The sequence below is a fragment of the Varroa destructor genome, unplaced genomic scaffold, assembly GCF_002443255.2.
Source record: "Varroa destructor unplaced genomic scaffold, Vdes_3.0 BEIS01000005.1, whole genome shotgun sequence".
Lineage (NCBI taxonomy): Eukaryota > Metazoa > Arthropoda > Arachnida > Mesostigmata > Varroidae > Varroa > Varroa destructor.
The window spans coordinates 23,403,554-23,475,642 of NW_019211458.1; the positions used below are offsets into that span (position 1 = coordinate 23,403,554).

At 39.5% G+C, this 72,089-nt stretch overlaps 3 protein-coding genes across 14 annotated transcripts in view; 2 read left to right on the forward strand and 1 right to left on the reverse strand.

The window, feature by feature from the left end:
• LOC111251708 (uncharacterized) overlaps positions 1 to 11,777 on the forward strand; it is a 130,915-nt gene extending 119,138 nt beyond the window's left edge. For 6 of the 7 annotated variants that reach the window (XM_086989834.1, XM_086989833.1, XM_086989836.1 and 3 more), the window contains 8 exons: positions 172 to 352; positions 462 to 1,019; positions 3,589 to 3,870; positions 4,133 to 5,444; positions 5,741 to 6,263; positions 6,801 to 7,349; positions 8,542 to 8,774; positions 9,127 to 11,777. In XM_086989834.1, the coding sequence (XP_086845960.1) occupies positions 172 to 352; positions 462 to 1,019; positions 3,589 to 3,870; positions 4,133 to 5,444; positions 5,741 to 6,263; positions 6,801 to 7,349; positions 8,542 to 8,774; positions 9,127 to 9,384 (3,896 nt within the window). In that variant the 3' untranslated portion in view covers positions 9,385 to 11,777. Of the gene's footprint in view, positions 1 to 171; positions 353 to 461; positions 1,020 to 3,588; positions 3,871 to 4,132; positions 5,445 to 5,740; positions 6,264 to 6,503; positions 6,574 to 6,800; positions 7,350 to 8,541; positions 8,775 to 9,126 lie in introns of those variants that run through there. The other variant, XM_086989839.1, reaches the window with a different exon arrangement.
• Positions 11,778 to 13,570: 1,793 nt separating this feature from the next.
• On the reverse strand, positions 13,571 to 27,174 carry hrg (poly(A) polymerase hiiragi). Its single transcript, XM_022808590.2, has 7 exons — positions 26,519 to 27,174; positions 25,113 to 25,316; positions 24,357 to 24,587; positions 23,826 to 24,020; positions 22,992 to 23,311; positions 22,297 to 22,387; positions 13,571 to 22,017 (listed from the first exon to the last, which is right to left on the reverse strand). Exons 2-7 carry the CDS (start codon positions 25,314 to 25,316, stop codon positions 21,016 to 21,018), a joined length of 2,043 nt encoding a protein of 680 aa, XP_022664325.1. The 5' UTR covers positions 26,519 to 27,174; the 3' UTR covers positions 13,571 to 21,015.
• Positions 27,175 to 27,897: 723 nt separating this feature from the next.
• On the forward strand, positions 27,898 to 48,730 carry LOC111251551 (uncharacterized). 6 transcript variants are annotated; one of them, XR_002673848.2, is made up of 19 exons: positions 27,899 to 28,330; positions 28,748 to 28,787; positions 29,957 to 30,073; positions 31,150 to 31,280; positions 31,619 to 31,810; positions 32,266 to 32,549; positions 33,176 to 33,314; positions 33,580 to 33,721; positions 34,008 to 34,239; positions 34,673 to 34,943; positions 35,281 to 35,383; positions 35,599 to 35,778; positions 36,137 to 36,386; positions 36,719 to 36,991; positions 37,372 to 37,635; positions 38,052 to 38,188; positions 42,043 to 42,168; positions 47,382 to 47,523; positions 48,082 to 48,222. XR_002673848.2 is itself a non-coding variant. In XM_022808222.2 (19 exons), the coding sequence occupies exons 1-19, from the start codon at positions 28,273 to 28,275 to the stop codon at positions 48,413 to 48,415; spliced, it is 3,144 nt and encodes a 1,047-aa protein (XP_022663957.1). In that variant the 5' UTR covers positions 27,899 to 28,272; the 3' UTR covers positions 48,416 to 48,730. The 6 variants fall into 6 exon arrangements, 4 of the variants coding, with proteins under 4 accessions (XP_022663957.1, XP_086846544.1, XP_022663958.1 ...); XM_022808222.2 differs by lacking the exon at positions 47,382 to 47,523 and adding an exon at positions 48,367 to 48,730 and having other exon boundaries at positions 48,082 to 48,237; XM_086990418.1 differs by lacking the exon at positions 48,082 to 48,222 and adding an exon at positions 46,848 to 46,940 and having other exon boundaries at positions 47,382 to 47,521.
• The last annotated feature ends 23,359 nt before the right edge of the window (positions 48,731 to 72,089 follow it).

The window sequence follows — 72,089 nt, forward strand, 5'->3', positions numbered from 1 at the left end:
ACAAAGTAGATAGTAAGCTGTTGATCTACGTGTGTCCTAACGTAGTTCCATAAATATTTTGTGGCATCGAAATATCCAAACGCTGGTGCTTTTTTAGCTTTTCAAAAATTGCGCGTCAATAAAGACAATGATTTATTTTAGTGGATTACTGGGAATGTTATTACTTTTCAGATATGTTACACAGGGTGGCTAGCGAACTGGACAAATTCGGAGACGAAATAATTGATTCGACTAAAGAGCTTCCTGCTGGTGCCTTCAGAAATCTCCGAGAACACCTTTTAAAGGACGTCCGAGATAGGCAAAGTCCATCCTACGATATACCCTGTGGATTGCAAGCAATAGACAACTGGAAGTAAGTTTTCATGCACAATATGTCTGCGATCAGTTCAAAATAAACATAAAGAAATGGTCTTTTTCGTCTTCCTCTATTTAACCGCATTAAGTGCTGTGACATTTTTCAGCCAACATTACGAAGAGGTGGCCACAAACACAACCAGCCACCGTATAGCTACGGTTCTCGATGCAGTGAACGATTCTACTAGTAGAGCATTACAGGAAGAAAGGCCCTGTCCATCTGTACTCGAGGCGAATATCCAAATTCTAATCTTCGAAGCCCAGCACGACATTCTCAACAACCTATTAGTGGTGGCCACAAACGTTATCACTGAAAACGATCCTGAACGGTTTCGAAGTCTTCGACTTCTGATTCTGGCAGTGCTACGAAAGATCGAATCTCGACTGCAAGTGACCACGCACCGTGGTCTGCAGGAACTGAATCAGCGCCTCAACGAAATTCGAATAACTGTTGATAGCCGTATTAGCGAGTTGACCCAGGAAGAAGGAGCCCTACGTGAAGCAGACGATTTCCTTCAACAGATGCAGGTGGCCATCGACGATGCTCAGATGATTCATTCGAACGTAGATGCTCTGAAGCAGGTGATGCAAAACCGACAAGGTCTCTTAACAAAACTTCGCTTGGTGAAGAACTTCCCGCAAAGAGTGGAGAATATTACGAAGAAGTAAGAAAGATCATAAATTCTGTTTGTCATTATCTATGTAAATTTAGTGACTGTCATGTATTTCAGTAGCTAACCTTAGCTTATCTTAAAAAACCTTTGCAAGCTTATCTAAGCTTGCAGAGGTTTTTTAAATATTAGAACATTAAATAGGTCTTCAAAAAATTCTAAACGTCTAACATACGCTGAACTACTAGCCCTAAGACACCTCACTCCACAAGTACAATGGACGGATCAAGTGATATCTATGTAAACTTTTATAGCCTTTTTTGGAAGGCGCTCGTTTTACTTACACATTTAACAAACACTGCTTCTAGGTTTATTCAATATAGGCCCTGATGAAGGCAATTGTTGTATGTATTATTTGTTAATTTGTAGAATACGATGCAAACGAAGTGTTACTAAACACCCGCTATTATTAAGCAGCCATTGTTTCATGTACAAATCGTGCTGAGTGAGAGAAATGCACGCTTTGCTATTTGTCGTTAGCCGATCAACGTGATATCAGCGCATTTCATATAAACGACAACAGACGCCGTCCATATTTGTCTCTAACTGCATGACATCGTATACTGTATTACAACGTATTCTCGAAGAATCACTCAGTCTCGCAGTTGTTTATTCCTTGTTTGATTATATCGCTTTACCGTCAGCATAGAAGCATAGATATGGTTACATCGGATTATTCGACCAGCAAGTGAGCCGGCCAACACCGTTAAGTGTTGAGGGTAACCTCACCACTCTCTACATTTACAATCCGTACTTAGTCGTATCACAAAGTGAAAAGAGTGCCACTCCGTCCACGCATCGCGTCTTCTCTTCGTCTGCCCCCGTCACCAGAAACGCACGATGTGTTCATCTGGCTGAGATCTTAGCATTAGCTCAATTTACAAGGGAATCTCTAATAAAAGCACGAACACTATTTCAGTTGGAAGATTTAGATGAATGTAGTTGTCAAGTAAAGTAAACACTACTAATGAAGCAGGCTACAAAGTTTATGTACGTTCACTCGGAATCTCGAAAAGGCCAATACTCCCGGTACTGCGGATACAATGAAATACCTACGGATAGAATTTTGTGTTCAGACTTTATCAAGCAAGCATGCACAACTTCGAAAAAACGTTCCGAAAAGTGTACGAATGAAGCTCGTTGAACAAAATTGGTTGTCACTTAATGAATGTCACAAATTCGTAATAGAAACTACAAAGACAAACTTGCTTAGAAGCAAGAAGGTTTTGAGCTCCTTCGTCAGCGTTCCGTCTGATGAAAGGCTGGCCTAAGCTAATTCAAAAACCTATACTTCGATACAGGTTAAGTATGTGTCGTTGGCAAAGCTTGGAGCAGCGACTCCGAACCTGTTGCGACCAGAGGCTTGACCGTCCAAGATACTACCGCCATTTATAAATTAGTAGCTGTACATATTCACTAGATAACTGTTATTATTATTAAGTTATTAAGTATGAAACGGATACTGTACTGTGCAATAGTTCAGAACAAATCAATTCACTATGATCAAACGCAGTGCTGTTACTATTGATATTCATGGGTTTTTTTCTCGAACGCACTGGCACCGATAATCACTCGATTACAAAGTTAAAACTTAGATAATTAAATGTTCTATTCAATGCAGATATTGACCCGGTGGTATCTACCTTTGCTTTTTTTTCTAAAAAACATTGGTTACAATTCAGAATAAGCTCATAATCATAAACCTAAATGGGAAGTTCATCTAAAAAATATCTACAAAATTCGCACATCCGCTGCCCAGTTCAACATATTGTAGTGATTTTATCATTTATCCCGACAGATACCTTTCTGTATACGCAGTGACGCGCCTGAATCTTAATTGAATGTTGCTGGCCCTAGCATGAACTGTGCGTAGGTTATTAAGGATACAGGCCTTAAAAACGACCTGAGTTACTCATTGAAGGAAACTAAACATTAACTTCAAAATCTGTGTCTGTGTAAAATTATTATATACTTACAACGAACGGACTAAGCACCCGATGTATTACACTACATAACTTATGGCATTGTCAGACAAGCGCAAAATTGAATGCAAGAACACTGAGCAGGGAAAATTAGTCGTGAAAAGTTTATCCTTTATTTATTGAGAAAAGATTTTTTATTTGTTTATAAGAAAAAGACATCTGTATCAAAGTATAAATGTTCTATCCCAAAGGCTAAAATGTAAATTAGACCGACTTCGTCGTATGAGGTGGTGGTAATATTCGTTGCAACAACCCCCTTTTTTAGCTACTTATGGATTATAATTAACTATCAGTCAAAACGTAACATGCTCTTACGAGTTCATCTTACGAGTCATCACGAGTTAGCTTTAACACATACATGCGCTCAGAGAGCCTATTTCCGTTCAGTTTATAGACTATCATTAGGTTACGCCTGGGCTTAGGTTGTATTCCCTGGAATTTTGTTAGAGGTTTGTTACATATTGATAATATTTAGCCTTCTGCCTTTAGACAGTGAACGATGTTGTAGGTTACGCTGTTAAGGTCATGTTTAACTTCAAACAAACAAGTACGAAAGTCTATTATTTTCTATGTTTATTCAGATGGCAGGAGACCGCGGAGCGACTTACTGCGGTCGAGGACTTCCAGAAAAAGCAGCAAAGAATCAGAAATGCTCAAGAGCAGATTGTTCTTGGGGAGAACCCAATTGATCTCTATCGTCGATTGGATCCTGAACTTAGGGAGGCTCTCGGAGAGGTCGCACTTCCCGGTCAGCTCACTTACGATTTCGATTCCACATATGTTCTTCAAACGCTAGACGACACTGAGAGAGCGCTCAAACAGCCAAACAAAAGTGATTTGGTCCAGCAAAGAAAGCTGCAAAGGTTTGTGTCAAGAGAGGCACTCGCGTCTATCTCACCTATAGCTTAATACTTAAATTGTTCTTTTTTTTCTTGGTAAGGTTTGCCCTTGTTCTGTTCCATGGCCGACAGGAAATATATACACCAGTTTAAATATGAACTATCAAAAAACCGAAAAAGCAGCCTGTTTTAATATTACATTTTCTACGCAAACATTGATACGGTAAAGTGACAGCTTGGTGATATGAAGACTGATATTGTCACATTCTGCTGTACGTTTATACAGATGCCTGAAAGAGATGCTAAAAGCAAGTGATTGCTTAAAAACCCAGTCGAATCAGTGTGAGCTGCGACGAAGGTGGCACGATGACTTTACACGGCTCATCGAAGCGCTCTGCCAACTCGAAACGGCTATTGCTACCCACGAGGACAAGTCGTCTCTCGTTAACCAGTTGCTTGCCTGCACCAGCGAATCAGGCCGTCTCTTGAGCTTGTCGCCCAACCCTGAAAAAAGACGGTCACAAGCCGCTACTTTACGTGAATATGCTATCCTCATTCGAAACAAGCTAATAGCCGCTCGGGATAAGTTATCGCTCGAGTTCCAAATAGAACTAGAACAGACTCTAGCTCAAATTGAAGTGACGCTCGAGAAATTTTCTGAGGAAGACGATCTCTTCGGAACCACCCGGTATAATATTGAGACGCTCCACTCCCTTGTCACAAAGTTGGCATCTGACACTTTGAAGCTACTTTCAGGTCTAGCGGTGTGCGACGCGGGTACTGTGTGTGATCTGTTTCAACAAGCTGAAATCGAGCAACAGATCAAAGCCATTCAGGACGCTCACCAAGGTATTAGGGCCAATCTGCCATTACTGGCTGAAGAGCAATTAATCGATAGCGAGACCAATCTGGCCATGCTTAATATTAATAACATCATTGACGCTGCCAATGAAGTCCTAAAGCGGAGGCCAAACACCGAGTTAGCTGTCCAGGCAGACGAACTACCGCGGCCAGCTTTTAACACTATCGTTGTGGATCAACAAACAGCCTTCGAGTTCTTGCAGGAAAATCATGGGCAGGTTGCTTCTGAAATAGTCACCATTCAAGATAAGCCAGTAGACGAATTTTTCTACGACCTCAACGAGCACATTGTACCAGTTTCCGAAGCCAATCTACTGCAGGACGAACTTTGTGCCAAACTGCCGGCCATTGCTTCGAAGTCCGTAAAGCTCGTAGAGGAGAATGAGAAGAAGTTGGACGAACTACAGAAGAGACTCCAGCAAGTCCTCATCCTCAGATGTGACCTGCTGGCCTCGCTCGAGGCGTTTAATCAGAACATGGACGATGTAAAAGCGCAACTTGACAGACCGTTCACATTCAGCGATCTTAACCAACTGGAAAAGTTCATGGAGAATCTCGAGAAGCAAAAACCAAATAAGCACCTTACAGAAGGATACGCGGCGCTTGAACGAAGCTTTAACGAGCTCCTCAAATACTATCATGATCTAATAACATCAGAAACCGAAGAATCTATTAAGCAACAGCTCACGGAATGTCGCAAACGGATCGACGTCATCTGCAAACTTTATAAGACAAGGGTAAGCTTCAACTGTATAGCGCGTTAAAAGCTTTTATTTACCGTAATTAGTATTTGAAATTAAAATTCGCGTCAACAGAAGTCGTATATTTAAATGTGATACACTCGAAGCACAAAATTATTTTATTGGTTTTCTATGTGACTCAAGCGTATATAAAAAAAAAAAACAACAAAACTTAAATATATGATTTAATATATGCAATGCAGTTTCTTCTACTTTTGATTTTTAAGTTATTCAACATAGTTCGTTATATTTGGCTAAGAGCGGCAAATACTCTCTCTTCTGTCGGCCGATAGGTCAAGCAACTACGCTCAATTCGAATTGGATGGGGCCAGCTGCGTACTAACCTCGCACTGGCCGAAGAATCCCTGCTCGATATCGAGCGAGATCTTACGCTTGTTCACTCAACAACTACTGACGAACTGGCTTACGTACAAACCATCAAAGAGAACCTTGAGGCCCGCATTATCGAGCAACACATGCGGGTAAATCAGCTTCATTTGAAGCTTACGAATAGCGGTCTCGTCAATGACGAGCTATTTGTCCGTGTTAAAAAACTAAATATTAAATCAAACAGACTCAATGCCAGTTGCGCCGAGAGGGCAACCCGCGCCGCTGAAGCAGTATCGCACTGGAGCAAGTTCGAGCTCGATAAACAAAACGTCATGGTCGGGCTGACGGAAGTTGATATCCAGATGACAAAGATGGCCACGGGAAAACTACCGCTGTCCGATACAAATCTTGAAGACGTTGGTTTCCGACTTCAGGCAACTGAGCGTCAACTTCAACAGCTGGAGGAGCAAGCTAGTAAGCTAAGAGGTCGGTCATTTCGAATGTCGGTCGTTTATTTAGGAAAAAAACTGGGGCCTAAGTGTGTCGCAGTTTAGTAGATTGGTGGCATTATGCCGAAAATCCAGCTAGTCATAGTTATTAATGGTGCTAGTTACGTGAAGTGATGACAACGAGATAGATTTTTTAAATGACGACTTTAGGCTATCCCTTCAATTAGCTATTTTTATTAATTTATGATAGGACTGAGAGATCGATGTCCTCTTTCAGTGCGATCTAAACGAAGGGATTCACTTGAATCGGTCGAATCCCTCGAAGCACCCTTTTAGGAAACGGAGGCGTAAGTAGGCTCCGAAATAACCTTGTTTGTGTCCTGTTCTCTACTCAACCAATCGTCTAACACGCCTGCTTGTTCTGACATGTAATTCTCATTTTATTACAGCCGCTGTTCGTTGTTTCGTATTGTTTTTCTGCTCGTTTCGTATTGTTTTCGTTGTCATCACGATCGCATGAGCTGCTAAGTGAATGTGACTAACACCCTAATGACAAATGAATCATATCTTTCAGGCGACACCATCGACGAGCTCGTGTTTAGCCGGTCCGAACTAGACCTGGATGTATTACACAGTCACCATAAGGAACTGTTGGCAAACGTCGATCGACTACGTGGCCGTTTGCCCGCACAGCAGTTCCGTCTTGATCCCACCGTTGTTCAGTTGATGACATCTAGCAGCAATAGGCAGTTACTCGACCAGCTGTCGCTCGACAGCTCGAGCATTAGGCCATGTGCGAGAGTCCATGAAGACGACAACACAAACGATGCGGCAGCGACGTCGTCGCCAGAAATTCGCAGTCCTGCGACACTGTTACAGGAAATCCAGCAGCTAAAGGCGAAGTCCGAAGCAATTCGTGGTTCGCCTAACTATATTGGACAGCGCATCACGGAGTTCAGTGCACTGCTTCTCCAATGTGGTGATATCAAATGCAAAATCGATACTGCAATTGATGAAGAGATCCGCGATGCGTACGAGTCATTCGTGGCCACAACATTGTCTGAGACGCAAGACGAGCTGCAGGCGACGTTGGTTGAGGCAGCTCATCTCGACGAGACAGTCGGTATGTGTTCGTGGCTTGCTAAATGCTCACCTATGTAACCTATGTAATAAGACCCTATTTATAGGTACTCGAACCATTCCAAAAGGTATTAAGACATACATCTGTACCGTTGTGACGCTTAATGAAGGATAGTATTCTTTGCGTTATCAAAACAAAGCAACTATTCACGACGTTAGTGATCTTCCCAAAGAACAAGGCTATTCGTGTTGGCTGAGACAAAATAAAATATAGGCAAAAAAGGCCTGCATTACAGGTACAGGCTCTCGCCTAATTAAAATGGTTTCTTCTGACTTGAAAAGTGTTCATTTACACAACAAGTGTGCAACAATCCGAAAGTAAGGTATTTAGTTTCATTGCACTCACCTACCGGGTGTGATTGGAGTCGACGAAAAGGTATGGACGTCTTTTTTTTAATCGCAATGTGATCAGATGAATTCAGGGCATTAGACATAAGCCAATGGCCAATAAGCCGTTGCGTATATCACGCTGCTTCTACGGCACAGGTAGCTCAGTATAACACATCTGACACATTGTGAAGCGTTCTTTATTTTAGAACGCATTGGCCTTCGCGGAGAGTTATGTTGGTAGTAATATCAAACGGACGACGATCTCGTGATCTGCCCACCCACAAAAGAGAATCAACTGCTCTCTCAAAGGACACTAATTTCGAATATTCTATGTGGTTCATTAATTCAGAAAGCCATGTCGAAGCGCTGTGACGGCGCTTTCGCCGTCCAAAGTGCTTAACTTGATTAAACATCTATGCAGATCGTTCGAGGTGTCGGCCACTACCTGCAATTTCGAAGTTTAATTACATACAATAGAAAATCCGAAAAGGTTACTCAGATTTCAAGGTGATCGTAGGGCATGTCATGTGGCATAATCAGTAGAACAATGAAAAAAAGTGGTGTTGCTGGAGTCGCAACTCAGTACCTTACAACGCCTAAATGTAGTTAAGGCAGACGTAGGCGCAGCCAAAGATGCGTTGTAGTTCGTCATTTTCGGGTTCTTTTTTATTTGTGACGAGAGGCGTTGATATATAGCAGTAAAAGGAGGAAACTTTGATCACTCATTCCTGTCTGTGTTCCGATTTACCATGCCATTTAGCTAATGTTCCATGCTTTGTATGAAATGTACTCTCTCTGAAACTCTGTATTTCTTGTTGTATTGTTTTTCGTTCGCGCATCGATAGAACAACTGTCTGACTGGTTAACGGCAGCCGAAAATCGGCTAGTCTCGGCCGAGACCGACGATGGAAAATTGGCGGAATTAGTGACCACCCGTGATGATCTCGAACAGGCCCGACCGCTAGTCTACGCACTTCAGCAGGCTGAATCGTTCGGTCCTTCTCTGCACGATTCGATTGAGTTGGTGGCCCAACAGATGGATCGCCTTCTTTCACTGTGTTCCTTGCATGGACTTCAGGTACGACTAATCCAATAAGGTGTTAAAGTTAGATGCTATAATATCAAAGCATTGAAATTTTTCACAGTACTGCTAATTCAGTCACAGTGGATGAAATCAGTTAGAGACTATACAACTGACTACCTATCTAACAGGATATACTAGTATCGCAGCTTAGAAGTATTGTTCACGTTATCATGATAAGCTTTAGCCGATGTTATCGAATTTGATTTGTTCACCTTTGTTTTAGCAGTAACGATACACATATATACGTGATATATGCACGTTAATCACACAGTACCCCACAAGATCTGATACAGTGAATAGCCCCGACTGAAAATAGTGTTTTTTTTTTCTGTACGCCTGCTCCCAGGCGTCTCATGAGGTATCGCCAGCTGGCTCAGTAGAAGATTTTCTCCCACTGAAGGAGCCTGTGGAAACGCGTTGGCAATGGTTTGTGCGCCGTGTGATGCGAATCTCTCTCCCGATCCAGGCGCTCCTCTTGTTACTTCTTGGCGCCGCCAGTCTCCTGCCAATCAGTGAGGACGACTTTAGCTGTGTGTTCGCCAACAGCTTCGCAAGATCGATGAACCCTATGCTCAAGTTCCCTGCCGGGCCCCCGCCGGTTTAAGCGCAAAGGAAAAAAGCTTGTACTTCTAGCTCCGGTTAAGGAAAGAAAATACGTAAAGCAGTAAGTACATGTGTGGATTAGGTCGGTGAGGGGAAACCTTTTTCCCTTAGTCATCGACTGCCAGCAGTACCCGTCGAAATTTCGGCGTTTATCAGCGGAATTAGTCGATCATTATTGCTTCCGTCCAAGTTTATATGAATCAATTTCCACGAATGAACGAATTGTTGCATTAAGTTGCACACACTCGACAGAAGACAAGGCAGAGTGCTAAAAGATAGGAAGATTTGCGGAGTGCCACTCGCGCACGACGGGAGACACCGGCATGCACTGGCTATTGATAATAGTCATTACTACGTGTGGCTAGTATTGAGGTCATAAGCAAGTGATTGCTGAGCGCGCTGATTTGTCATGCGCAGCTCTGTGCTCCGCCGATAATCCTCTTTCGATATCGACCCTATAGAAGCTCTGGTGAATTCGCATTTGCATCATTGAAAATTTCTTCAAAGGAGGAGACAAAACACTATCTTGTTAACAATGATATATGACGGAACACATAAGGAGACAGACGGCTTCGGCAGGAAGAACGTACCGTGATCAGGGATGAACACTAACCACAGAAAAACGTCTGCGCTATACGCTTATTATGAGCAGCAACCTTAAGAGTGAAAAAATTAGGCAAACGTCGCGTTTGGGCCATAGAGACAAACGGGTCTCAAAAGCAATTAGTTGCGATTGTTGGTGATGCCTGAGCATGTTCGTGAGGCTGTGCATGCTATTCAGATGTTCAACCAAGTACGGTGTGCACAAACTGCACCGTATTTATTAAAAGAGCACACAGCCGCAGTCACGATTTAGTATTTATAGTCGTGTTTATCGGCAATGAGGATCTAATTAACCGGCTAGAACGGTCGTCGGGCTTCAGTGCTTTACGTATTTACCATACCATTTAAGGCTGAGCGAGTAAAATAAAATATGGATTAACGTTATTCAACAAGCAGCACACGTAGAAACAGATATAAGGGCAAACATGCAAATCTGCCTTTATCAGCAAACACATATTAACACCCACAGAAATCAACAGGAAGGACCCATCAGAAAGAATAATGCTATTGCGGGTCTGGCACATACAGCCACACATTCTTTTGTCTAATTCTCGGACACACACAAACAGAATACAGCCAGAAAGCGGATCGACAGAGACCCTCATTGTACATTTTTTTAGTTTCGTATGGTACTCCTACCGTGAAAATAAAAATCATTGCAATGATTGGATCCGTTCTTCATAATTAACAGTTATCTACCCAGTAAACAAGCGATCAATTAGACATTTGGTGACGATCAATTTCAGCTCGATAATAACAAACGAAAGATGAAGAAGTATTAAATAATATCGCATTGCTACAAAGACTCGACAAGTTTGTTCCTGATATCCTGTTCATACTACCCATTGTTTTGGTCATCATGACCCATGAGATGTTCCGTTCCTATTGCCGGTGTATTCTTTGCGTTGTTTTTTTTGCGCCAACCTAACAACCGAAAATACATTGACTAGTATAATAGATAGTGGATTTATTGGATAGGTAGCCGGTAAATATGGAGAACGGACCCAATTTGCAACCATTTTTATTTATTCGGTAGGAGTACTACACAGAAAAAACAAATTTAATTGAAAATGAAGATCATTGTTAATTTATTGCTCGTCAGTTACGCATTCGCTTTTGAAAGACTGTCATTAAAATGGCTCGCTACAGAAAATATTGGCAAGGATAAAAGGTCCTCAGAGGGGTGAGATCTTTTCGGAGTCCGTGTTTCCCCTTGGGACGCTGGAAACATCTCGCATCCTGAAAAGCCCTTTTTGCGGGAAATATTTTTCCTTCCACCTTTTCAATGAAACAATAAATTAATCATAAGTTTCTACACATGTCCCTTGTTATTCGGATATAATGATAGGACGAGAGCGTTCCAAACGTAATTTATAACTACTTTCAATAAATAGTACGTAATAAAAACCTGCGTGGATATGAAACACTGCTATTGGATATCGAGAGAGACCGTACGAGACCGTCAGGTCTAGCAAGTACATATGATTGTGAACCCTTAGTTTGGTAATTTTTGAGATCTTTGCTCCGGTGATGGCAAATGTCGTGTGAGTACGCTGTGTAGATGCAAGACCCAAGGGACGATGCCTTGCAGCAACTATGCTACATAGAAGCTCTACATAGAAGAGGAAAGGCTACACAAAACCCTTCTCTCTCAACTCCCTATTGGACCCCACCCCGCCTCCTCAAATGCGCAACCATTACTTAGTTACCGAAACCTGCTTATTATTAATCGTTAAAAATTATAGAGGTAAAGTAGATTTAATAAACAGAAACAAATTCCCTTAAGGGCGAGACTTGTGTTTTTAATATTAACTTATTAGAACTAATAGCTAATGTGAAGTTGGCTAGTTTAGATGTCCCGAAATAGGTCAGTTTACTGTTGATACATAACGGGTATTCCGTTGCATCAACAAAACTTTTTGTAGCAGTTATTTTGCTTTTAAGTTGCAAGAGACACCGCCTCTTCAAAAACAGATTTTTGATTTCTTGCAACTCAAAAATAATTTGCACAACTGCGAAAATCTCGTCGAGCAAAGCCTAACAATAGACATGCAGTTGCCTAGATAAAAACAAAGCCACAACAGTCAATACAGTATCTATCATACACTATTCTATTCCGTGCACTTATACAACCAACGGTTAAAAAAACACCGTTATTAAATCCCTTTCAAGTATATTGTCTCCTACCAAATATCCAAGGTTTTTTTACAAGTTATATTTCTTGAGCTGATACCCCTCGTTAAGAAACGTTACTTCGTGGCAATTCATTGAACCGGTTTCCAACATTCTTAAGTAAGGCTGCTTTCTTCACGATTGTCGGCTTGGCATGGACGACCGTATCTCACGGGAGCATATTGACCGCGGGTGACTTACATCAGTTTTGAAACGTACTTAGGATTTAGAGGTCTATCACGCAAATCTTTCCATGATCCTCTTCATTAAAATGCTTTTTTTTTTTAATTTATTATTAGACGAATGATAGTTGTGCAAATGTAAACGTGTAGAATAGCCTAAAATAGAAAAAAAAACTAGTTAAAAACAGTAGCTTACTGTTATCGGTATGACAAACATAGAAATTTTAAAACGTTTAATTTAAGTATTCAAATTTAGCCGCAAACGGTTGGGCTGTGAAGGGTACATGGCCTTAAATAAAGGTTAAATTTTTATCAAATTAACTAAAGTCAAGCTGTTTTTGGTTATAACAAAAATCGTTTATAAAATTGACCAAAAGTTATTGCACTCCTTGGCATTCTTGCTCATCAATTAGATGTTAATTGTAAAGGAAGAGCTCATATGTAACCTTCTAAAGCCACCCCAAATGCCCTATACAGTGTCGTTACAGTATTTGTTATTGTTGTTGTTGTTATGCACTCTTTTCAGTTTATTACAGCATTTTTATCAGCTATCACAATTGCAACAACAAAGCAGCAAATGCGATGCCAACTAAGTAACATAAAAAAAAAAATATATTTAGATTTATCTTCTAAGAATTCTGCACGTTCCTTACCTGAAGTTTTCATCCAATTTTTAAGCTAGATAAGCAGGATTAAATTCGTGCGATTATTTAGACTCAGATACATGAAAACATAATTAACTTCAATCGAAGGTCTAAGATCTGAGTTAATAACAGATAAAGTAAAGCACACAGGTGCATTAGGCTTAGATACGACCGTTTTTACATTTTATATAATAGTGAAATAGAAGCAACGGCTATGATTGTAGAAGTCTAGAAAAAGATCGATTAATTCACCCAATGGCCGAAACCAGGTGTCTTCTATTTGAAACTTGATATAGTACCATTATTAATGATCTGTTATATTTAACTTTGGTGCATGCAGTAGTTAACAGTATTCTAGATTCGTACTTACATGCGAGTCATTAATTTCTGCCAAACTGTTAAATATCTACACACACATGCACAAAAACGCACGAGTTCTCGCGTTGCTCAAGCGGTAGGTAAGTATGAAAAGCTGGCAAAGGTGGCGCAGCGGTATTTCTAGCAGACTGCGTTTTATTGCCAAGTAAATAGAACTGTAACAAAAATAATAGCAAAGCACAATAAAAAAAATAATGAACAGTATAAGTCGTATAAAGGATTGTATAGCACATAGTACCACTTGTTTTATTTGTAGCCCGGCAGTTTGGCTACGCAGAAAGAATCATCAAATAAGTGTCGCATTTGAGGGACGTTGTGACATTGTTACATCATAACGTTTACACCTATTCAATTTCTGTCCTGTTAACATACTCCATAAATTTTTTTGGCAGAATTCTCTGACCGAGTTAAGTGAGCGAATTTTGCGGCGTGCATTTTCATTACAGAAATATACATTAGTTTCTACTGAAAGTTAATGTACATTAAATGGTACGTCATGTAAAATGCCGGATTTTTTTACAACAGTCGTGATCGCCGGAACCAGCCTTTAATTTTTCTCTTTCTCGACATTTTGAAAACAGACGATCTTTTTCGTTCTAACCATGTGTAGACTAAACATGTTTCGTGTCCGTTTTATGCATAGGAACCACTTGTCTGTTCAGTGTCCAATTATACTCAGTTCACTTCGGTGGTTTAAAAGGGTAATTGTCACATTCTGTTCGGAAATCTGCTCTTTACAATACTCACAGTAGAATTGTGCTGATGTTGCTTCTGTAACTCTTCTGATTTTAATTGAATTTGACATTAGGTTCATTCAAAGCAAAGTTGGTGGTGTCCTCAGATGAATTAGGCTTTGTGAATTGGTGGGCCACTATCAGCATTTGCTTGGCCTTTCTTTTTGATATTTTTGCGCAGTTTCTATTTCAACACTTGAATGGTTGATTTCTATACTTTGTCGAAAAATCATGATATGCTCCGCGTATACTCGGATTTACTTGCGAAGCTTACGAGTGTACCCCGTTCTGTCGCGATTGCTGTTCCCCTCGATTTGGCGAAAACATTAACTGATACACCACTTCACAGGTTTAGCATGAACATCCATACAATTCTGTCTACCTTCAGCCGACCGCCCAGCCCCAGGGACTATTTTCGCTAGCACGTTCAATTTCCTCTGTTAAACGGGCTGTACCGCGTTACTCTAAGGGTTAATGTGCGCAATTTCGATGTTAAGTTCCTATAAAGTTCAAGTAATGTGACCAAAGTTCAAACTTTCGATTGAGAAATCCTATTATAGGTAAGATATTCGTCTTTCGTAGGTGGAAAAAAATCAGCGTAATGAACGTTTTGTGTTACTGAAAAAACTTTAATGGAAAAGATAAAGGTATGGCGTGTTCTCTCACCGCTTAGGATTTTTCCGCATCGCTTTGAGTCCACTTTTTTGAGTGAGATAAGAGACACAAAAAAAGCGCAAAATATTCGGGTGGTAACAACGTGAATGATAATAGGTTCGTTAAACCGTAACTTCACTAATATCATATCCTTATTATTAGTATAATTATCCAGCTTAAGCATTATTTATATTTCATAATAATAAATATTTATATTTCATAGATACATAATTCATATTGAAGTTTAACCAGTGTGAAAATAGTAACGACCCCCCGACTATAAAACAAGTTAATGACGATGGTCGTAACCGTAAGAAGGCCATCATCTGCAGCCATAACTACTGAAACGAGTAGCGCATCTTGCATGTCTCTTCATAAGAGGCACAGGCATCGAGGGTCTATCTTTCACTCATGCAGTAGATCGGATAGTCAGCGAACGATGGAAATAAACAGCGTTTAGTACTTCACGTAGGGGCTAAAACTTTGCAATGTAGGCCAACTTTTCGGGGATTTCAGCAGAGGATTAAAAGGGATAAAAGCTCAATTATACGGTGGGCCTTTTCCTGGATAACCCTCGTAGTAACACCTCATGGTTCAAATTCAAAGACATCCAATATACAGGTCAACCGGGGGCTAAAAAACTTTATCAAGGCTTAACGAGGATTACACGGTGGGTAATTATCTCCCAGTTCATTTAGCATAATATTAAAAAACATGCCATACTTTCCGATTTATGTTATTAAAAAGAAATTCATTAACGGTTTAATACTTAAGTAATTATCCAACAACAAAAATGCCCAAGGCTATGTCTCAATTGACACAAAGAAATTATACTCTGTTGGTCACCCAACAAGTAGATCGTATCTTTTATTTCAGTCACTAGCGATCTTGTGCTAATTCGTCAACCATAGGGCTAGTTATCACTGCATCCATCGAAATTAATACAATCCAAGCCAAGTTGTGTTATGTCTTTAGGTATCAATTCACTACAAATTGCACTTACTTATGCAATTATGAGCGAATGATGCAATAAATACTACTTTAATGCCTTCTGAAACCTTGGCATTAATACACGAAATCAATGTCGAATATGGCTATATTTATCGATAGTACTGCCTTATAAACAGGATACTGTGTGTCACGTTCGGTGTTTATTATTGCGTTAACAGGTGTTAATCTGTTCAACAAATCAATTGAGACTAAAATAAGATACAACGAGGTTTATCGCGCGTAACTCAACCCTGCAGAGTCAAACAGCAAACGGTCGGACATTTGCAAAATTTCGGTGACCTTTTTGCCTTAATCAGATAATGTTAATTTACTACCAAGATGCCTTAAGAACCAGATTGCTAAAAGTGATCGATCGAAAAAAGAAAGTAAGAAGATATGACAACTATGGACAATTTAGTCAATCCTTCTTTGAAAGTCTAACGCGCACAACAAAACCTTCTGCATCTCCTTCAAATCCAGCTATTTATTTATGTTCTTTTTGCTTTGAAACTTTTTTGAAAAATAAACATCGTAATCCTTTTGTCCTACAGAGAGTCTTTTTTTACACCAGATTTCACCATAAATTGGTTATTCCAAGTTCAATTAAATCGAGTCCTTAAATGGGCGATCATATGTAATAGAGACGAGATTTATTCGCTTTTCGAACACTCATTTAGCTCACCGTAGAACAATGAAAAAGTAAAATACGATTAATTTGAATAAAACTTTCTGACGATCCCGAAACCCCGGAGAATAAGGCGGTGTTGTTTTACCTGTACGCGCGGGCCACAAACTAGTAAGGACTAGTTAGAAACTAGCGTAATTAACCTAAATCTAATTATCAAATTCTGAGACGGTCTTAAGTGCTCTCGTCAGATACGTGCATTGAACAATGTCATGAAGGATGTGATTTCCATCAACATTTTAGTTTTGGCTTTGTCGTTAACTGTTCATGTCAATTCACATAAATAGGCATGATATTCTTGAATACGCCTGAGACCTGAATATAGCAAACTCAACTCATATTGTACCGGCACAACCGTGAGCTGATGATGTATAGAACAATGATTAATAGAGTATCATTGTTAAGATTCCTGTTTATATATATTTTTATGTACATATCTGGACATAAAAAAAAAAACAAATTGAATGAGCGGTAAGTAAAAAGCCCCTTGTGCACATTTAACCTCACCTAAGGCCTAATAGACCAACGTGCCAATAACAACAATCGCATTTCTCCTCCGTACCTCCAACGATGTACGTTGTACTGCAAATTATTCCGTTCGTTTGCGGCCCGTATCTGCCACCATCAACGAACAGCGACCGAGCTAGACCCTTCCCCCTCAATACCTCAATTTCGTGGTTTGAAAATTACCGTCTTTATTAAAAATAGCGATTTCATGCGATTAGCGCAGTATTTCATTTAAGAACCACTTTTATGTCAACCTCAAACATATTTAATTCCTGGCATTCTCCAAACCAAGGCGGGTTTTGTAAATAAAATTATAAGCTCCGAAAGTATGATTTAAAAAATAAGTCACCCTATATTTAACGCAGCTTGAATCTTCAATTAATACTCCGCCCTTACGTTGATCACCCTTGCGGTTAATCTTTCCCATAGGCCAACAAAGAGTAAGCAAACAAGTCGGAACTTTCAAGAAGCCTGCGCTTCATTAATAATCATATTTCCACTTGGTTTGATATCGGAGTGTCAGTTTTGAAAGTCTATTCAACAAAGTTGCTCTGCAACTCGATTTTGCACTATCTAAATGACGAGATCAAAAGCGCATGTTAGTGTACAATCAAGAATTTATTTTTCACCGCTTACATGAATTAAAGCGGTGTCCTCTTACCGGCCTCCGTCGACGTTTTATGTACAATCCGCCGCATTTCGCCCATTTTCTTTCTTTCTGTCGCTTCCAATCGTTCAATGTACTATTGAACCTGTATCCCACTTACCCGACTTTTTATTATTAGAAAGTACTTAAGTTCCCCTATTCAGAACATGGTAGTAGCTGTTGTTGTCGCAATATGGCTAAACACTGAACATTTTCGTCTGTAGTTTATGTATAATAATAAGAATGATAGTAATAATAGCTGGTAATATTCTAAAGTGGCACTTTCAACATCACCCTTCATATATATATGTTGAAAAGCATGAAAGTGCGACTTTAGCATATTTAGTATTTCCTCCCCCTCTCTAACCAAGTTCTGCAAGTGGGAGAAAATAATACCTAGCAGAAACTCAGAGAGTTGACCACTGACTTTCATCATTCATACAACATTTCCCTAGATCTCATTCGCACACAATCGCATTCCGCACGTTTTTATTTTTACTCAGTTACGCTGTTCTGAGCTACTATCATGCATTTTTTTCATCTCTTTTCTTCATTTAAGCACAAGTTTCTATTCAGACTTAGTGAAATGATTATGGAGTCATGAAGTAGAGCCACAGGCGAAATAGGTAATGTTATACCAATACATATATATAAATACGCTTCTAAACCAACACCCCCCTCCACGCTTTGATGCCTGGGCGGTGATTCTATCCAATTAGTAAACCCAGCGCAGTCCTTAGATTTTTGAACGCAGCGATAAATAGTTGCACCTAGTAACGCATTCTCCAAAAGCGTTTGGTAGGTGGGTTTTCACCGCGCTTCCTGCACTATTATCTTTTGCATTATATATTTTTCATGTCAAGCCGAAGCTCGGGTGTTGCACGCATGCGCAGTTTTTCAATAGGGATATTTTTGGTACGTCTTTCATATAAACAGATAACTAATGGCTGATAATGAATTCTTACACGGTTAAGCGGCCAGAGGAGTTTTGTTATTGATTTGCAACTGCAATGACAGAACTTATGATGCTAACCACGACAACTACACGGATGACCCACATGAAGCACATGTAAATGGTTCTAACCGATTTTAAGCCTGTAAAATGACTAAATAGGATTGGAAAAACTATAGGAATCTCTAGAAGTAATCATCGGACGCATCTCGATCAACACAACAGATAAGTAGAGAATCTAGCTAAAGCTGTTGATAATAATATCGGCATAGCAACAAGTTGAAATTGGAGTACTACAATTTCTTCTTCTCCTCCTCTTTTTTCTCCTTTTACAATTTCCTGCTACAGTTTAGTAAACTTAGCAAAAGACATAGTGCTTATGGTGATATTCAGTAACGCATTCCCAGTTTCCAATGCGATTGTCTATCGCTGCGTTCAGAAATGTGTGTAGACTGCGCTGGGTTTACTGATCAGAAAATCGGTGAAACCCAGGTCCAGGTATGGAAGCATAAGGGTACAATAGCTTGGAAGTGTATGGATATGCTTGTGTTGTATGAAATAGGGATAGTATGTATTGATCTAACATACTTTCTCTATTTCGCCTGCATCTATTTCATGATTATATCACTCTACTAAGTCCAAAAAAAGATTTATACTCAACCCTCATTGAGTTAAAAGAATAGAAAAGTTTTTTTACCACTAGCAGAAGTAAGCAGAGTATGTATATATATATTACGACAACGCCCATATATATATAAATATAATATATGTATAATATATGGGCGTTGTCGTAAGGCACGAAAGTACGTCTTTAGAATAATATAAGCTCATTATTATTACACATAAAATATAGATGAATATGTTTAGTGTTTAGCTGTAATGCGACAACAACTATTACTGTGTTCTGAGTAGGGAAACTAATTTTATACTCTTTCTTCTTATTTTTAAAAATACGGAAGGAAAAGTAAGGTGACTGGGACACAGGTTCAATAGTCTATTAAAACGATCGGGTGCGAGAGAAAGGGGAAAAATTTGCGAAATATAGCAGACTGTAAATAAAACGTCGGCGAAGGCCAATAATAGGACAAATTGGTAAAAAACATTCCTGGTTGTACACTAACATACCGATGTTGCTGATCTTGTCATTTAGGGAGTGTGAAATTGATTGCAGGAAGCTTTATTATAATAGACTTTGATCTGAGCTAACACTGAAGTAAAAAAAACCCAGCAGAGAAATAGCAGATTGTAGGAATTAAGTAAAGTGAAAACGCGTTAATGAAGCGCGGGCTTGTCTAAAGTTGTAAGTTCAAAATCAAATAGATGGTATGTAGGAATTACGCGAGATCTTTCTAATCAAGTTATCAGACAACTAGAACTCTCAGTACCACTCGTTTACCTAATTATTCATTTTAAGCACGCTTCTTTTTTGACCTATGGAAAAATCAACTGTAAGAAATACCGATGAAAATACAGGATACAAATTGCCGATTTGAGCGGCGTTATAAGTAGATTTTCACCGCGCTTCTTGCACCATTATACTTTTTGCCTAAAATTCTCCAAATTGAAAACCCTACCCCGATATCAACTTGTTGCTACGCCGACATCTACCATCAGCTCTAGCTATATTATCTGCTCACCTGTTGTATCAGTCGAGATGCGCCTGACGATCACTTCTACATTTCCCACTTTTTTCAGTCCTCCTTAGTGGTCTTGCAGGCATAAAACCGAATACAATCACCTACGTGTGCTCTGTGTCAGTCACCTGTGCACTTGTTGCAGCTAGCATGATAAATTCGGCCATTGCAGTTTTGAATCGATAGTCAAACCTCTTCAGCCGATTGACCATGTAACGGTCCCTTATCATCCAATCGTTGTTTGTATAGGAGATGTACCCAAAATCTCCCCATTAAAAAATTGCGCATGCGGTAAATACTCGCGTCCCGCCTTCTTCCTAGTCTCCTTCGCTTTCAATTAACCTCACACTAAGCTAAATTGTATACATCAACCTACTGGTACTGCACGGGGTCAACTTACATGCCACTATTCAGCTGACAGAAAGCACGCCAACATAGCTACTAACACTCAAACATATCAGTAACAAATATCGCCTACTTTTGCTAGCAGCATTATGTGACTTAAATTACCCGAAATTTCCCTCTTAGGCTTCCAGTCCGTCCTACTATCATTACTATTATTGACTGGTCGTCATTCTCTCCCACGCCCGATACCATCAGTATCACTATGATTTCATAATATACTCATTATAGAATTCATTTTTTGTGTTTTGTCTTGCGTTTCTTTAGCGTGGTGTACTCATGTGTGTTCTTTCCATATATACAATTGTGTCTATTATATGTATTTTGCAATGATTCGCTTGTTTCCGCTGTGTTTCTAATGGACGATGACTGAATTGAATATCATCGACCTGTCACCCATCAGCCATCTCACTCACGCACACATTCTACGAACTCTGATCTGATCTGATTCACCCCTGATCTGATTGATTTTCACTCGTTGCGCCTGAAGTAGTAGTGGTAGTAGTGACGACGGTGGCGTCCGCAACATCGCCATTGCCGTGGGCATTCACTTTATTGTTCAGTGTTTTACTATGACACGTCTGATTACTAGAACTACTGTTACTACTATTGCTGCTGACCGCGGCTATCGCTGCATTCGTGCCACCATGGCCGTCCCCGTATTCAGCAGGGCTGTCGCTAGACGACTTTCCACCTGCAGCAGCGGGCGCCTCCGGGCCGATGACGCCACCATTTGAGTTGGCGACATTCTGCTCAGCAGACCCGTCAATCTTTTGCTTCTTGTTAGCGGGCTCACCCGAAGCCCCATCCGTGACGCCGTCAATCGCTTTACGCTGCTGGGATTTGCGTTTGCGCTCCGGCGGAGGAGGCAGCCTCGCGACCTCCTCAGGAGGCAAAATCGTCGGCAGATCTTTCTTTCTTAGCACCGTCACATTGATATCCATACCCTTTCGGAGGATGCGGATGTTCTCTGCCTGCCGGAAGATGACCTCACGAAGTGAGCGTACGTTTTCCGTAAGGTCGAGACTGCTTTTCTCTTTGATCTGGCTAAAGTGCAGGCCGATGAACCAGTTCACTCCCTCGATGTGTACGTCATCGGCGTTTGGTGGCTCACCTCCGGCCAGATCTCCCGTCGAGCCCTCTGTCTGCGCTAGCTCTCGGACAGCTTCAGCGACTAACTGTGCCTGTTGAGAAGGTTGCACCGGATAACTCTGCGGGTTGATGTGTGCAATCTCGATGGCGGGCTGTCGTTCAATTGACGTAATTAGGGTTCGAATCTTCGATTCAACCAAGCCGTACCAGGTAAGCAGGTCATCCTTCGTATGTGCCACGGCAGTCAACGTGATGAATGTTTTGTACTGCTCGAAGAACTTTGGTGGCGAGAACAAAGCGTGCCACGTTGCTTTTCCTTTCAGAATTTGTTCAGTCGTCTCCAGTCCCTCTTTGAATGCCTAGCAACCATAGCAAATAAAGCAAAATAATACCACAAAATCTTATAAGGTAATGAGGCATTAGAATATACCGCCGTGTCAAGTACTAACAAACAATTTAAGTGAGACGGGGTCAAATAATAAACATAGGTTTATCTATATCATACGAACAGTGGACCCCGGTTTCCCGGTTTTTCCTATAGTACATCTACTTTTGAGTGTTGGGTCTTAAAAAAAATGTCGGAATTTTTCATATAATGAAAATACAATTCAAACCTGATTCTAAAATCTGTCGTTTACCTTTGTCATGATCGTCCGTGTACTTAACGACGTATTGTACGTGGAGTTTTGCTCGGGGTAAGCAGGAGTTATGATCGGCATCAGATGATATCTGTAATATGTATGCACATGTAATGCACACCAATACACTACTAAAATGTGATAATATTTAATAAAAAAAGACGGTGCCTGATTCCAATACGCATTGAGAGCTTCGAAAAAAAAAAGTTCTTTTACTCGAAGACCATAGCCGAATTAAAAACAGCTAAAGTACATGCATGAATCGTAATAGACGAATACATTAACTTATTTAGTCGCGACCGATCTTTAGAGCATTATATGACAATATATTTCCCACTTGCTTCAGATAATGAAAAATAAATGAAGAATTTTCATAGAAGTAGAAAATAGTTGGTATCTGATTTTTTTGCATAATAACTTACCCAACGATGAAGCGAGCCCAAAGCTGTTGCCTACAAATATCACTAGTATACAATAGCACGCTTATATATACTAAGGTACAAAATCAAACAAGGTTATTTCGCAAGCGAGATATTTCACCCTTTTATATTAAACACATATGAAAAATCCAAAATCTGTTCAATAAGAGACGGGAAGAGAGAGAGGGAGAGAGAGAGAGAGAGAGAGAGAGAGAGGGAGGGAGGGAGGGAGAGAGAGAGACGGAGAGAGAGGGACAGAGAGAAAAATCAACACACCTGTCCGCGACGTTCGTTCTGGGATCCCAAACAGAAAAGCCCCCTATATGATGTTGCACAGACGTTTGTGCCTTAAGGTGAACAGGCTTAGGCCACGTCCACTGTGAAAACACGAGAAAGAACTTCTGAATGATCGTGGCTGCTGCGGCATGTGGATATAGTTGACACGTCCGTGCGACAAGCATAGCCCATGATACACCGCCGAGATACCCAAGTACATTGCTATAGACGCCTTTTTTCTTTGCCCATAGCTTTATCGTCCGTAAAGCTGTTCGAAATACTGGGATATCTGGCACCAAATGAAGAATCTCATCCGTTACCTGCAGATGAGAAATCCAATAAATAGCACTGTTAATGAAAAAAAAAATTTGAAACACTCATGTCAGCTCAGGATATTCTGTGAAAAATACCGCGTATATTTGTTTTTGCACAACTATTCCACACAAAAACACGTTACAATACGAAACAAATGCACAAAACAGTCTATCACAGGAATCTTGATAGACAGAAAAATAGGTATCGAAGGCTTTAAAATCGTGCAAAATTAAGATCGAGATAAAGATAGCCAAGCCTTAAAATCGAAAGAACAAAAAATTTAAAAAATGAAAAAGGCTGCAGATAAACATTTTTCGCTTTACTTGAAGACTACCGTTGTCGTTTCGAGCATCAGGGAGATTCATCGAAATCGTCGAGAAGCATCATCAACCAGTGGTGGTTTTCAACTACTTTTCAACTACAGTAACTTATAAAAAAAAAATTATAATTGCGCTTCGGAGTGTGTTACTAAGCAACGTTCAAAAGTTATTCTTCTTTGGTTGCGAAATGTCTGCTTACCCTGCACCCGTTAAGGCTGCGAACGCATTTCATGTCGAGATTCTTCAATAACGTCATGTCGCGGAGCTCCTGATCCGGAGGAATATCCTTCAGCGCTAGTCGAGCAAACAGCATATCCAGTTCGATACCATCAAACTCCATTTTTATCACGGGCACAAAAGCTTCTTCGACTGCACGTAAGTCGCGTACTTGCGGCTACAAAACGCATCCATGCAACGTCGTTGTTAGAACATTAGATAGCTACTTTTATACACAGCGCACATCAATGGGATCTAAATCAATGCCTGGATAGCGTTGTCACCTCCCGAAATTTTAGTCAACAAACATTTAGTCAGTACCATATATACGTTTAGTTTCTACTGTTTTATGGAAATCTCTGCCTTTGTCTAGAAGAAAAATAACAACCAGATATCTTCACTATCACTACAACCCAGAGGAATTTTTTCTGCTCACGAATATGAAATGTTCGTAGAGTGCGTATTATTTGACTGTTCAGTGGCATTTGATTAATTCAAGTCAACATTCACTAACCTGTTGCTTCAACAGTTCAACGAAGGAGCTGAAGAAGTCCGATCTGTCGACGTGTCGGGGTGCCACACATAACGTGTCAATATCAGCGCCCTTCGTATGAACTCCTAGACGGTATGAACCAAACGTGAAGATTTTTCCACGTGTTGTCTGAGCCACATTCTCAGGAATCCCCTTAGCGACAGACACCTCCTGGATCCAGTGCTGAACGAGCTCGTTAATTCGAGCCAATACCTGTACAAGCACAAGTGAGAATTTGCCTTTGGGTAGTAAACCCATCTAAGACGACTTCGCTAGATAACTTTACCCTATACGGCTCTCACACAATCACTTTAATAGTTAAAGTAACCGACCATGGCTGTATAAAAAAAGCATAAGTAAATGCGCTCATTATTCAGAAATTGACAAATGGAATGAGAATGTGCAAGTAAGGCTCGTATGCCTGCAAACAAAAGCTTAACTTTTATTAAGTTAAGCTTAACGGAAGTTAGCAAAGTCAAGCTTTTGGAGCATCATCCAGACTTCTGTCCGAAAATTTTACAGAAATACCATATTATTGATATTTTACTTTGTTCCTAACAGAGTACAGAGGGCTCGCAGAAACTGTAATATAAGAAAAAACGGATTCTATGCGAGACTGATTTTTTTGTATACGTGTCTGAGTACTTTTTCAAGCTTACTTATAACGTAATTCGCACCGCATGTAATATATTGAACTTTTAAAGGCTTTGATCATAGCACATGCTGCGGAGGACGCACTTGTAAGCGATGATTAAGTTCGTCGCTGCTTTCGAAAAGGCCATATTCATGTAGTACGGTCTCAAGCTCCTTCGACTTTTCAAGATCGCCAGGGCGAGGTAAAGCAGTCGAAACTGGCGCTGTTACACCGAGATATTTGGATTTTTCATCCCGACCGCCGACGCCGCCGCCGCCACGGAGAAAGTTCGCAACTGCACCCGACATCTGAAAACGCATCATCAAATCAGTTACGCAACATGCGCTAATGACACAGCGTGCTCAACCGTTACATATAAGCAGATCAATAGACAAATACTGCATGCTTACCGCTTTAAGGTGAAGCTACCTACATATAGAAAGAGTGGCAGTTAACTCACTAATGGCAGCTCTTTTTTCGGCGATCAATGATTTTTTTATAAATTAAATACTACGATACAAACCCAAAGTAATTATGTATATTGCGAAATTATTGAGACCATTATATAACAAATGAGCATAAATATTTTCAACACTAAATACATCGTGTATGAAGCATGCAATAATCATGTGATACACTGAAATCAACCTCCTACACCAATTACATTTAAAACTATTTCTAGAATATGCCAGCTGTTCGAAGCTGTTTTCGCTCTGTAGCAGCTGTTAAATCTATTCATCCGAAACGACGTTAATCTTATCGGCGATATATAATACTATTATTCACTTTTTTTTTAAGGTGCTGAGTTAAGACTTCATTTTGTTTTTCACTGTTATATTGAAAACATCGTGTTATACATCAAACCATGTGTTTGCTTCGGCATGGGTGACACAGCTGTCAAGGTTTATGGCTATAGGACAGCGTACTAAGACGCAAATTGTGACAACCAGCATTATAGAGTGCACAGGATTCACTTAGCATCCAGAACCACGAATAATCCAAGCTCCACAGTTTATTTTGTGTATCGCATAAATGAAGATGCGTTCATTTCATTTTAATCCACATAGAAGCAATATTTGAGTCGCAATTTCGCCTCCTATTGTTTCTCATCTCACAATCTTCTTTCATAACAATCTATAAGAGTGTCCACGATAATTACTCATTGATTACTTAAACGCATTTATGACTAACGTGTTTGTTCTTAGCTTTCTGTACTATATCTCTATATAGTTCCAAACGAATCGACAACTATCCTAAGCCGCATAACTCTTCTAATTAATGCCGTTTGTTTTCTATAAAAATGGAAACATCAAGGGCACTTTGTGCATCTCGTATATCTATCGCAAACAGTTACGTCATTTCGAAAATACTAATAACAGTTCTATGAACATAGAAACTCGAGAAGTTTTTTCTGTATCTACTACCCCTATTTAGTTGTTTGAACTACCTGTATTAATAAACAACTCAATGATCTCTATTGACTATACGCCAGAGATGAGCATCTGCATACCTTTCGGGGTTGATATTGACGCAAGACGGTTCAGATCCTTTTAATCACGACAGCGCGAACGAGACAAAATTTTTCACTGCTCACAACACACAAATCACACCGTAACGTACAAATAGACTCCGTAACGTTTCCTCTTCATACAATCAATCAATTCAGAGGAACATTGCTGTTATTATTGTTGTTGTGTAATAACAACAAACGATTTGGCGAGTGGATCATCGACCTCCCACCGGTGAGGATAGCCCGAAGTACATCTGGGTGGCACAACAGGCATGAAAATTAAAGACGGCAGAGGGGGCCACGGTAACGTTTTTTGTTGCCCCGTAAAACTGCGGCGGCACGCCGAGCAAGCGGGCAAAAAAAGGATGCCTTTGTGGTGATGCAGAAAAAAGCTTGCTCCCAACCAAATCCGAGAACGAGTTGTCCCCAGGGGTTGTCCAGGGACGTCGGCAGCTTAAGGCTGAGAGGCGGTGCGGCCTGACAACCGCCTACATAAAAAAAAACCTGACTACCTACAATACTTTCACACACGGAGCCACACACTGACGAGAACCCAGCGAGCTTAAGCTTCGCCGCTTCTGCTAACACAGCCACAGCCACTGCACCTCAACCATAGCTCCCGCTCGCAAACCGCCATTGCGAAGGGATCACTGGACTAGATGCATTATTGTTTGCGATTAAATGGCTAGGCGACCCGTATCGAGCTGGCAAGTGGTGCTGCGAGCGCTAGTCATTGACAACGCGCGGAAAATTTGAAATGTGCACCTTCTTCAATTCGAGGGACAATAGTGGAGAGTCTTAAAATTGACTCAGTAAGAATACTGGGCGTGGCAGTAAAATGGCATAGTTAAACAACACTATTGAGACGAGGAAATTTAGCATAACTTACATGACAGTAAATGTTGATTGTAAATTATTCAAGTTCGGTATTGCTTTACGTTTGGAGGCAAACTATGTGCTAGCTAGCTGCGCCGATAATTTGAAATCATACTCAAGCAGAAATTTTATGAAACACAGCATATTTAGAAATTATTTTAATAATATTAAATAATTTGCGATAAATAAAATATATAATTATTTTTTACTAATAGAAGCATAATAATAGAATAATATAATAACAACAATAATAGAAGTGCATTTGTGCCAACAAAGAGAACCTACAGGCACAATTTCAATATAGAGAAACTCGAAAAGAGAATTTAGAGGTGTATTTCCAAACTACCACCATGTCTCTTATTAGAGCTGCTTTTAGCTAATTTTTCAAGTGACTATATATATTTTTACTGTATTTTTTTATTTGTGTAACTGTTCTAATGATCGCATCTTAAGCAGACGATTGGTAAAATGCATTGGCGGGAAACAGCTGATAGATGGAATTCATAAGTAAAATAAAAATATGTACGACAGGTGAACATCTGTTATCGATCTCACCTCTTTCATACTAAGTGTAAGAGGAAAAACTGCAACTGTGGACACATTTGTAAAATGCTGATTAACGCCTTTGTGTCATGTATGTGGTACTAAACTCAGCGAAATATCAACGCAGGGCAAGGTACCACGGAAGAAAAATACTCTTTTTAAGTATGCTTCCTTATTCTCTCGTCGATTTATTATAATTTGGTGCGTTTGGTGAAAGTGGACTCATTGGTGCGTAGGGCAAAGCAAAGGCCGAAAAACGAAAGTGCGATAGATTTGAACGAGCGATACTTGCCGTGGTTGGTAAAGAGCTACAAGCAACAGCAACGAAAAGCGCGATGACATTTTCACCGGGATCAGCTGCCTCCTACGCTACAACAAACTGTAGAATATATGGTATTTTTTATTATCCTTAATAGTTATTCTTATTACTTTTAGAAGCGCCATTAGAATAGTTCAGATAGTGAAAGCTTAGCTATAGGATTATTCAAAACACGTTTCCATTTAAAATTTGCGCGAAGAATGTACGTTGAAGTGTTTACTCTTTTGTTTTATATGTAAAATTAAAAAAAAAAGATATATATATATATATATATATGTGTGTAAAGAAGAAGAGGTTATAAATTTACTGCAGATAGTGTTATGAAAGTTTTCTGCGAACGATGGTCCTATGTTTGAAGTATCTGGTTCTTATGATCGTTATAATCCCGTCGTCATATACCATGTCCTTTATTAAATACGACTTAGGAAAGAATAGAGGCGTGTAACAACTGATAAGCTTTTAACGCACGCTGTATTCTTTGCGCGTTACAGAACCGCGAAGAGGATTGAAAATCAATTGTGACGTTATCAGGTATGAAAGTATATATATGAGAGTCTTCGTGGATGAATTCTATAAAATACAAAACCTAAACATTTAGCAAATGTAGAAATTATATATTGCACTGTAAAATTTTAAAAGTGGGTAAAATAACAAAAAAAAAAAATAGCATAAGGGAGGCTGGCGTCAAAATAGACAATCAACAAAATCAATACCAAAGTTTTTCGTTTCACATAAAGCACTGATAAACAGTGTGTCAGCTGCCATGATGGCATGCCAATACTTCTGTCAAACACATCAAATATTAGCCTCGGCCTTGGCTTCTTCCCATGAAAAAAATAACCTTTTGTTTTTTAAGTCTTTGAGAAAAGTTTGACTGATTGATATCAACCGAACTGCAAGCAGCACTTAAAAGCCGTAGTTTTTCAAGCATCAACTTCTATAACTTGCATGAAGTTAATCTTATATAAAGCCGAAAAATAAGCAAAGCGTTCAGTTTTAAGTATTTTATTTAGAAGTATTTTAGCTAACTTTGGATTAAAATGCGCTGGAATACTCATCCAGTAGATTCCTGTACGCCCCAGATATCGTAGTCATTTTGGAATACGACAAAACACAGATGGTAAAACATATATATTACGCATCGATTTAAGCGACACTAGATTTGCACATTTTTGCTCGTACAGAACAGACAGGTTTTTATGCCGAGTAACAGTTGTAAACGTTGTAGTGCGTTAATTTTATCGAAAGCTTTTAAAGTTAGAACCTTTTATAATTTTTTTTTTAATTTCGAAACTAGGTATTAGAGAGAACAAGTAACTGATATGACATGATAATTGGAAGTACTAGTTCAGGCCTTTGGGATACCTGGTATTAACACAAAATGTCTACATTGTCACCAGCCTCCCTAGTCCCTACAACAAATACAAAATGTATCGAAGATACAACTCATACAATATATAACTAGAGTTCGTCATAAGAGCAATATTATGCAAAAAAGCTATCAATAAAATGCCACGACTTACGGTTTCTATCAGATGTTCATTTTGTATTGATTACAATCGTTGAGTGGAATCGTGGTTATCTGGCCTGGAAATCACTGTGTGAAGCATATTCCGGCTGTTCTGGGATAATATATTTCAAAGAGATTAAATTTTACTAATTAGCGATAGTCATATGAGGTTTATAATCTTGTTCTGCAGGCAGAGGCACTGCTTTCCTCGAGACCATGATTACGTCCGTTTGTTTGGATACTCGTATCAGAGAAAGACAGTATTGCAGAATACCTCTACAAGACACGGAGCTTTTCATTTGCTCAAGTAAGTGATTTTGTTCATTTTAAAATTAGCCAGCAAAGCCATCATTCTATTATATAGTAACATACGTTTTTAAACTAATGTACCTACTCTGCTCACCCTCAGTCCAACTCTAAATGATAATAGAGCAAACCGGGTCTGTTTTTGCAATGGCCCTACGTTCTTCATCACAAGCCTCGAATCATTTCAGTACTGAATAACTTAGTTCGAGAATGTGCTATGTGTTAAAATTCTGTTATATACATGCATTCAAACAAGTTAAAACTTATTATAATGAACTTCTGCATGGTGCCAGTCTTACAGCTTGTAAAAAAAAAAGAGGGATGTTTCTTGTGAGCCATTATTTCTTCTCTAACATCGATAATCGTTTTCAGTATAGGTTACTAAGTACAAAACCCTTTTTTCTGTTCTAAATCCTGTTTTTGAGGCAGCAAAGATCATGTTCATCGCTATTACCTTAGTGAACTGGCGTGCATGGCTTGTATTAAGATAAAGAAATTATTGTTACTATGTCTCAAGCTTTTCTTGCGCTAATTTTTGCCTTCACGAAAGCTAGTGCGGTTCCGTTGAAGAGTGATCAGTAGGCATACGGCAGAGCGTGGCCTCCATACTTTGACTTTAATCTTATTGCTGGACTGCAGATAGTTATATCAGGCACCTTGATGTGTAATAGTGTCCCTCAGGGATCCATAGCCAAGGTGCCGAATTTTATGAAAAGTAGTGCTTCATCTTAATACATTCAATATTGTCAAATGTAATGGCCGGTCTATAAAAACATGTTAACGGTGTTGTATATTGAAATTGTTATAATCGAAATTTTACGCAGAGTATTACAACGTTGTAGTAGTCGATCGTAATATGTAGTCCATAAGAAGTATACGAACTCGCTACGCAGGTTGACAAAGCAGATTAAAGCGAGATAGAAGATTCTTTGATAAAAGAACAAATAGGTTTAAAAGCGAGTATACAGTCATCGCATTAGCGAAATAATAATAATTTTTATTAAACATTTGTTTGGTAAACGGAACTTATATATATCTATATCTACCCCTTTAATTATGGATTTCATTCATTCACAGGTATCACCTTCAGCCATTTACTACGTTGTCTGCTGGCGTCGGCGGCTCATACGATAGCCATCAAGCAGCCGAAAAATCAGCCGAGGACGTGGTCTACTTTCTCGATTTTCTGTATCAAGAACTCACTATTGGTACGGCCTGAAATAAGCAGTGCGGTTTAATTAAATAAAGATACTGTCATTCATTTTGTATTTTATTACAATAACTGCGCTTCTGTGCAAGTTGAAAGAAGTGTAGAACTAGTGACAAGTGTGTGATTATTTATATTTGACTATACTTAGAAAAGCATTATTAAGACCAACAGGCGCACTTGTGATGACAATCCAAGACATGCCAGGCAAATATTTTAATAATTATAGCCTTATCATCTAGTCAGCCTTATATAGACATGGCGCACTTTTCAAAGTAATTCGGCTCTTAAAGCGTTTACGGATCTAGATAAAGTTCATATTGATTCCACTCTATGCAGGAGAAACCGTCTATGAAGAACAAGAACTGATTTCAGTTCTGGTGGAACTCTCTCGTAGCCTTCAGTTTTCTGGTCGCTGCTCCGAATGTGTGGTCAGTGTCGATGAGAGGTCTTTTCATCTCCTGCTAAAACTATGGGAAACAGCATGGAAAATTAGCGTTGCTGTTGAAGCACGTCTCATCAATAATGCCGGTATTGACGTTAACGAGTTGATACAAGCGACTATATTTAATATATTCTGAGTTAACTCAAGCGTTTACAACGTTCGAATCGATAGAAGATAGGCGTTTACAAGCTGGGTGAAGCCATGTTACTTATCACTCTTTTTAGGTCATGTTCGTGCTTACTGTTGAAATACATATGACTTTATAGCAAAGCATAACGATCGATAGGGAGTGTTGTTTGCCTTTATAAAGGATTCGAACATAAATGTGTCGTAGCTTAGATATTAACTTTTCCTTCTCTGTCTGTGACTCAATCTTTCGAGTCCCTGCGAAACAAGATTTTATTGAAAGGACATACATTGATTTTGAATAATGTTAGGGTCGTAATAGAAATATGCGATATTGATGACGTATATTTCCTCACTCTGTAAGAGTAAGTGAGTTAAGTTGTTTAGTAATCTGCACCATGCCGATCTGTTTCAGTGATGTCCTCATACGCTCATGTGTTAGGACGGCTCCTATTCTGGGACCTGATCTCTTCTATACAAAAGCTCAGTGGAACGTCTTGTGCTTGTCTGCAGGAGACACTCGTAGAGGTGGCACGCTTTCGAGCATCTCTCCTGTGGGATGACTTGTCAAAAGCTCAAGATGAGATAGTTTGCTTGTGTGATCAGGAATGGTGGACGCTTCCAATGGGCTGCAAGACCGGAGTGCCGAGCACTTTGCAGCTGGAGATAGTTAATCACTTACTACAGGAACGGGTTCCGGTAATAATAATAATGGGATCTCCTCTTAAATTAATTAAGTTTGCGTATCTCCATTTACATATATACCGATGAATTTTTTTATCATTTCTAACGCGCAGGATGAGTTTGATATCAAAACTTAATTGTATAGTCTAAGGTTGGGGAAAAATCCGGTTTATGCTAAGACATTCTCGAAGATACCAAGGCTAACTAATGAAGACAACGTTTCTGAGTAGTTATCTCGACAACGGTTAATCACTCATCGAAACATCCGGTGTGAAAATACTTTAGTTGTTTGCGATCTGCATAAACGCTAAGTTGGAATCTGTCATCTCTCCCACTTCTGTTCCAGTATGGCATTTTCTCCAAAAAAGTGAACCAACGTTTTTTAAAGACACCGATGATTTAGCATTGTTTTATGGACTTACTTCTATCGGCGGCAGCAGATTTAACCTGCGATATCAAAAGTTAAAGTAATCTCAAGACAAAGAATCATTTAGCTGGAATAACAGGTGTATTTCAATAGGTTTTCACTTGTATAATGACAGATAATTGCAGCGGGAACTATCACAGAGAAACCCGGATTTCAAAAGTATTTTTTGGTTACTAACGTATGCCTAAAATATTAACGTTTCACGCAATTTCAGCTTTCGCCGAACCCGTCATACTGTCGCCTGTTGATATTATCTGCACTTACTCAAAACCCGGATTTGGCTGTATCAACTGCTAAGACCTTATCAACATTCTGGCCACAAAATGCGACTGAAATTATTATGCCTATTTTAGGTACGTTTCTTAAGTATTTCTATTGATTTTTTACATTTTTATTAAACAATATAGGGTTCTCATTAGGCCCTCAATTAAATAAAACAGTAAGTGCAAATATCTTATGACGGAGCTCTCAAAGCCAAATGTGCGTCCAGCTGTAACCGAACATAGCAGATTATTATATCCTATACTAAAACACGAACATATCATTCAAAAATGTTATGGGTTGCGCAAGAGAAAAAGCTTTTATAACAGAATCAATATCCTGTGTTTGCTACTTAAGATCACTTTTTAGCCAATATGGACGAATCTTACGATAGGCCCATTGCTTCGAAGCCAGGAACCATGGAAAAATTCATAGAAAATGATATCTCGGCGAGGTCTCTAATGAATCTGTGCGACCATATATGTTCATCCGATATGAAGTAGGTTTACATAGTTACCTATATGTGTTATACGTCCAATTTTGAAACCGGTAGACGTTAAAGTTACATTTAACTAGGCAGCATAAAGTGACCAGATGAAACAAATTCGGAAACAATATGTTCTTTTTATAACAATTAGTGATTAAATTTTGTTTAAGTAATCATTAGGTTAAAGAATCTTTTGTTTCTCTAATCAATTGAATCTGCGATTAGCCATGCAAATAAGTGGGTCCCTTTATTAACTAGTGTTTGACACTGTCTAAGCATTATTTCGATCTGTTTGGAGACAAAGCAATGTGTTCTATGAGTGCCTGTCTTTGTGCGCTGGGGCTCTTCGAGGTGCCACTCCAGAAGGTAATCCGCTTCGACAAATCATCGGTCGGGTGTACTTAAAGTTATCTCGTGCTAGAGTACTCGCGTTCTCCCGTTCTGGCGTGATAAACTTCACTCTGACGATGCTAGTTTTAGCGCGTTATAGCACCGATGGCAGCAGCAAAAACCATAATCTCAATGACATTGTACGTAAGTTCTGTTACTTTTCAAGGTCATAATCGTAATATTTGCTAATATTGGCTACATACGGGAGGCACTTAAATCACAAGAATACTGCCACTTTGATACGTTATTTTTAGGTATCGTCCTCATAACTTTCCGGACGCTTTCACTCCTGCCGATTTATGATTACAGTAAGACATATAACCAACATATATGCAAGTAACATCTTGCGATAGTAATTAGCTGACGCGTTTGAATGCCAAGGTCAAGTCTGAACAGCCTTATCTAAGGGGTGGACCTTTTAATTGTGTCAAAATTTGTCGAATTGAGGTAACAATCTTTTTACTACTTAATTTTGGACTCTGTCATTTTCAATCTTGTTTCTGTCTGCCAGGACATAAACCAAATACGTAAAATAAAACCAGTTATTCCAATATTTTTATTTGCTTTGTACAGCTGAAACGTTTTCAAGAGCGCGTAGTGCCCCCGGCGGATTTACCACTAACATCAGCTCGTGTTTGCCTATTGGTCTCTTGTTTGTCGTCTTTTCAACTATTGTTTAACCTACTGCAGCAACCTGTTGACCTTGCGCCAATACTTAGCTTTGCCGTGCAACGTCTACACCAGGAATCTACAAAAGTTCATTGTTCCGAAGTTGTACCACCTCTTCTCGAAGTGCTGGAAGACTTAGCTACTGCAGACGCATTTAATAATGGGCTTATACTTTGTGCGTGTCTAGCTATGCTGAATCCCTTTACAGATGATAACTGATATCGAATATCAGCGCGTTCAAAAACGACGTTCATCGATTAGATCCAATAGGTTTTTTTTTATGTGTCATGGTCATCGCAAGGCCAGTGACATCGTTGGCATGAAACCTTGTTATTATAAATTGATTTATTTTTCTCAAATAATGGAAAAGCTTATTATCTAATGTGTAATTGTTACGTTAGCGCACTCCAGTCTACGCGTCTATCTAATAGTACCACTAAAGTCTATTCATTTAGTTGAATCCATTTATCAACAAATGGCATTTACACTTAAATCGAAATGCATTTTTTCAGATTCAGAAATCCAGACGATCTATAATAAGTGCTCGCCTTCTCTTCGAGTATCTATTCAGACCACCTGCTCTTCGATGATCGATCGCTTCTATAAGCACAATTTGTGAGATTACTATTGCATTATGTTATTGCCAACTCTTACACATACCGCAGGTAACATTTATAATGAGCGGTACTTGTGCACATGTGACTGATTATATGATAGCAAAAAAATAAGTTCAGTAAAAGTAAAAAAAAAGAGTAGAAAACTTGTGCTCGTGAGTGAATTTATGTGGCCGGTTTAAGTGCAGCGAATTTGCAGTTTAATTGTACTTTCAGCGAAAGTGATGACAACCCCAAGGCTCGACTGAGTCAGGACGCCTTTGTTTCATCGACGATATCATTAGCGCTTCCTTTGGCCATGACCAGTTTATCGCAGATGGAGAAGTACTCGTCGAATTATGAGCTCAATTGCGCAGCCGACCTATGTGCCGAAATTCTCATAGGTCTCGTTAAATGGTTGGTTAATGGAACAAAGTGGAAGTTTATTTATTACAATTAAAATAATTTATATACAGTGCGTGTCACTGATTTTTCTTTTTGTTTCACAAGGTTTTCTAGTAGAAAAAGGTAGTCTGTAGCAATAACTAACGACGTTAAGCGACATGGCCAGTATTGTAAGCCCTCATTGGTTTATAGCCAAGCCATAATAGTAACAATCAAGCTGCAAAAGTAACCCATATTAGACAGTAGATAATCGACCTCTTCTAATGGCTATAGGCACTAAACTTTAGTTTTGACCAAGAAAATTGTTATTTCTTCAAATGAATACATGCTTATCGTATATTTATATTTATTGCTAATTTTAAATCACAAGGAGACATCCTCTCTCAGGCACGTTGACGAGGGCATCTTTCATACAGGACGTAATTCGTCACGTGGATCGCCAGCCCGTATTTGTAGTAAGAACATTGGCTTTGATTGTGAAAAAATCTGATGGAGAGACGTTCATCAAGGTCTGGCAGGAAACGGAAGGACCAGGCCTTCTTTTAAAGCTAATTATGTATGTTCGATCGCCTTTAGTTGAAATGGACCTCGTGACCCGTTTGGTTCTCAAAAAAATTAAGGTTCGTAATGCTAGTATATTCTTGCAAGTTACTCCGTACTGAAGCTCAGAAAGAGACAATAACTGCTTAAGATGTTTGAATATTTATATAAACACCAAGATTGTGATAGGCAAAAATTGATGGATTTTGAAAAATTCGACATCTTCAGAAATACACAAGTGGAACCAAAAAAGTCGAAGGTGTTTGATCTTTTCTATGCAACGTAGTTAGCGCACAGTCCGCTATGTAAAAGGAAGTTGGCAGAAGTTGTCATACATTAGTGGACGAAATTGTATATATGTCAGTGGAAACTTTTAGAGAAAATAACGTTATTCTTTTTCATTTGATTTCAGAGTGAGCTCCTGCAAGTTGATCCAGCTCCAACAGCAGATTTTATGTCCTGTTATCAGCAGCTTTTATGCTATTGGAGCCGTCGGCACCAAGAACTAATGCAATCATGTTCCATAGCCGAAGCTGCAGCCTTTCGCAAAACGGTCCGCGCTTTGCTAAGAGCGGTTCACTTCGATGCAAAGGCTGTACTCGACCTCCCAAATGGTCAGGTGGCGCACTTGTACCAGGTAGTTGCGTTGCTCTTTAGCGATGCCCCTGACCTTCTCTATACAAAGGTAACGAAGTTTATTGTAGGTTCGTGTACTGTCCACCTGTGGATTGAAGCCTTTAGTGAACGATACACCTGGTGCGATAATTAAACGACACATAATACGATTCGGCGAACCTTTACTGATCTTCGCTGGATTTTTACGCGCATTGACATAGCAACTATTTTTTGGCAATATATCATATGTAGCATACTTTATTCGAGAAGTTGCTTTATTGCGCTCCTTCTGTAAATAGCTTCAAAAGTTAGCAAAAGCCTTATGTTTGACTTTACTAGTAACAGCTGACAGGTTGACAAAAATATTAGCTGAAAGGTGCGTTTTATATAGGCCTGGTGTCTTAATCAGCGCGTCTATAATTTGTTTTGGCTAACGAACTCACGCTATAGGGTCTAGCAGATTGCCCGTTGCCACGTTTGGTCGAGACGTTCGTCTATCCAAAATCACTATTGCGCGAAGGAAAAGTGGTCCTTCCGCGGATGCTCGTCGAATGCATGAGAGCGCAAGGGCATCGATTTCTACTTGGCCTGGCTCAATTGTTTAGGGATAATGACGCGTTCATCGGACGACGATTTTCAGAGATTGTGGGATACTACTGCAAAATATTCCCACAGGCCACACCTATCTCACTGTTCATTCAGCAAACTGCTATGGTACAGTCGTGCACGTTGTTTCACATTTCCTTACGCACACGCCAAAACGTTACAACTTATCTAAGATAAATTAGTTTTATTTATTATTATATATTTACGCCTTGTAATTAAAACAGTTAAACTTTCGCTATAATTCGATCGTTCCAATATGCTTTTCTAAAACAATTATTTATTTCAGAACGAAAATTGAGGTCACTAACTAACACGAAAACACTACGTGCATGTCACTAACTGTGCTTACATCTTTCCTTAAGAGGTGGAAAAGATTTATATTTTCAAATAAAATTACCTAATTGACGCGTTTTCAATTATGGAGCGCAAAACGCTCGAAAAGGCTAAACCAGTCGGCGTGGTCATTGATTGGCTTAAATTCAATTCTCAATCTAATGAAGTTCCATAACGTTCATCGAAAACAGGAATCACCGAAGCTGACAAAGATTATGTTAGACACGGTGTGGTCATTGGACATCGACCGAACTGCCGTCATTGATGTTCTTCTTGCAATCCTCAAGAAGTGCTCCGATTCTCTTTCTTCATCAACGCAAATAACCAAGTTAGTAGTTTTTCTATCGGTGCAGGTTTTTAGCACAGATTAATAGCGCTGATCGGATTCAATACACTTTCCGCTTATAGAGTTCCGTTGCCTAATAAAAGTCTAGTTCTATGTAACTGGTAATGATGAATAAAGCACACGCTCATCGGTATCAAATTGCTCAACACGTAACAAATGCAGACAATACGTACGTTTTATATATTCACATTATTATTGCCTATTAAATTTTGTCTGCATAAAATGCTCATTGAAAACTTTCCATCTAAGGCTAACGAACCCGAACAAGTTATAATTGCTTTCTCCTCTAGACAAATACGGCATCCAAAGCATTTATTCTGAATAGAACTAGACAAAAAGCTGCAAAGATGTTAAATGTCTTATAATTCCAATATAGCTTTATATACACAGCAATACCAGACAGTATCCATCAGTGGAGGCCTCAAGCTGTAACTCCACAAATGTATATTTAGGTATACAGGTATGCTATAAATATTTGGTTTGCATATAAATAATAGCATTCTTGCCAAATTCCTTTTTTATATGTTTCACCATCTTACCATTCAGAAGCGCCATTTCTCCTTCATAGCCCGCTGAGATCAGTATGTAGTGAATGGCATGTAGAGAGTGTTCTTATATCGTCCTTTGCCGAAGTAACGAAGTGCCAAGGAGATAGACGTATTATGTACAGTGTAAACTACATTTTTAAAAGAACAGCCTGATGATAGTCTTCAAAGTTTAATATAATGACATCCCATGTACGGAGATTGTATCCCACCGCGATCTATGAGGTCTGAGGCCCATGAAAACAATATAAGTAAGAAGGTCAACAAGGAATTCGTGGACGAGCTGAGAAGATGAGCTGTGCTCACATGATCATCTTAAATCTATGGGACTTCAAAAAAAAAAAATTGGGAGCCTAAGTGCTTTAAAAATTGAGTGAAAGGTAGATCGAAATGCGGTTCTTCATTGTCTCTTAACGTATAACTGAGCACCCCACAACATGTAAGGTTTATTCACAGTTATTGCGAGTCAGATTATACAAAGAAAAAAATTAATAGCTTTGGGTTATACGTATAAATCTGAGCTAAACCATTATAAAAAAACACGATTTGCATTTGGTTAGGGTGAAAAATGCTTAAAGAAATGAGACGGTCAATAGAGATCTGTATATAGCCCACTCACATTTAGTTCCAACAGGGAAGACCCAGTCAAAGCGCGGCAGTGTCGGATTACGCATGGTAAAGGTCGCCAGAGTCACTTTGCAAGAGCTTAAATCTATTTATTTTATATAAAAAACAACCGGACACTTCAAGCCTCGTAGTAAAGCATTATCACCCTCTTCACTGACGACACGTTTGGCAATAAGGCGAATCTCAAACACTGACAAGATGAGCTCTCCATCTTCAGGTTTTAAAAGTTTTGGGTGGAATAAATAACTTGGTTAGGAGATGGGAAAAGATGGTAGAGAGTGAAAGCAAATATTGTACACGATATAGTAATTTGTTCCTAAAGCTGTTATATGAAAAACAGCTATGTACCAGTTAATATGTTTATAACCTCTTTAATATTGCAAGTCTTTACTCGCGTGTGTACTATTCCATATTGTCTGGGAAACAGATCTTCAATTCACTTGAGTGTCATCGCCTTTCATCGAGAGTCGTAACAGCCGCAGCGGCAACAGTAGTGCTAGTTCTAATACCAACACCATGGACAGAAGCATCCTAGTTCCCCGTGTACACATTCTCTTACTTTTGCGACTACTCCCAGGTTGTTGACGCGTAGTCCCATTTTTTTTGTGGCAGTAGCCAACCCGTCACTTATCGAATACTCCACGCAGCGCCCCCTGCCTCAAGTAGTATATGAAAGGCGGAAACTCTAGGAAGTAAAGGCGGAACGGATACGGCCATATCCATCGATAACGTCACTGGCAATCGGTCACTCTGTGCAGCTGTTTATATAATGCTGGCACCGGAGGCAATGGTCCTTACGCGAAAAGGATAGAGCTGGTGTGATAGCTGAAGGTTTGTGAACTGAAGTCTTTGGTGCTATTGTTTTTCGGTTACTGTCTTGTGTTTGTCGTCATCGCAGTCGATTGGCAACAACAACGGAAGCCCCCGTCTCTTCCATTTCGTCTACAGAATAAACAGGCGACGTAAAAGTTCTTGTTAATGTAGACGGGACGTTCAGTAACAATAGTGGATCACCCTTAGGCTTATATAGTAAGTGATAGGCGGAGAATATAGAAGTTGTTTTAGATGACGCAAATTCATTAGTTATAATTTCTTCTGATGGGCATGCTAGTAAAGACGGCGATGACTGTATGGATAGCTGCACGGAATAGTTTGTTTTGTATGTATTGTCGAATATGACGAACTCTATAGCAGTGATTCGTTCTGAACTTACCTATAGGGTATGCCATAGTAGTGCTCAAATTATAGAGAAGCCTTTGATTGCAATGGAAACTACGGTCACTAATAGCTGGGATAAATGAAATGTGAAGGCCGCACATGTGCACATCGGAAGCAGCTAGAAACGAAGTTGCAGTGACCCTAAATAAATGTTTTGTGTTTTTAGGTTTGGTACTGCCTCTAGGTATTATTTCGAACCGCTGGCCCCCAGCTCAAGGTTTGCCTACGCCTGCTTGGTTAGCTATACTATATATATATATATATATATATATATATATACGTATTCCCCGTGGCGTCACTTGAAGTATTTTTGTCAAGCAGTAACAGTGTTGAATACACCAATTGTAAGCTCTAACATCTGCAATATGCTTCCACTTTCTTAGTGAACCCGACAGGTTACTCCTCCAACCATTTGTAAGCATACTTAATTCATTCATTCTCATGTCCTCCTAGCGTGCCTAAAGTATAATGCACTCAGGCCCAATTATTAGTGAAGGTTACCTGGCATCATGGCCCAGAAGAGCTACCCGGTTTTAGTGGACGTATCAAGTACAAGAACTTTAGCGGGGCTTAATTTTAACTCCGTCTGGTGAGATAATGTCAAAGAGAATAAACTGTTCATGCCAGCGCCCCAATTAGGACCATGGCGTTCGACGTAGTATGGATACAGGTAGGCCCTATGTGGACATCGATGGTGACTTGCATCAAAGGTAGCCATCAAACAACTATTTACTTGAGTTCCAGTGTTCTTCAAAAGTAATAAAGCTCATGTAATGAAAAAGGTGGGGCTCTTACGGGCCTCCTTGGATCGACAATGTGCTCAGGCGCGTTATTGCCTACATAAAGCCGACAATTCACCGGGTGTAAGCCATGACAGTACAAGAAGTCCTCGAATATGCACAGAGTCAAAGCAGGGCGGTAGGGCTATACCCTATTATAAGCATATAAACCATTCTGCTAATTATTATTATTTATTATATAATTAAAATATTATACGAGGTACTACTACTAAAAACTAAGTACTATTATTACTATTACAATAAATTCGTTGTCGTTACTTGTTGAGACACAAGCCTTGCGGGCCTTTACAAAGGCTCCAATGCTTTACTTTCTATAAAATACTATTTCATCCTTCGCTTTCGACGCCATGTTAGTCTCTACGCTCTTTTATAGTATCTGTATACCCGTCAGTGAAGATGCTCTGTTTTCGTTTTTTATGACTCAAATGTGCATGGGCGGCGCATGAAACATTAAATATGGCCCACGTGTCTACTATAAAAATGTATATATATGAGTCAATGTTAGATATACCCGTACTTCGTATACACAACATTTTCTTTTATACGTCATCTTCTTTAATCAGCGACAATTGCATTTGTACATCTTTATATAGACTTATAACCGAATTCGACTATTAGCTGTTTACGCTCGTTGCTTCTTTCACAGCGTGCACCTATCGTTATTGACGAAACTGGCCTCCGTTTGCGGCGCCATTCAGTTGCCCAAGTTCCGCGACCTACTTGAAGCCTGCTTGTTGCCATGCGGAGTTCATTGCACAAGTGATCAGACACGGTGAGTGGTTGAGTGACTAGTAGCAAATGCGGCGGCTATCCGAGACACGCCAGAAGGATGAAGATGGAACGAACTAATGGGACATCTTCCAAAGAAGGTTCTCGAGATATGGTGGTGGGGCAAGCATGATAAGGCTATAGGGGGATGGACGACAAAAAGGTAGAACTGCAGTCTCCTGCAGCAAAAAGGGTCGTTGGCTGCTGGGGTGGCTCATAAATAATAGATGCATCATCAGTTAGTTGACATCTTGGGAGGTAGACTGCGACTTGTTGGACGTTGGATATGGACGCCTGTACTAGGGCGTTCATGGGATTATCACGTTGTAGCGCTGACCAGCACCGCTGGACTTAAATTGCAGTTGTCGAAATAGGTTAGTAAGTTGAAAGGAAACTGCAGCAAGCTTCGCTGGTCTGAAGTGAAGCATTGACAGAATATAACACACGTAAGCGAGACCTCTGGATTCTTGTATCTGAACTCTGCGTGCCAGATCAGTTAAGGAAAGAGCTAATGTGAGAGCCAAGTTGGATCATCTAATAAAGAAAGAGCATTTGCGGATGGAGCGGGACGTAACGTTAAAGGTATTTATTTTATCTGGCTTACAAGCGAGTCGCAATAGCATATGAACTTCATACACCAACTATATTCATAACTTCTGTTTATACTGGTTAGTCTGAATGGGAAACACCAACAAAAATAAATCAGACCTCGCGCCAATTGAAGGGTCATGTAATCCAGTTATCACATATAACATACCAAGGCAGGGTAGACACAGTTTACTAACTTTGTCGTACATTACTGATTGTTCCCAATTATACGTTATATATATATTATGGGAACGAAGCTACATATGATATTAGTGAAAAGTTTTCCTCAGCTGTAATCATTCATTAGGATCATAGAGATTTGCTGAATCTGCAGGAACTAACGTAAATAAATGCACTTCGCTGCATGTATAATCGCACTGCGTACGGGTGCAAACGTGATCCTCCAATAGCAAACCCATATATTAAATGGGGGGGATCGTAAGACGCGCTATGAATTAAACACGAAAACGGATGATTAATAATTTAAAAGTAGTAAAGCAGTTTCCAAGCGAATTGTTCCATATGTTAGTGATGTTGTGTTTGATTCAGATCTAAATGTTTCTATGCGTTGCTGTTTTCCTGCGATATAGATGTCCCACAGCTTTCCTGGTATTGCATTGACAACAGGTAGTTCATTGTTAGATTAGAAACAAAGCGCATATATATATATATATATATAAATACGAACTTCGAATTGGGATTAATTTAAAACCACATCAGGTAGTATCAGATTATCTGTAGTATACTGGAATCGTCGCATCAATTCTGTGATCTGACAGCACAATTGGCGTTAGGGGTGACAGCAGGAGCAGGCAATAATTAGCAAACAAATTCAAATCTTGATTATGTTACACGTTAAATATTCATGTAAATATCCACATGCACATGCACAAGGGTGTTAACGTTTACGGCAACGGATTGGCTATATGTTCATATATCCCAATACAATATATATTTATAAACTAGAAGTACATCCGGCGTTTCGTGCCAAATTCTCTACAGTCATTACTATTATATGAGCCACTAAAAGCTGGTGATTTAAACAAAGCCGCAGGACTACCTATGAAGGTTTTGCAGTTCTGAGCCAGAGCGCGCGCATCCCATGGCTTCCATAAAGGTGTCTAAAGGAACTACAGAGTCGGAAACTGTGAGGCACTCAAGGCCGGGGATCGGCCAAGTAACTTTAAATAGACGCTCGTAAAACTTCAGCCCATATTACATTGCTTGGTTTAGACTTCTCACCGCATCGAAAGCTTCGTGGGGTCTGGACAACCTCCGTGACAAACGTATGATGCTGGTATACCTTGTCTACAGATGGGGTTTACGAGTGCGCAAGTCCGTGATCAGAGCTTATTGTCATCAGGTGGGCTGGTCACGCCAGTTCGTGCTGGTGGGTTTAGTTAATTGCCGAAAACAGAATAGAGGAAGAAATCCCAAATCACTACCATAATGTATTAAATAGAAGCTGTTACATTTTTAAAGTGGAAGATATTTCATGTTACAAATATTGCTTTTGTGCATATCACTTGTAGATCAACAATAATTGTTATGTAAACTAGTACGATACAGGCGTTGTGGTAGACTAAACAGTAAATCTCATCGTTGCAGAGTCTTAGGGGACGATGTACTCGGGCCCGTTAGGGCGTATTTTCGTCGGCGTGCAAGCTGCTCGCTTACGTTTTACCAAAAAATTAAATCAGTAACCTCTGCTCGATTTTTACACAATTTATCGCGAAGTTTTTATATAAAAATCCACTCATATCTCAATAATAATTTCTATACTATATTCATGAAAATTTTCTTTCGATTTTATTCACCGGAGCATATTTAAAGTCTAATAGTCGAATTTTGCTTAAAAGCGCGAAAGCGTTCTTCCTTCTTGAACTCGATTTTTCTATACGTCTCTACCTCCTTCCTTTAGTCAGATTTTTTGTTAAGCCAAGCCTATGAGATGTCACCGGTATAGTCTTCTCCCTTTATTTTTCATTTTAACTCGCGTCCGATATTCATTTCTTTCCTTGTTATTCATTATACGTAGAAAAGAGTACTTGTGCACTCATTCAACCGACCAACTGCTAACCTATTCATTCATTTATCCGAAAGGTCGGCAGCGTCCTTTTTCGTGCTTCGACCGAGCATTTTGTAATTTCTTTCTCTCTCCAATTTAGCCATATCTTTCTCATCCAGCCAGAGCTTTCATCCAGTCTTTATCCGTCCGTAAGAACAGTGTCTTCGTAGAAAGCAATTTTCATCGACAATTACTAACGTGGATTTTCAGTTGTCTACTACTTCCATTACTATTACCGCTGCCGTCGAGTTGGCAATCAAAACTGAACAGCGAGCCAACGAAACAAGCTAGTTCTAGTGCCTAGCGATATCGTTACGTTTCTGGGTCTGGAAACGAGGAAGATCCACAGAAAAAGATGGTTAGAAAATACCCCTTCTTAAAAGAGCCACGTTAGCTGTTCGAAGAATAGCAATCCGTTTGCTGCTCGACATAGAAACGCCAAGGCGAATTCTACAGACCTCCCAGACCCACGTTCGCTGTCGCATTTTACGAACATATGAAGAACCCGAGTACTGCTTTGATGATTTTCTGAGTTTTGGAGTCATTGTTCTATTCGGGCGAAAGCGTTTGCTTAACAGTTGGCTGGTCCAAGGACTGGTTGTCCGCTTTTGGGTAGGAGAGCACAAATAGCGCAATGCGTAGTGGCTTGGAAACGAGAATGCTGTAGACTGCTGTTGTCTGAAAGGTAGCAAGAAACTGCTCTCGTTCATGAGTTAGGGGTAAATGAACTGTTCGTGTTTTTCGGTAGGACCTTTGTCCTTTGCTTTTGCTTTATTACTGATCTCCTGAACATTTTCTTATTCTTAATCGGACTCTCTGAGAAAGATTTATTTATATATTAATATGAGCGAAATAAACTTGGGTTAGGTTCCTTAAATTTGCTTCATGAAAATTTGGCGGTATGTTTCTTCTGTCGCCCTTTTTAGCGCCTCAACCGCAAATTTGTTGAATTTTTAAATCTGTTCACATATTTGTGGGATTTTTATGTCTTATTTTAATTGCGTTGACCAACCATTTCAGTCAGATTATAGTAGTTACGTAACGACACCATAGATCATATCGAACAAACGGCATTCGTGAATAATAGATCAACCAGCCTGGTCAAACACTTCCTACTAAAACCCTTTAGATCGCATGGTAGAACTAAGCTAAATACTGTTCAGATAGCATCTATTAATATAAATGCGTTTTTCATGAGCCACGGCGAATTTTTTTTTATTTTATTTTTTTACACTGGCTTAACTTGTGTTAGAGTAAACAAGTGAAGAGAAAGCTGGAAGTAAAAGGAGTCAAGTCTGGAAAACATAACGGATAAGAAATGCTTCGAGTATCTTTAGAGAGGTTTAATCGTTTTTGAAAAAGAAGTAATACGTCTCATGAAGACCAGCTTTCCATGCCCTTCCTAGAAAAATATCCTCAAAACGAAAAAGCAGAAGAGGTTTTTACATGAAGTGGTCACCAATGGATGTGCTTACTATATTAGGTATAGAATAAAAATCATGGCGGATCTCAAAGGAAAATGACACGTTTCCGCTTGAGCGATTCTACAGTTGCTGATAGGGGCAGTTGCTATTGCACGAAGGAAGCGACAAAATTGAGTAGCGCTCCAGAAAAAAAAAGCTACTAGGAAAAGCATTTTTCTTCAGCGTTTTTTGACCCATTCACGATTGCCTGTTCCTCATTTGGTGGCTGAAGTGTTAACTGCAGAAAAGGACTTGTTAAATCATTGATAAAATCATAATCACTAGATATAAACTTTTTTTTTTATGTGAAGATATGATTTCGAGAAGGATACGTCTAATGAGAAATATATGGGATAAAACGCTCATCACTTGAATACTTGTGCATCGTATGTGATATAATTACGTACTATTTGTCGCTTATATAACCTAAAATTTTCTATGATCTGCATGTAAGAAATGTTGTACTCTACGATTTCACCAGCACTCGTGATTTCGTTCGATAACACGCAATGCATAGATATGGTTCGGTAGGAATCTTACTTTTTTTTTTTGTATCCCTCTTAGGAGTGTGCAACAGTTTAGACCTTACCTTTGCCTAACCGCTGCTTAGAACGCATTTATGGATTTTCGGCCGTGGTCACGCATATTCGAATGCTGGTTAGTGTGATGTCCCGCTGTCGTATTCAGACTGAGGCACCCGCCTTCGGATAGTCACTTCACTTGAACAATTTTGTGTCTTAATTCAAGACAAGAAAGGCAGCCTTTTTTTAAACATTTTTTTTTTCAAATCTGATTTAGCAATGAAAACGAGCTTGTTTGAGGATTGCAGCTTCTTCGAAAATATGCGGAAATAGAATGGAAGTTCTTGAAACGTTGTAGAAAATTTCGTAGAACGAAACCTTATGAGTTCGATAGTTGTTAGTGAGGCAACAGAAAGAAACTATTTAAATGTTACTGGTTCTTACAATATTTCCCCAATCAATACATTAGAATATCGAGTGACATCCACCTTGCCGATGGGTATAACTTGATATTCCGAGTCTACCCTTCATAACGAACCAAACAATACAAGCTTCCCTCTTCCAATTGTCTGTCTAGTTACCCGTTTGTCGAGGCTCGTTGATCTCGAATAATTTGGTATCCGCCACCTCACTGAAGGAATCTATAAATGACCGGTTTTCCAAAAGAAAAACTGATGCTTACACTTCGTCGGCGCTTCAGCGAGCGAGTCGAAATCACTGTAAGTAAGGTACTCTGTCTATGACACAATTCACGGCGGATTAGGTTTCAGTTCCATTGGATTCGCCTGATGTTATCTCTGAAAAAATATTACCTCAAAATTATTAAAGGCTATAAGTCTGAAAAGAGTCAAGTTAAATAACGACAGCCGTATTTCCTATTTGCGAAAACGAAACATATCTGCAGGCCATAGATCGCATGCTCGTAGTTGTGACCGCCGACAGGTCTGGTAGAAGGAAACGAAAGATAAATCGTACCAGCGAATGACTGCGCATATAGAACAACATATGTTGCAAGTAGAATTCAATTGTGTTACACCGTAACGTTTAGAGATGTAGAGCATTACAGCTTAGTTGAATTCTAAACCATGTGTTTGTTTTCTTTTGTAAGGGTTGTATTCGCAATGCAAACTATCTGACATGAGAGATAGCAATGGCTACTCATTGTACATTCTGTGCAGACTATGTTACCAAGCTAAGTGTGTCCTTTCGAGAGAAGGGTGCTAAATCTGATAGCAATGACGCCACTGGTCTAATCACTTTGTTCTTGTTATTTTCAGAGTTATCGGACCTCTGATGGCTAGCAGCCTATGTAAAACTGATGCAGCTAGAACTCTACCCATCGTGGATCTGGTAGCCTCTACTTGGCCTGAGCTGGCCGAGTATATCGTGCATGATGGTGGGATCCAGGCGGCGCTCTCCTCCACGCAAAATAGGTATGGCTCCATACATGCGGCTTTGTCTTCCCACAGCGTTTACGATTCGCATTGTTTATTTAGCAGGCCTTCTTAAACGGGTCTCTACACACTTCGTACCTTAAAGCAACTCTTGTTCAATTTCAGAAGAGCGTTGGAACAGGTCAAGAAAAAGGTTCGTTTGCTTGGAGTTAAGTGAACCACAGAAAATTTTGGACCACAGAACCACAGAAAAACTGGTCCAAATATGTGTATAAATAAACGTGGGACTATTGAAGCGATTTGGCACAAAATTTCCTGTCACATTGTTATTGATTGACAGTATCGCAAAGTTCATAAATCATTAACTCTTACATATCCAGTAGCTGCTAAGAGACTTCTATAGGGATACAAGAGCCTTAAAGGAGGATAAACGGTAATTGTGTTCGATTCGGAGCACTGTAATGTGTGGATATTATTACCTGGATAGCTTGTCTGTGACATTCAATAAAGCCTCTTCCGGTATATTCTGTAACTGTTGTTGGGCCAATTCAAGTTGTTCTTAAAATAGGCTATAGATCAGATAGAGACCTTTCTGTTTTTGAGACCTAAGTAAAGACCTAAATTTTCGCATAAGGTCAAGTCTAGAGCTAGGCTATGAAAAGAATGCTCTCGTGCTACACGTTTTATATATTCGCCAGTTAATATAATAAAGTTGCTTGATTTATCGATAGGCGACAAGATTGATTTACTGTACTGCCTGATTATGTGCGCAGCAACTTTGTGACTCATATGTATATCGCCGTTGACATTGCTGGAAAAGACTAGACTTCGTTTATAGAGCTGCTATCCATTATTACGCAGGAAAATTTAAATATCTGGCAGTCTGTATCGAGCAGTGAACTTGTCCATGGCTAGCTATTTGGTCTATTTGCGTTACAATTTCTTTGCACTTTGCTATACAATTCAACAGAGTAAATTTGCAAGCTTGCAAATGTAATGCGCGCATTAAACCGTCCGCGACAGCCCCGAAATTGAATATCTGCTACTGTGTGATACTCACTTGAAAGCGACTAAATCTAAAGCAATCTAGTAAACATTTATATTTTGTATATATAGTTTGTAAAAATTTCTTCTTTGCGCATCGGGTATGACCTGTATACATTGTTAGTGAAGCTAAATTTGGCTTAGTGCGTGCCACAGGGAGGTGCTTATTGCTAGAATCATTGAAACAGCAGGAAAAAAAAATGGGAAGCAGTGGCGCACATTATCGATCAGGTAGTAATGAAAGGTAAGCCCGAATAAACCAATTTCGCCCTAAGCGAGGGTCTCAGCATCAAAAATAACTATACGTATTGAGGTAGTCCATAGTTGTTCAACATGATTGCCGAGGCCACGATATGAGGACAGTGGAAAATAGGCAACGTAATTCCAAGTTAGTTATTAATGACCATATTACATTCCAAGTAACAACATTAATTCAACAGTGTCTTCAGCTTAAAAGTATTCAAGAAAGTGCATTGACATTATGGTTATACCTTTGGTTAGGCACAGTAAGCACCCTTCTAAGAAGATGCCTCTTACCGATGCCGCGTCGGCCAATATCTACCCAGAATCAGCGCCCAGAGGCCATAACTGGACGAAGACCCAAGTCCGTGTAGGCGCATAAGAAATGCATGCTAATCTGTGCAGTGATGCTATCTACAGTTAGTTCCGGGACGAGCTCGCGTGTGTCGACAGGCGTCCTGTTCAAGAGCCCTGTTCTTCGATGGGACCTAATGAGGAAAAGGGGGCTTATGATTAATCTTACTAGCACATGCGCCTCGTTCAGGGGGTAGTAGTAGTAGTAGTAGCTGGCCAAACGTGGTAAACCGGCTGGCTTTTGGAGATGCGGCACTGGGACCCAGAACGCGCAAAGAAGAACGGGGACGAAAGGCCTCTCGCTCATATGAAGAGGGCAACGCTGGGCAATCCAACGAAAGGAATCCAATAATTAAAGAAAGGATTCGTTCCAGGCGATGCTACCGCTGCCGCTGCCACATCTAGCCCGTCTTCCTCCTCGTCCACAACCTTCTTGCTTTTCTCCTTAATCTAGCCTTGTCCGTTTCTCTCACCTCTCTACCAAGTCGGCTGTTTCCAAAACGTTGTGGTTCTTATGTATTACTCCACTATTCATGTCATTAGCTGCACGTATTTACATAAAAGTAAAAAAAAAATCGCACTAGGCTGATAGTGCTCCGCAAAACAATACGCTAGGGCAGACGCACGCATAGCGCGATGGCGGTGTTTAATGTTAACGAAATCGGTTGCTGCTTGAAGCAGTACCTGTTGTAAGGTATTAGATACATATAGTTTCTGCCAGATATCGATAGATTAAATTTTCAAAAGTATCCTTAAGGTACATGGAATTCAGATGTTTTGTTCATTTATGAATACTTATTTCTTTACACGGTAAGTTTAAGATATTATCCGGGGCTCTGTCTTGATGGGTCGTGTTCATTTATCTCAACAATGTAATACGACGATATATCATGAGCTGACATTTTTATTCGTTTAGGGCACTAAGCATACAATATAAATGCCGATAAAGCAAGATAGATATATCTCTATTATTGTTACATGGTAGTCGGGACCCTAGTTAAAAGTATTAAAAATTATAAAACAGAAAAATTAAAAAACTAAGATAGTAACATTGAGATATACCGAAGTTGATACTAGCAAGGGTCTCAAAACGAGAAACTTTTTAAATGCTATTAACCAGCGCTAAATAAACTTTAACGTTTGTCATTTTTCTTCGGTAATCTGCTGTACTTTGCGATCTTTAGAGGTCATTACCTATAATATCATTCACAGTCATACAGCAGAACTTTTTCTCTAACTTGCTCGTCCTTATGAGTAGCAGAGTGGACGAAGATGACTGACTATTCAAAGAGTGTGTCTGTCCACGATGGTCATTCGATGCGCTTCGACGAGCACATGGCCTCATCAAACGACGAATGAGCCATGTACGACGGCAGCGCACCGATGGCGTCGACGAGAAGCAAGAACTCTGAGAAAGAACTCTGCGCAAACTTTTTTGCACAATGGCCCGCGAGCACCGTCGAACAATCGTAAAAAGGTAGTGCCATTGGTTTCTCATTAGAGGAATATCATCATCTATACTTTGCTAGCAATCCTAATGCCAATGGCGCGAGGGTCAGCATTTCACAGCTCATAGCTAATAAACGAGATAATAATAAACAAAAGAAGCGATTTTTGCGAGAAACCATTGAAAACTGGTGCCTGTCCTGTAGAGAGTGCTTAACAATCTTTACTTGTTATCTGTCAATAAACGTGTGTTTAGGACGTCGTTGTGTAGATCGTGTCACTTCAGTGTCGGTCCTAAGACATAATGTGAAGCTCAACGTTCTGCAAAACTTTTGCAGGAATTAACATATCAAAGTGATTACTGTGCGGAGACAAATGAGGGGTGGCCTCGAGAGGTTACATGCTTCGAACGCGTGCACAGTATAACGGTAATAAAATAAGTAAAGGTTTTCTTAAAAGCCTCACGGTCATCTATGGTACATCCTACACTTTCTCGAAAAGGTGAAGTAACAATATCTTTCATAGAAGAACGGTTTAAAAGAAAAGAGAAAAAGCAAGCAAAGTAAACACCGCTTTTTTGTTGTATGAGAATGCATTCTGATGGCCGACTACTATGAGTGGTTTCCAGGAAGGGCCCCAAAGCGTATTACAGAGACATAGGCTTAAAAGGTCTGTTTGGACTTGAGAAATCGATGTGTCTCAGATAGGTTACTTCGGCTTCGATTGTCACGGGAATATCCTAGCTGTCCTCAAGGACGAATTTTAAAATGCTTCTATATAGCAAGCACTATCACAGGCCTATTTATTAAATTCTTGAGAAAGTAGTTTTTATCATTACATCGAAAAAATGTAAAACATGGATTTGTTGTGAAAGCAAAGTTAAATACTGAATAACAGCCACTTGTATTTTTTTTTATTATTTTCTACAAATGCACATGTATGTAGCATTGAACATGGTTATTCGATTAAAATTGGCGGTGGAGGCATCAAAAGCGTACATTGTAGAATGGAGGAATCGTGCTTATTATTACACTGCGATCCTACTTTATTATCCAGCGATTGTAGAAACGACGAACCATTCATGGCCTGTTTTATGGGACTATCTAGCGGTAGCCACACATCGTCGTCCATTTCGTACGCTGCGTTTCGTGTGGCTCGTAAAAAACAGCTCCCTATTTTTTTTTAGTTAGGAAAATACTGTCTAAGACGTTAGGGCGATCCTAATATTAGGTAGCTTAGCCAGTATCTACGCACAGTGTTTTCTTCTTGGGAGTCTCGGAGCCAATACCGAAAGGTCACTCCAAACACTTTCCAGATAGGAGAGTTGGCTAAGGGTTTGCTTGAAATCAGAGATGATATTGATTGGAGACACTATCGAGGCTGGCAGTTACGAAATGATTTACCCACTATTGTCTTTTGTGCCGTGTAGACTTGTTCTGATTCTGTTAGGACGGAAGTTGTTGTTACGTCTTACGTGTTACGTTAAGTCAGCTAATTTGGGTGAATCTATTCTTCATATCTTATCCCAATTATTAATTATTATCATTCTCTACAAATCGTTTTCCTAATTAACTAATACTGTTCATTAGGTAGCTGTTCACGACACTGCGGCGTAGTGATGACTTGGATCAACCTAGTACGTAGAAGAATGTATAGCAAATATCTTGTAACCCATTAAGGCTTGATTACCGACCAGTGCCCCGGGAGGTTAATTGAAGTGTCCAAGCGTACGTACTTCTTCATGGAAGTTAAAGCTTTATCTTTGTCTGTTTTTCTGTTCCTCTCTTTTGACGTGTCTCGATCACAAAACATAGACGTGCTTGTGATGGCGGAATATTTAGGGCAGTTTTTAATAATGATCTCTAGTTAGTTCAGATCGCCTCGTTTTACTCCGTACATGGATTTACTTTCTAGGAAGAAGGTACTGAATCAAGTCATTGGCCTCTTATTTCTAAGACTAGAAGGATACTTCTTTGAGAAGAAGCACGTACTGCTTCATCGCGTATTAACTAAGTTTCTGAGCTTTTCTGACTGGTTCCATAAGTTAATTCCATGTCTACCTGAAACGGTTGTATCTGATGCAAGGCACAAAGGTAAAATGTTGGCTTGATCGCCAAAGAAAGCTCAAAATAGCAGATTCCGTGGTAATTAATTCAATAGCAATTCGGAAAATCCAATTTATTTTTTACGTCGGAGACTTTAATGCTTCGTCTAGAATCTCTAACTACCTGAAGACAGCGTAGACGCCAAGTGGATCTAAGGGCGATATCCAAGTCGCTCGATGATGAAGAACTTCGGGGTGATGGGGATTTTACAAGAGTTTCAGGTTTGCTTTTCGCATGACAGGCATTCGCCATGTCAGCGGCAACCATCTTTTACTGTCTGTTTGTTAACCGTCAAATCGTTTTATCGGGTACATGTCTAACTTCGGCAAACTTGCCTCCATACTTTTCCCGATTCTCCCTGCCTATGTTAGGTCTCGCACAAAAAACACGGGCAGGGCCGAGGTCATAGCGTCCTTGAGCGCGTGACTCGCCTCCTGGGTAACGGACCAAAAACACGAAAACGATTCATAAAAGCGCTCCGACCACTACAGTCCAGACCGAGGAGTTCAAAAGACGCACACCCAAGAAAATGCCCATATGCAGCCAATAATGATCTTTTTTTCTGTAACTCCCCAATAGAGGTCCTATGTTCTTATCAGTGATTTACTTTTTCCGACCGTATTGGATCGTTTGTCTCGCTAAAAGTTGTCGCATTTAATTTCTAGTCAACCCTTAATCTTATTCTATTTTCACCTAACAACCTCTAATAGTCGTAGACTTTAAGGAATGAACCTTATTTAGCATATGTGGTGAACCGGCTACAGGATGCTGGTGCTAAAGGTAGACGAACTATCGGAAAGGTATTTGTTCGCAATGAAGAACAAAGATGATTAAATATTTTAATTGGATGTTTGTTATTATTATCCATACGCGCATCCACCACTCAAAGAACGGGCGCTCAACTGATGGATTCAGTTAGGATCATTATTCTAGTTTGTAACATAAGCATGTTTCCGACTTAATTGTTACCTGATAACTGCTAAGTCTATTACCAAGCTGTAGCTGACCGGGGGGGTGCATCTGATTTGTAGGGAAACAGATGTAGAATGTCTTTTTTTGCTATTTTGCTCAGTGAGCACTTTTGATTTTTGCTGCAACTACTTGCTTAGAAAAGATGGCGAAGATGAAAGGCCCCTTATAGATCCCCGATTTAGCTACGGGTTACTCTTGCTTTTAATAGCGTTCACTTCTTACACACATTTCTGTAATAACATGTATTTAGATAATTATCGTACCCTATACGAACGGGAGCAGATTTAATTCATCCGCTACTGAATCGACGTGTTCAGGTACAGGCACGCTGTTGACTGCTGAGGTCATGGCTGCGGTGAAAACGTACTATGATGGCAATCTGAATTTGTTGACGGTAATTTGCGATTTGATATTAGTAAATGTTCCAGATTTCTAATTGAGACTGAGCTCCAACATCTAAAATCCCGGCATCTAAAGCTGGCCCGTTGTCGAGCTGGACAGACGAACGATAAACGACAATGGCATGTATTTGTTTGCCTAAGGTACTATCTTTCCCACAAAATTCTCTTAAATACAACCCTTTGCAGTGCGGATAGCTCCTGCGGGCTTAATATAGGCAAGACTTTGCCAAACGTTGCTTTGCTGAATTGTGGTAATGCATTATATTAACTATATTTTTATAGTTTATACACTTGAAGCGACAAACATACAGCTTTCGCTCGTCACATCAAGCTAAATCCTTCCTTTGCGTAACTAGCCATATATCTAGAATACGATCGAGAGTCAAACGTCGTACAGCGGATGATAGAAACTAAACGTATGCCGTTACGAAGACGAGTAGAACCGCTGTTTGCTTAAGACAGTATGGTCTAATTCTATCTTTGGCGAAGTATGACTGCGGTTTGTCTGTGTGATATACGCCCTGAGGTAAGTAAACCTCCGATAGTGTAACCTCGATAGCCGAGAAGAAAAACTCATCACGACCTTGATGTTTGACAACGAAGTTAGCTGCTATCCAGTGTAATTAATTAATGGTCCCTGAGAAGCATCCCCTTCGGGGGATGCTTTCTCTTGGGCGCGATGGTTTCTGCGAGCCGTTATTAAATCGCCACCTACATTTACATATACGCACACATCCAATTATATGCATACGTATGATCGGATTAAATTGTAGGGAGCTTGCACAGGTAAAGCACCGAAATGGATCTTTCATTTTGCAGAATTTCGATAGTATTCACTACTACCTCAAAACCGCGATGCAATAGGTGCGATTCAGCTTTGATCGGTATAAATTTAAGCCTAACTCAATATATCAGTATGCATGTTTCCTGTTATGTTGTAAGGTCGCCTTATCTTTGAGGATTGAAAAGTCCATTCGTAACATATAGGCGGAATCTATGTATATCAAAAAGTAGCTGCAATGTCAAAAAGGGTTCCATATTCTAAACATCAATAAAATTTTTTGCACATTTATGGCCTTGTTTTTAGGACGAATCCGCTGAGATCGTATCGACGACTGAGTTTTTCGGACGCTTCAGTGCATCAACGGCTTTATCGTGCGCCAAATGTTTTATTAACGCTGGAAATCCACGTACAATTGACAATTCGATACTGCACAAAACGATACTATCCATTTATACTGAAAACTTCTACCCTTAGCAACAACGCTATCTTTCGCAAATGGTTCTCGTCGTTGTCGCTTTAAATTTCTAAGTAAATTCTACGAACAACAACAAAAAAAAAATGCTCCATAAGCCGTAGAATTGATAATGAGGCTCCACTTTAATTTCATGTTGCAGTGCGCTCTAAAACAATCCGCTTTTTTTTTTCCTTTTTATACATCGTTTCGAGTTGATACATTGTATTAAATGTTTTTCAAATAAAAAATGATGAATGCCTTAACATAATAATTGTGCCATACTTCAAGCATCACAATTTGATTTTTCTTATATCGTGCAAAGTGCACGCATTCGTTGAAGAAAGAATATGAGCATCGCTCAAAAGTTGGAAAAAAAATGCTGCAACGGAAAATCTGAAAATCCGCCGTAGCCGTCCCTGAATCTCTATAATGAGCCAATGTAGTATCATTTATAAAGACGACTTGCCATCTTAAACATCTAAATGTAGATGTTTTTAGTTTTACTTTGCTACTGTTTTTAGGCAACGCCTGAAGTGTTGTTAACAGGTGCGGCGTGTGTTAATCTACGCTATACTCTTTTTTTGCTTGAACTCCAACTCTCGAGCTTTTATCCAGATCTTTCACTAGCCATCTGAGTAGAGAGTCGTTTACCCTCGAACCAAAACAGAGGATCCAAATCTGTAGGGATTCAGCAATAATAACACCAACAGCAGAGGAAAATGTCATAACGTAAAATCTTAGCGAAATACATCGGAGCCATTACGATACAAAAACGCACGAATTCGCTATTCCTATACCGCTTTGTATTCACGATGTTAAGGCGCGAGCTTCTATGCATGACTTTCGCCAGTGCGCAAAAAGGCGGCAAGAGAATGCATGGAAGATTTGAAGAAGTGGGCACGACTTGGCATTTGTTACTGACTTTGTACATGTGTTCAATATTCCTTGGCACCGCTTCCAGGCACAAAATCTCACCGTTTCTTTTATAGCCATACAGGTCCATATGTCCATTAGCTAGGTTATTGGAAGGCTTTGTACCTCTCTATGTCGTTCGTTTGTCGTCGTCCTATTGCCCACTGTGAGCTTCACCGTTCCCGCTTTGGATTCCGAAATGCAGGTGTGCGCTGCGCTGGAAAGGCTACACTCACTCGAGACCAGAGCGGAAATGCGGGCCGCTGGTCGGGTCAATCTCTCCGATCAGCGGTCGAGTGCAACGCGAAAACCTTGCTCAAGGGAACAGATATTCGCTTTGTGTGAGTTCTTAGTAGGTTAGATAACTGATTTGAGAGACGAACCTCCATTTTGTGGAGGAAGAAATACATCGGTGAGCAACTGCACAGCGCATACTACAATAAAGCTAACTGACACTCTGTTGTATTCAGCTTGTAAAATCAAAAGCTTTGACCCATAGAGACATCAACTTCTATGTTTTTGTACACAACAACGGCCACCAGACGAGGCCTTTGCATATATTCAGATTATGTTGATCGTGCTTTATTGATGTGCCTTAAATTATTCTTATCGTTGACTCTGCTATGGACGTTGATAGTAACGTTTGCACATCGTTTACTCAGAATTGGGTGTACTCATTGTATCTGTTATACAGGAGCTATGCAAAGTTGATCGGGCAGCCCAAATTAGCTGGATTTAATATCGGCATGAGCATTCGAGAAGAAGTTTCTAGTAGCAAATGTGGCAAAGGCTTGATGACGGAATTTATTTAAGAGGTTCTACTTATTTCTTTCGTTCCCGTTTTCCCATATCATGGACCCTAACTTTGTTAATCTCATCGACATTTTAGAACTAATTTTCCGTTATAGCTTGCTAACATATCGGACGATTTCGCAAAGATTTAGACCCGCACGCTTATTTTTATCCTGTTGACCGAAAAGCCTACAATCGAAAATTGTAATGAAGACACCTTATGCTTTTATACCCGGAACCAAGATGTGCGATTGTTTATGTTATTTTTGTGATGACTCTATGATAAATGTTTGAGACAAAGTGAAAAAACGAGATGATTAAATACATCCAGGAGAGTTTATTTTATATTACCAGAGGTAACATAACAACAACATTTCATATTTCGATATTCCATCGGCCTGTTCAAAACGTTCTGTGTGGCGCTTCGTAATAGTGCAGCACTCGTTTAGAACAGTTTCAGCCTTTGGAGAGAATGGAACCATTAAGCAAAATCCACTTCTATTTCCTCAGAAGAAAAATATTGTTTCTATAAGATTTCCGACTCAGGATCTTGCCGGGTATCTGTCTATAATTTGACTTCAGTCCACAGAATAATGTCGTTTTAACTAAATATAATTTATACAAAATAGAAAGCGATACGCTTCAGTAGTGATAGATCGATGAATACGATGTAAAGACGTTGAAATTACGTTAGAGCCTATTTTTGCGCACCTGGTTTTTCGAAAAAGTAAAAGCCGAAGCCATAATTACTGTACCCTGTAAGTGAAAGAACCTTTTTTTTCCTGGGATCCCAATTTGATAACTTCCTGTTTCTATCTAGCCGTACGAATGCAATTTTAGAAGCAGCAACAACAATCGGTGACAGTTCCCATCTGTGTGTTAGCAAAGCTGAACACTCTCTTTTGTTCCGCCGGACATAAGCTACACTATTGTAATACGGCTTGGTGAAACAAGTCTTCAATTCCTACGAATCGATTCTTTTAAAAAAGGGACTTCCCAAAGGTTATAACTAGGCTGACTGACTGTGTTTTTGTCCTACATCCGTACGAACGTTTTTCTGAAACAGAATTAGGTGGCTTGCAACATCCCGAAAGGAACAGACATCTCTTCGACATGATAATTGTTATCCTTTTTGGGTACTTCTGTCTGCTACGGACCTGTTCGGAACCCCCTCTGTCCACGATTGCCCCACTCCGCCCCATTTTCGACCGGTCGAGAGCTTCCTGCTCGGCTGCCGCCTTCGATCGTTTGTTTCTTGGAAGAAGATCTTGGAGAGTCGATCATTTTCCGTTGAGAGTGGAACAGCAAACAGTAACTGGCCATAGTTACTCGCAGAACACTGCAATGTATTAAATGACCCTTTGACCTATAGGAGGTATTGTTATTACTAAAAGTATACAGGTATAATCGAAACTGAGAGGTTAACAGTTTAAAATAGTACCAATGTTTAATTTTTTTGCAACCTTAAAAACATAAGCCTATTTTGACTAGGCACGTTTTTAGGTATCGACACTCAGTTAGTCCGTTGAGACATTTTTCGACGAGGGACATCATTTTTGGCTCGATCTATATGACAAAGATCGCATCTCTATGCCTATTCTTAAGCCTGCCTTTGGCACCGTAGTGAATAATACGAGGCACAAGTGTTATAAAAGCGATTATTAATTAGACCGATCCTCTGAACAGAAAATCTTTGATTCCCAAAATCGTGTCACCTGACGCAGTTATCAAGCGGAAGCTCAATTTATAAACGATTATTGATTTTTTTTTTATCATACTAACATATGCTAACTGAACGGTCACAGTTGAACGCAACAACGCTATTCTTTTAGTTCGGACAAGTTTTTCTTGAAACACCTCAAACATGTGGCATATGATGATCTCGGTTCGAATCCGTACGCTGGACACGCTTCATTTCCAGCCCTCTGAAGTAATGTCCAACGGCTTGAATACCGGCCGTAAAACACGAGAAATACAGATTTCATTTGTTCAAGTAAAATAATAACGGTCATCATATTATAATCGCTTGTGTAAAAAAAATCCTAATCAGTAGGTTTACACCTCTTCAGATCAAACTGGGATTAAGCTGCCGTTGCTGGAGCAATTATGAGCCTATATAACGACTGATCGTGCTTTTAACATGTCAGAGTTCGGTGCTATCAGCAGAAGCAAGGCAGAAGAAGCCGGAGAAGGCTGTAACAGGATTTCCTTGCTTTGTTCTGAGGGCCTCATAAATCAAAGTAGTTGCTTATGGCTTCACGGGCGATGGTCTGTTTTGATCTACTGACCATATTACAACGATTTGCCGCCACTGAATAGATTGTATTATGTGTGAGAATTGAACGAAACCACAAATGCTCTTTTAATTTTGTTGTGCGCTGGGACGAAATCGCGTATTTGTAGTGGTGTACCAGTGGTGTCTTTGATACTGCTGTTGTTGTTCTAGCTGATGTAATAAAATAGGCCGTACTGCAGACTGAGGCCAGCAGTTTTCATGAGGGATCTGAAAGCCATAAGAACGTGATTAGTATGTGTCTGTATGTGAGCGTGACGGGAACATATCAACAATATAAAATTTGTCATTTTATCCAGCTGAGGCGACTCACTTCGTGAGGTGGGACATCGCAACCATATTATTTAAATGTGTCGACTGTTCCTAAGGAACAGTCGATTCGTTCTCAGCCGAATTCGCCGGTGTGTGACGTACACACAGGACGGTGATTCACTTAGAGCTTGAACATTCTTCTTTAGCTAAATTCCCTCTCCTGTTGTACTGTGAAATCGCTAAAATGTAATTGGATGAAGCAAGTTCGAAATTTAATATCTTCAACTTCGAAAATTAGCTGGCCCGGAGTGCTTTTTTTTCTGAGTTCTGAGTGAGGTATCGAAAACGTCTAAGATCATGTAATAATACTACGCTAGAGGGATTAGGGATATATATATATATATATATATATATATACATATATATATATATATATATATATCCCTTTTAAATTCATACGCGAGACCAAACTTCAACAAAAAGAGACGACACCCGAAAGGAGCAGATTATTCGAATACTCTAATATTTTTCATTGACTCGAAAAAACGGTAATAGGTATCTTTATTTAACCTCACTTATGACAGATCTGTGTTTATCCAGCTTTTTTTTTTTTGCTTGTTTGCCATGTAATGCCGATACCCTAAATAGAAAATTTTCTAATCTTTCTTTGGCGTACCAATGTAATTAATTACTGTCTCTTAAACGATTGCTTCGTCATGTAGATTATCCTGAATAAGTAGTGCTGCTAAATAATTGCAAAACGCTGAAATATCGCAACATAACAGAACACGATACGAAGTTGCAGAAGGGTAGATCAGTCAAAGAGTTGATTTGATACTAGTGAATATTTCTAAAAAAAAAAACGTGTGCATGGCACAAGAAACGCGCACTACGATTCTTTCATTGCTAAATGATAGCGGACATAAATTGTAACACAATGTTTGCATACTATTATTATGCAATTTATACCGTTTTATAACACTTGCAAGAAATTTGCTTATACATAGGTCTCAAGCAGGATCCTAAAGGATGAAATCGAAATATATAGTGTAACTTTATTTGAAGTCATTGCAGTGCTTGTTATAATAAAAAAAAATAAAAATAAAAAAAAAAAGATATGTTCAATCACAGTAAAGGCTAAAAACAATCCACCAAAACAGAGATAAAAAAATATAACAAAAAAAGCTGGATAGCTGGCTTCTAGTTTGCCGCAAGTTCACGAAATCTTGCATACATGACAGGTAGAAAATCAGTCAGGTACAAATATTCAGGGTGGGGTATTCATGAGCTATTTCTGAGATAGTATCTAAACAAAACAAATATGTTAAAGAAATATTTCCGTGTGCTAGAAGTGTTGTTCCTAGCAGCCATGTTTATTCAGTAGCACCACGCAATGTTTTTCCGTGATTACAACTTCAACTCGGCACCTCAAGAGCTCAGTATCTATTTTCAAAGTATTCCTTTTTTTAACATGCAAACACCTGTTCAATCGTAATCGTGCATTAAGCGATACTGGTAGACAAAAATTCGTTGAGGTGTCACTGTAATACGCTGTATAGGAAAACACTCAGTTGATCCAATTGTTGGGCTCATAGCAGGTCGCCGTTCCCAAAAATGCCAGGCCATGAAAAACAGTCAAAAATTTCAAAAAGCGCAAAAAATCTGAAAACCACTTCGGGGCGACCTAATGGGTAACTCATAACTCTTCTAATTTCTACATCAAAGATCATCCAGGTGTATCAAAATGCCTTTTCCTTTTAACTGTTTTTATGTATTTTCGAAATTTTAATCTTATAGAAAATTTCCTCAGATTTGCAGAAGCTGCATGAAGTTCTCGTTTTCAAATAAAGAAAAAGTTTTTAATCTTGGTGGGAGTGCCACTATCGATTGTATTAGACAACTGTTAGTCTTCTTTGGATTGCAAAAACGGCGCATTGCTGATGTCTGCCACGACGTGTGTGTGTATTACTTTATTCTGGTCTTCTTCGAGAAGCAAACAAAGCGGATAAATGCGTGATCGCTACGAGGAATATTCTACCAAGTTTAACTAGGATTAGGTGACCCACACTCTAGATTAACCACGTATCAGTGAAGCGTTGCTACACTTTAGTTCACTCATTTCCGTACGCCCAGGTCTCTGTAGCACCTACCGACTGCTGCATTGCCCCTGTGAATATTTAGTGAGAGTCCCAAACAAGAGATGTGTTACCAGAATTGTACCAAAATTCTGTATAAAATTTGAAAACTGTGACAAGGTAGTCTAGTCAGCTACAAATCTGTTTCTTTTTGATACTCACATTATTGGTGGGACTTCGGGGTGACAATCCTTCGTTTTTGAAGAGATTCCTTGTAGGTGTTTCTTACCCAAATACGTGTGTAAGTAGATGCAGTCCACGTATGCGGACCTCTGCTAAGAAAAAAATGCTGAATGAATAGATGATTCGAAGTTTCCTCTGAGGTGTAGCTCTACATGTTCGCAGTCTCTTTCTAGACAGCGAACGAGCAATGTCGGCGTACTGTTTTCTATGTTTGCTTGAATAGTTAGATAGTTGCGGTACTTTAAAAATTATTTTGAGATATAACTAAATTCTACGACAATTAATTTTCAGGCTTATAAAACTTCTAGACAAGCTAATTTGTTAAAAAATTGTTTAATTATCTATTAACGACCCCCGAAATGGAACGATTTGTAAAACTCTGACGATACCCCCTGCGGATAATCAGTTTACCTATTGCATGCTGCGACACATTTTCTGATATAGCGCTTCGTACTGTGAGAAAAAAAATATTTGAAAAATTACAGTGGGTAATTGGTCTCTAACTCAATAAAATTAATCATTTGCTTTTTTGTAGAACCCGATCTTCTGCTAACGTCAGTTTTGTACGTAAAACTCAAAACAATTCGTTAGACGATGGGGTTAGTTTAATGCTGATATACTGTAGTATTCCAAACATGGATTTTACTGCAGGTAATTTCTAAACTTCTAGAATAACTTCTAAAATTTTTCTCAGCTAATACATGATTATTATTGATGATAAAGCTTGTTTAGTGGGCTTATATCCCTGTATAACTGTTTTATTAAAGCGCAATCTGTGATAGATAGCAACAGTAAACGAGATACGTACGAAGCATGTAAAATTGCGAATAGGGACAATCTGATCGTGACAGAGAAAACCGTGTGTTAAATCAATCATGTGCGAAAGCCGCCCTCTAACGAACTAAAATTAACCAAGTATCGGTTTTCCGTTCAAGGTTCATTAGTCCATCATTCCGTTCGAGGCTAGACGAATTTCTCCATCGACATGAGCACGTAGATCCGTCTAGGGGTAATAGGTACGGCGATTTGTGCATCTTTAGGTAAATCGGTGTTGACTGTCGATGAAAATGTGCCGATATGGAGGCAAATTAGGAAGGAACGCCTAGAAAGGTAGCAACTAGTTCAGGTTGCTTTGGGGATCTCAGTAGAATGAACAGGCAAGTGATGAGAACCCGGTGCTAACAATATAACTTTAATGATTGAGATGAGTTCACAGTATCTACCGAGGCTAAACGAAAAATTAGTATTAAATTACGCGGTAAAAAAAAAGTGATCATAAGAGTCATCTATAGGGTAGTTCTCCTCTTTTAGGGAGATGGTTTGCCACATGCTGGTTTCTATTTATTATATAGTTGTTTTTGCGTCCATGCTTTCGATCGCGCCTTATTTTGATTCAGCGGGTTAAAACCAACCACGGATGGGTGAGATCGTTATGCAAACAAATATCCAAATCGGCAGGTTCTAATATCAAATCGCAGATATCTATAAAACATTATGATAATCTATATCGATTCAAAAGTGCATGGAAGCATCCGTGACTAAGAGTTGTGTCTTCTATTTTATTTTTTCCGAATTCCCAGGAGCATCTGACCATGGTGACCAAAGAAATCCCTGTCTGAAATTGTATAGAATACTAACCATAATTAATAATTTACTGATGTTTACAGTTAAACATTGTACAACATCGGGCGAAGGTCCAATTGACCTTTGATTGTCGTCACAAAAAGGATAGGCGCTACGCGGCTGCTAACGTATTACAATATGTCTGGCATTCAAGTACCTCTTCTATATATTTTACATTGACCCATTGATAAGTCTTGGAATCTTATCGCTCTTCGCTCGATGCGTGATAGTAACTAACTGCTGTGCGTGAAAAATGCAAAAGTCAATAGGCTTGTGTTTGCAACGTTTTTAATCCAAAGCAGACATACTCGAACTTTATTTTGACCCATCTGCAGTTAGTATGTTAACCTATATGTTTCACATCTAACAAAGAAGCTGCTCTGCCATTGTAACATGTCAAAAATCGAGTCTTAATGTCTTCTTACGGGACAGAAACCTCTCTTTATGTTATCCTTCCATCCAGCAGCTAGTTATAGCATGGAATTCTTCTAGCACCTTCTGTCCAATCTAATAATGAGCGCACAAGCCAGTGTAAATATTGTTTTATTGTTTACGTGAAAATCTTCATTCTACAAGTGCAAAAATATATTAAATGTTTCCTATTTAAACTATTTTGCATAACCTGAGCCGCTTATCATCAGATTTACATAGCCTGCGAAGCCGCTCGTTAAGAATACGTGCTGTATCACATGTTCCTTCAAAAAATGGTCCTAATTTTCAGATTGTTGTTGTTGCGTTTAGTTTTCTAGCCTTCCAACAACCGGTTAAAAAATATTCGTTTGAAACACGATGGTAGAGCTGTTAGTTCCGTAGCTTCGTTCGTGAACACAAATTGGCACAGCCTCCTTTGGCATGGGTTGCCGCGTACACACCTAAAAAAATGTATCCAACTTTTTCATTTTATGTTATAGCTTTTTGCTAACTGATTGTCGGCCAGATGATTAGCTGATGTCGGCTATGGGAAAAACTTCAGTCGGTGTATCCTAACAAAAACAAAGCTTGAAACCATATTAATGTTCGGATGTACTTAGGCGCCCTTTTTTCTCGTTCCGTTTTCGTCCTGTGAACCCCACAATAGTTTCAACGAAGGACGTATCGGCGCCCGGCGCCCTGTATTGCTAGCAGTTGAGTTTTGCCCATATAATACGATTCCGTCGTATTTAACTCCATTGTGAGATGGTTATGGTAGCACTATTTCGGAACAGCTTTAAGATATATTTTTCAGGTGGCATAGGAATCGAGGTGATTTGCCTGCTTGTTTCGAGGCAAGCAAAACAAGGAGGCGTTCAGGAGCGTTTATATCGGGCAGGAGCGTGCACTTATCTCATGCCTTGTTATTTTCTCTCTCATTGTCTAAGGGGTTCCGGCAATAGCAGCAGGCGTATCATACCAGTGTTTATGAGTGGAACATATATAATGACATCTACCAGCAAGAATCAAACGACATTGCAACAGCTGCTAGTATGTTAAAAACAGACAGCAACAGTTCGGAAGCCCAGAAGGCGTATAAGACATTTAGTGATGCACGTACGGCATAAGTTTACTAGTTCGTCTGGCATAGACAACCATGAAGCAATGCTAGAGAGAACAACCGGCATTTGGAAGATGAGAAGAAACAAGGAAACGTATGCTTGAAAATTGAAGAATCGACTTCCTTTCCATCTTCAACGCTTTCTGGCTTAGAGTCATGAGAAGATGTGAATACTGTTTTCTGTTCGCTCAGCAGAGAAAAGAAGAACGGTAAGGGTTAGATGGGACCGCAGCAGCAGGGGAAACAACCGTAGAAACTATGTCAGCATCGCAAACTTCCCTATTTCGTACGCGTTCTTCCTCTCCGGTAAACTTCGAGGTGGTTGACAGTGCAAGCAGGGGTACCGCCGGAGGGGCAATGGCAGTCGCATAACCGACAATGCTTCATCAAAGTAAGGAAACGTAAAAGAGAAAGAACACGGCAAGCCAAACGATCACGTCCTATATAAAAGAATAACTCAGAGTTTCAGAAGGAAGCTAGTTGCGGGGAACCATAAGTAACAGGCCGCAGCACCGGAAAGCGTCCTACTTGGCAGTATCTTATAGCCCTCTAACGAGCTTGGCAAGTTTGTCACTCACCAAAACAATCTCTTCAATGGAAGAATTCTATATATATATATATATATATATATATATATATATATATATATATATATATAACGGTGGAATTCGTCATAGGCAGGCAGACGTCACGGATTGATCATAGCAGACAGGAAAGAAGACTTAGATGCATCGTCTTCAGGAGTTTCGTATCTGTCTCGCTTTGTATCTATGCACTTGCCTGCATTATGGGAAGAGTCAATAACTAGTCAGTGCCGGGATCAAATAGGGATTGGCACGAAATATCAAAGCAAGGTCGCTGTATGCCAGATCGGTTAAGCACAGAACGACAGCAGTCCCAACAGCAACGATAACAATATGAGTGGACGAGATACTTATCGAACGGATACAAAGTCAGCCTCTTCCTTCGTTGTGGAGTGCGCCAATACGACCCTCAGTCAACATGCCAGAATACAACGCGGCCTTTATTTATACAAGAGGCGCGGAATTTGGACAAGCGCTAAAGGACCGACGAAACGCTTGTACAACAGACACGCTTATATGCTTTGTACACTGCACAAACATCAGATATATCTATTCACTCGCACCTCCAAGAGGTCACAAACATGTGGTACAATAAAAAAATTGTCTATATTTGTGTGTCATGCTTCTCACACAGTTACACAAAGACTTAGCGTGTATCTTATACGTGCGCTATTCCTACATTGAAGTATTGTTGTAATGCCTGTAAATGAAGTTTATGGTTGTTTTTTTTTGGTTTTTTTTTGTTGTTGTTTTTTTACGTTTTTTTTTTTACATTTCTTTAATTGTATATCACATTTCTAGTTTACACTGTGAAAAGCTTTAATACTTCTGGGGGAATCTGAATGAATGCACGTTGCTCTTATCCACTGGACGTATAGTAGGGACTGGATAGGAAATCAGGACCTGGATTTAGACCCTTAAAAGCGCATGAAACTTGCGGTATTGCTGTGTGGAGTTCTGTCTGCAATATATTGCGCTCTGTCACTATTTGATTATATCGATGGACTTCGTTCGAGTCAGAATAGATGAAAGGTGGAATAACGTTAGGCACTCTTTTCTCTCTCTCTCATTTTCTCTACCAACGCGAAGTGCGCACAACATACTTTGGACAGATTATAGAGAGAAAGCCACAAAAAAAACACTTGCCTTACGCGTCTCTAATAATACAACCATGCAAGAGACTGCATCGAAAAAAACCTGAGTCCTAACAAACTGACACCGATATGATTATTCCTTGTAAGCAACTATGCGCACATTTTGAGTTAGTATATTCATATTAGAAGCCCTTAACTTTGTTTTTTTTTCGTGGCAGATTTTGCCTGTTATGTAGTAATGAGCACCATTGTAAAAGTAGTCACCTATAGCAAAAACAGTCAGAAATTAAAAATACGTAAGAAATAACGACAATAATAATATTAGTATATAATAACACTAAGCGTATCAACCGTATATGTTTATACATTAGTATCTACTATGATTCGTGCATGACTTGTCAAAGTGGACAGGGAATTACATTCTTCTCATTTGTATAATGGGTGGCCTTTTTTCGTCAGCCGAAATACTATACGACAGGGTATAAGTTGAAAAATCTGGAGAAAATTGAAAAGTTTATGCTCATGCGAAAGCTGTCTAATTAAAACCGATCCACGTATTCTAGATACGAGCTAAACACCAAACTTAACTTTGTCTATTTCTAATAAAAGAGATCCTTTCACCGTAGGCCATACAGCAAGATTATATACGGGGAAAAAATAATTATTTTCAACGAAGGGAAATTATATGTAAAAAGGAACATTTATGGTAGAAAGCAGGCGTATTTCGACCTAAACCTAGATAATGAACTGATAAATTTGGGTAGAGCTCTGTAAATGGAAGAGTCTCAAAGTAGTTTCGGTAAACGCACAAGGCCGAATTCAACTGGGTTTTATTATTATATTAAAGAGATTAATCAGAGGGTGATAATGAATCGGATCTGGATTAAGGATTCAGAGTTTTAGACTACTGATTTATAAGAAATAATAGCATATGTGATTTAATGACTTGGATGAGTAGTATTATAAAGAAATGTGTTCTATTGAGGTATAAACTGACCTCATTAATTTATCTTATTACATCATTTATTAGGCTCATTTATCAACAAGTAATCTTAAAAAAGTTATCAAAATCAAATAATTTCGCATTTGTGAGGTGAGATGTAGACTCATACACATTACATACACACAAATTAACACAAATTTTTAGGATAATATCATCCACCGTAGCCGGCAAATTCGAATGTGGGCATCTACGCAAAAGTGGTTTCGAAGATCTTTTTCGCGGGAAAGTATTCATTTACGCAGCGGGAATTACAACCATGATTTGGAACATTAGACCACTAGAGGTCAAATTTCGAAAATGTCCTTTATGGGACACAAAATGCTCCTAGATACCGACAATATTAAAGGAGCCTATGAAGACTGTGTGTCTACAAAAGCATGGTTTCCCACTTTACGGGTGCTGTCGTAGTGTCGGAAAGATTCCAAGGCCGAAAGCTACGACGCAATTCAGGCAGAAAATCGGCCAAGGACCAAAAACCTATATCAGATTCGAACTCGAGTGTCGACGCATTCTGTGCCGGAAGGAGACCTGTCTGGAGCAGCGCTCAACGGCAGCAGCACCGGATATAAAACTCGAAATATTTATAGCCACAGTTAGAAAAATGTTCACGATATTTATTGACGGAGTGGTATATTTATGGACTTCGAACACTTCGTGACATACCCGATGGGTCGTACTTTTCTTCTCATTTGCCCCATTAGGTTCCACTTTTATTACTGAAGTCGTGTTTTCTTGCTTGGTCTTGATTTTTTAATCAGTTTAAAATGCTCAACTTTGGTCTTTGCGATAACTTATGTAAAGAGGTTGTCGCAAGTTGAAAAATGGTACGTTCATTGGAAGTTCTTATTCGCCGTATTCTGCAGTTCGGACAAAACGGTCAAAACATGTTTTTATAGCACTCATTCACCTATTGTGCAGTACTTATAGGTACTAAAAACTGGGAAAAGGGAAAACTAAATACGAATCGAAACCCACCCGGGCGCAAGATGGCGTGGTCTGCTATATTCTAGTTTGTGCTACATGTATATATATACAATAAAAATTTCGAACTTTACGTCCATAATACTATCGTTTGGCATTACTTTAAACAACGCGAAACAGGGTACGTTTGCATAAGATTCTGATTCCGGATCGCCTCACTCTGTGTGTCGAAATTTAGTAGGCAAGCCTGCTAAGTGTTACTGTGAACCATGCGTATCTTTGTTCCGGTTATTATCAAGACCCTAAACACTATTCTCGCAGACACCTGCTCTGTATATCAAGAACCTATGTTTTCAGACTTGCAGGTTTTATTAATGGCAGGAAGCTGTAGAACATCAAAAGTGTACACCTGCAGGCAAACGGCTTCGACAAGTTTCATACTTCATTTTGAACTATAACGCTTTCGATAATATGGGTGCCATTTGGTACGAGAGAAGACCTATCGAACACATTGAGCTAACCGAGGAGATCTGTGCTACGTGCAAGACAAGTCGAGTTTTGATCAAAATAACTTCGGATCTAACCACAAGTGCCCGGACCTCTCGGAAGGCCTCCAAGGAAACTACGGAGACATTAAGCACAGTGACATAGGCTCGCACCGAGATTTAATGACAGCTTAAAATTCAGTGAAAAGGGGTGTTTTTCCATTTCAATTTCGCTTGTAGGAGATGAGCAGACATATCGGTTTTCGTTTTCAGGATCTGCAGTCGACGCAGAGCCTACTCATATGAATAGTCGTGTCCCACCGTGGTATTGAAAGCAACGCAGCCAACTGCGAACGTCGAACATTTAGATGTCGATCCTGAAGAGGCAGCAAGTGTCGCTCAACTGATCGAGCCGTAACGTAATGATTGGCGTACGTAACTTTCGAATACTATGTTCTGCCGGCCTTAAACATCAGTTAACACCCTTGTCCACAATCAACAAGGACATGACCGGAGTATTAGAAATCAGACGTCTACCGCTTTGCAGCGCTCGAACGACCCTGTGCAGGTCCGAAAACGCACAACGATATCCTGAGTTAGTTGTTGTCGGAATATGATGATACCAATGTTTAGAGTAAAGACCACGACCAGTTTTCGGGCAACACAGATCGGGTCTCTAATAGCTGAACTCGAGCAAAATACCGTTGAGGACAAAATTAAAGTAACTAATGTGTATTACAGTAATTTGATTAACTGCATACGAATGCATTAGATGGTCAGCAAACTTGTGCTAACTTCCGTATTGATATTAAGAGAAACTTTAAGATATTATCAATAGTAATTATAAAGTGTTACTATTGCATTTGGTTGCTTACTTAGCCCCGCTATACGTGCTACATATTTATGCGCAGAAGTAACAGATGACAGGATAGAACTATGGAACGTGGCAGGACGCGTGTGAAATATGTCATGAAATGTATTAGGATATATTACAAAATATACTTGAAACAACAACAATAAATAACTATATTTCTGGCCCGCATGACAAGGTCCACAAATTAATTATTGATTAATTGAGATTAATGATATTCGGCGTAGGGTTGAAAATACAAAACTACCGGAACTCCTGAGCTTATAGATATATAAAGTGCTTTCCATAATATACGAATTTTTGGCTCCTAACTATAACTGACGCTTGAGCATATTAGGATCAGCCTTTTGAAAAACAGTATTCCCTGCGAGATAATGATGATAAATTCGTTCTCAATCTTAGGAACAGGCAATTTATTCTCGCTCTGAAAAATACTCGCTCAGCCCATATGACCAACAGAATTATAAGCGATTCAATATATTACGTGTCCTAGGTTATATAGCTTGCTTGACGAGATAAATACTCATGATCGTAGTACGCATCTCAGCCTAGAAGCGATTTTTCCGGCAATATTTTGATTGTTTTCGCGGTGACGTCCGCATTTGAGTTTAACTAGATAAAGTAGTTTTTGGTGAGGGTAATCTTTACGTTTCTAATAATAATTAGAGGAACAAGACGTACGCCAAACACCTGGTAAAAGCTACGATACATATTCATGTTCACTTAGCGATTCATAGGCGGTAATAGGATGCAAATTAAGGATTTCGTACGTTCTATCCGCACAAATTATATATTTGTTAGTAGGTAGTTTAGCCTAAAAACATGAAATACACAACGCAGATTTTACCATTTTACCGATCGTTCCAAATATCGATTCCTATTTGATCTACTATCGAATAACACATGGGGCCATATTGTCGATGGCATATTATATCTATGCAGCAGTTGCTAGGTAACTAAAGACTAGCAAATAAGTTCGGTCAGGCGTCAGCCTGTGGTAATTTCCGCCGCAAATGGTAATTTCCAGCGCGAGCTCCGTCTTTATTTTGGCTAATTGACAACAACGTAAAAACATCATCCATTGTACTCCTACAATGCCAGATCTTCAGCCATGGTCTATCGCGTATCAATGATCAGTAAAATAATATTGCTGACGAAATGCAGCATGTTCGTTCTTGAGAACAGCGCTTTTTTTATTTGCTTTATAAGGATCGGCTTAATAATATCGCCGGCTTACGAGGGCTACAGGCTTTAAGGAACTGCATATGGCGATATCGGATGTCGGTCCTAGCTTGTTGCGCAAGAGCACATGTATTTGTCCTGATTACCCATTACCCCGCAACATTGCCATAGACTTGCATCCACAGATTTTTTGGTTGAATTTTTAAAATTTTTACTTAACTAGCATCCAA

What these genes read in the sequence shown, in the direction of transcription:
- LOC111251551 (XM_022808221.2), top strand. Translation starts at nt 28,273, where the DNA reads ATGACATTTTCACCGGGATCAGCTGCCTCCTACGCTACAACAAACTGT. An exon ending in ATATGTTCATCCGATATGAA is followed by an intron (nt 33,722 to 34,007) that starts GTAGGTTTACAT and finishes ATCTGTTTGGAG; the next exon opens with ACAAAGCAATGTGTTCTATG. An exon ending in CTCTCCTCCACGCAAAATAG is followed by an intron (nt 48,238 to 48,363) that starts GTATGGCTCCAT and finishes GTTCAATTTCAG; the next exon opens with AAGAGCGTTGGAACAGGTCA.
- hrg (XM_022808590.2), bottom strand. Translation starts at nt 25,316, where the DNA reads ATGTCGGGTGCAGTTGCGAACTTTCTCCGTGGCGGCGGCGGCGTCGGC. An exon ending in AGAACGAACGTCGCGGACAG is followed by an intron (nt 22,388 to 22,991) that starts GTGTGTTGATTT and finishes TACATATTACAG; the next exon opens with ATATCATCTGATGCCGATCA. An exon ending in CACGGACGATCATGACAAAG is followed by an intron (nt 22,018 to 22,296) that starts GTAAACGACAGA and finishes TATGGTTGCTAG; the next exon opens with GCATTCAAAGAGGGACTGGA.